This window comes from Nansenia antarctica (assembly GCF_963989245.1).
Source record: "Nansenia antarctica genome assembly, chromosome: 8".
Classification (NCBI taxonomy): Eukaryota; Metazoa; Chordata; class Actinopteri; order Argentiniformes; family Microstomatidae; genus Nansenia; species Nansenia antarctica.
In genome coordinates this window covers 13601295-13673383 of record NC_137678.1, presented here as the reverse complement: position 1 = coordinate 13673383, position 72089 = coordinate 13601295, and the positions used below count along the sequence as shown (strand labels likewise).

The 72089-nt window shown below is 45.0% G+C and overlaps 2 protein-coding genes across 2 annotated transcripts; both read left to right on the top strand.

Annotated features, from left to right (window-relative positions):
* Window positions 1–5503: 5503 nt before the first annotated feature.
* On the top strand, window positions 5504–6684 carry LOC308163886 (E3 SUMO-protein ligase NSE2-like; the record flags this gene model as incomplete). Its single annotated transcript, XM_080538064.1, has 4 exons — window positions 5504–5618; window positions 5955–6067; window positions 6314–6464; window positions 6602–6684. 4 exons carry the CDS (start codon window positions 5504–5506, stop codon window positions 6682–6684), a joined length of 462 nt encoding a protein of 153 aa, XP_080394190.1.
* A 28028-nt stretch (window positions 6685–34712) lies between these two features.
* On the top strand, window positions 34713–64888 carry cnot4b (CCR4-NOT transcription complex, subunit 4b; the record flags this gene model as incomplete). The annotated part of the gene is made up of 13 exons (XM_080538063.1): window positions 34713–34886; window positions 36474–36671; window positions 43377–43463; window positions 44103–44204; window positions 44548–44673; window positions 47993–48117; window positions 48445–48663; window positions 50024–50081; window positions 50637–50904; window positions 51431–51847; window positions 51929–52150; window positions 59564–59830; window positions 64538–64888. 13 exons carry the CDS (start codon window positions 34713–34715, stop codon window positions 64855–64857), a joined length of 2583 nt encoding a protein of 860 aa, XP_080394189.1. The 3' UTR covers window positions 64858–64888.
* Window positions 64889–72089: the final 7201 nt, after the last annotated feature.

Genomic DNA, 72089 nt, shown 5'->3' with positions numbered 1-72089 from the left:
TCCTTGTTGACGATAACGTGTGTGTGTGTGTGTGCGTGTGCGTGTGCGTGTGTGTGTGTTCGTCTGTGTGTGTGTGTGTGTGTGTCTGTGTCTGTTCAGGTCCCAGCCCTGGTGTCGTTGAAGAGGCTTCGGTCGGTGGTGTTTGCGGGGGTCGACAGCGTGGACGACGTCAAGAACCAGACTTACAACGAGCTGTTCGTCTCCGGCGGCTTCGTCGTGCCTGACGAGTTTGTGCTCAACCCCGACTTCATCACTCACGGTGATTAACCCACCTAGAGCGCCAACAGTGTTTTTATGTTTACCTAGCAACAACACTTTGATTGGCTACAAAATGAAGCATCATCATTTATGCATTTTTGGTGAATAAAAGTCAAGTGTGGTACTCTAGAATGTTGACCATTTGTAGACTTTATTTATTCACCCCTGGCAATAAATGACTTAATGTACATCAGCGGAGGCAGAAATCAGAGGACGGGGCTCATCGTAATGCGTGGAACGGAATGAGGAATGGTATGAAACACACACTCATTCCTCACTCCGTTCCATGCACTGCAGTGAGCCCCATCCTCCGATGTCTACCTCCACCTAGCTTCCCCTGATGATCAAAATGACTTGTTTCCTTCTTGGTTGAATTGCTCTCGCTCTTGACTTAAAGTGGCACTTCCTGTCGATACGATAACAATATTGTTGTTGTTGTTGTAGAGCGTCTGCGGGCGGTGCTGATGTTCCTGGAGCAGCTGAACTCAGCGGAGAGTGTGTGGAGGTGGAGGGTGCACTTTAAGACCCAGAAGAAACTGAATCAACAGGCCAGGTGGGTCGGTCGGTCCCTGCTGGACGACAAGTCAACTGGACTTGGTCCTACTGGACCCGCTTACATTTACATTCAAGTCATGTAGCATTTTATCCCAAGCGGCTTATAATAAGTACATTCGTCTCTTTAAGTTAGTCAACAACAAGTAAAAACCACAGTGCTGGAGAAAGGAAGCAACTTTTTATTTATAAAGAAATACATTTAAATAAATGATAACCTTAATGTAGGGTGTTCTTCTCAGATAGGAGGAGTGTTCAAACGGGTATGTGGAAGATAAATACTGTACTTGATAATCAGCCGAATACATACAACACCAATAAATACACCGTCACAACACAACGAGGGGACTACAGCCAGGTCACAGTATGTCAGACAGAAACCTCCATTAGCATTACCATGTCCATGGGAGGTATCTCTACGGGTGATGATGAATGTGGATTCTGTGTCGCGACTTCACGACTTATCGTAAACGAATAACGAATGTTTCGTCGTCTTGTGGATTGATTGACAGGTTCAAGAGGGAGGCCATGAGCATCCTGGACGTGTTGACCACGTTCCAGAAGAGGCAGGTGGTGGAGTTCCTGCCCTACCACGAGTGTGACATGGCCTACAGGCAGGCCCCGGACCTGGACTGCCTGGTGCGCCTGCAGGCCCAGCACATCCACCAGCACCGCCACACCATCCTCCTCACCGGTACCTCCCACCTCCCCCACGCTGGTTAACATGCTGCTGTTGTTCTCTTTGTGTACAAATGTATGAGCCAACTGGCCCCTGGTCTATCCAATATATAGGGGAGATAGAAGTTTCCTCCTACTTGCAAATTAGCACCTACCTTAGGTCCAGAAACTGGTGGTTTCACTAGAATTACTCTGAAGCCTTTGTTTTTTACAGACAGCTATCACACTATCACTACTAAACAAGACAGTTGTCCACTTCTCAGTAGTCCAAGCTTAACTAGGTAATCTTACTTACTCAGAATGTAGAGAGGTGAGTCCACTGCTAAGTTCACAAATGTTATGTTAAAACGTTATGTTAATATTGCTCCCGTCTTAACATCTGCGTTGGTTTGATTTGATTGATTGACTGACTAAATGATGGATCGACAGAACGTCGGTTCGAGATGTTCCCCAACTACTCCAGCAGTGGGATCGTAATCGCCAAAATCGATGACATCATGCACAACTTCAACACCCTGGTCGGGTATCACGACATCCGGGACAAGCAGCCAATCACAGACAACCCTGTTGCTGCGGACGGTGAGTCGTCTTGGCGCACATACAGACGGTAAACGAATCACGAAAGAATGTCAGGGTTCTCCTCAAAGAATGTAAGAGTGGAACTGCGCCAGGCTGTGAACTTGTGGTGCTGTCATGCCAGAATTAGTTTGGGCCAAATAGTGTCCGCCCTATTATCTTTCGAACGCCGTTGCTATACACTTATCTAATCTTCTTGCACTTGAATAGCATTAAGGTTGATGCAGTCTCACTAGTCAGCTATAGCTTTTATGTTGGCATGGCCATTTTATATTAAAACACCTGCTAGCATGCTAATTTCACGCGTAATTCGCTCCGCTAATGTTACAGAGTTGGCTATTAACCCACATCACATCAGCCAAAGTAGTGATAAATATAATTCCATAACTGGACAGTGTTTCCCCTACAATTGCCTTGAATGGAACCCCCCGCCTCTCCAAGAAAGAGGAATTATTACGGACGTAGACCCCAAACAACAAGCAGGCTAAAATATCTGCGTTTCTTTAAACACACCCAACCCGAATCTGGCGAGTGGCAAGCCCATGGGCTCGTTGGTAACGTTAGGAAATTTTAGCGCAATAGAATTGAGGGGTAGTGACGTAATTTGAGGGGTAGTGGTGGTCTAGTGGATAGTGAGTTGTACTTGTGATCGGAAGGTTGTGAGTTCAAATCCCGCCTGAAGCCACACCATTACTAGTGTGCCCTTGAGTAAGGCACTTAGCCCTCAGTTACTCCAGGGGGAATGTCCCTGTAATTCGTAATTGTAAGTCGCTTTGGATTAAAAGCGTCTGCTAAATGGCAAAATTAATAAAGAATTGGTTCTAGAGGTGACTGTGTTCTGTGTGGTTGTTCCACAGTGACGGCAGACGGGCAGGAGGAGGGACACTCCCCCGTCACGGAGCAGTCCATGCCTTACTCTGACCACCACCCCCCTGCCCCCCAGACGGAGGGCTTCTGCCCCCCCCTGGACCAGCTGGTCTCTGATTCCTCTCTCTCCTCCCTGTCCTCCTCCGATGGCGTGGCGTCCAGGGGCAGCAGGGGCACCCCTGGACCCCAACTTCGAGGCTCTGAGGATGGCCAGAGTGAGAGGAAGTATGCGAGGACCGCCAAGGAGTGATGACCTTTGACCTTTTGTTTTGTTTTTGTTTTTATCTTAGTTTATAATTTCTTGCACTCTCCCTCCCTCTATCTCTCTCGTTCTCACCTGTCTATGACGTAATGGAATTTAGACTGTACCAAATAAAAGTTATGAACCAAGAAATGTAAAGTCATGGTTATTTGTAAAGTGGTAACGATTCCTCTTTCTTATTGGGAGGCCACTGCAGTGCAAGATCACATGCTCTGATTTGATATACTTTTGCCAGTTGCCACTGATCAAGTCCTTTAAACAATATCAATAATGAATCGATATACAACCTATTTCAATAAGTCTCAAAATGAGATACAGTTTATTAGTGTAACACTCCTACCACCAATGCTCATGGGAGCAAAGATGTTCAACATTCATGATGGTCAATTGTTGGACTGTGTCGCCCTCTAGTGGTTGATTAAGTCCACAGCTCACGTCAACCAAACTAGATTTATATAACACATTACAATGTTTGTACATGAAAGCAGGCTACACGATTAACACATTTTTTAAAAGGCACATGTAGTATGGAAATAATAATAATACAAAGTAAAAAAAAACAAGTTTGGTCTGATAATAGTGGATTGAGAGATTAATGCAATAAAATTCGTGCGTTCGTCAACTCGCTCTGGAATCTTGAACAGCACCCGTGGAACGCCTCTTTGTCCAATCAGATTACCATATTCAGTGTTCTTGACCAGCTCACCCTCTTGACATTGTCTTGTTTTTTCCGATATCTGTTGTTCAGTTTGTAGGATTTGTTGGAAGAGACTATCCAGACTCATACCTGTGTTTTAATTAAATATACATATAATATAATATATAAGCAAAAACAAACCAACTGTCAGGTTGGTGAATGAAGTGTCGCGTGATGAGACCGTCATGACACCGATTCCCGCCGTTTTGTCCGGGCACGTCACACACAGCGCAGCGCAGCTACTCTTGTCGGGAACACCGTGCATTATCGAGCAGACGACACAAAAGGAAACACTTCTTCGTGAAGTGGTGGAGAGAACACACGACTTGTTTGTTCAGTGCAAAAATTATATCCTTTATAAATCCTTTGCCACGTTATAACAAGACGCTCAGTGACGGTGAGTGATCATCAGCTCAGCTAGCTAGCATAGATATGTGACGTAGTTGGCTAGCTTTGCTAAGGTAAACAAGCCATTTCATGGGCTAACTAACCAGAAGCAATAGTTACAGAAAGTATCAGAAACAGATGTCAGACAAGGTGATGTGTTTATTTGATAATCCAACTGATAGAACAACAACAAAACAAGAACTTTAGATGTCACTTGTGACGACGTGACGAGTGTTCATAAGCTAAACTGCTGAGGGGTAGGCCTACCATTGGAGCTCCAGTGGCGCAATCGGTTAGCGCGTGGTACTTATATGACAGTACAATGTAGATACTAAATCTAGCATTGCCTTAATATATAATATATACATATATTTATATTGTCCAGATAACAGTAAGGCTACAGACAAGTTGTAGTTAATGATTTGTGAGAAGAAGAGATTGGGGTGTTGTGATGTAACTTTCCAGACAGAGACAGCATTCAAGGGAGCTGAGCTAACAGCTAGCTAGCTTGCTAGGTCAGCTAACATAACAGCATGGATGAATTGGACGACGTCGATGATGTTATATTATGTTATATATGTTATGTTATGTTATATATACGTTATATATTCTGTGTCGATTATATTATGTTAGTACTCCTCTTTTGTGTATTCCTAATGCAACACGGTGTAATACTTCGTGCGGCCACAAGATGTGAGCTTCATTATGGGCTCGCCCAAGTGATATTAACATTCTGAATTGAGTTGAGCGCACTACTTTAATTTGACAGACAGGTTGAATGGGTTAAAACTTGATATTTCCAGTTGTCTCCATTTTTGGGGCAACATTTAGTTGACCTGACTCACAAAAATTACTCACAATTTAAAGTAGTGCACTCAATTCAGAATGTTTAATTTTCTCAACTAGTCAAAGAAGATCGAAGCCTCCTTAAATTAACTATTTATTACTTCTATTCTAAGGTAAGCAAATAACTATGTATTAGTTATATTTATAAATGCTGCCTGCTTTCTGCCCACCTCATCAACATGCATGTGCAACACTGACGATAATGCAGTTTATTTTTGAGGACTTATTTTGAAGAGCCGTCTGACAAGTACGTGTCATTAGCCGGAAGTTCATGCAACAGAAGCCTTTCCCGGTATTTTTGTACAGCTTGAGTTAACTGCTATGAAGTTGCACGATCCATCACTTGCACCTCTCTTGTTTCAGGTAAGTTTGATTCCAAAATGTCTCTAAGCGCAGTCAACTCCATGTTGTCCAGTCTGAAGACATGTCAGACTGACATCGGAACGGGTATGGACATTGTGACAAACGTGGCTATGGACCTGATAGAAACCCAGGGTAAGTTTAGAAGCTAACACAGTTAGCCAGCTAACTACAATATGGGATGGTCTGATAACTAGTTCACTTACAGTGAAACATTATTGTATGTTTTCTATTGTAAAGTGCTTTGAGTTGCATTTCATGTACGAAAGGCGCTATATAAATAACGTTTTACTTACTTACTTACCATTTCCACCACTACCTCAATGGCAAGACCCCTCCATCTATCTCATCTTATCAGCAGTAATCAGGAAGTTGAGATACGCTGCCAACTTCGTCAGTCAAAAAGCTTAGTCTTAGAGATTAGAGTCATAACTGTTGATTACAGATTTTAAATAATGTTGTTGTGTATAGGAGCCGAAGACAATGCTGGTCTCAAGAAACTGGAGGTGATGATGCTGGAATGTGCCAAACTGGACAGAGAGATCAACTGCTTTGTTGGGGTGGTCGAGCAGGTTACTGCAGAAGTGAGTATAGGCTCTTCCCTCACATTATGTCAATGTTCATTAGCTATTAAATGCTACCTGGTCCTACGTGTAGACAAATGCACACATTTTACACAAGCTGTGATTATCTCAGATCGTTATGTCTATTATGTGGTCCCTGCAATTTGTAACTGTTCCTCAGGAATAGTTATGTCCTCCGTGCAGAATGTGTGCATCTGGATTGCACCCGTGGCTATGATGCCCTCTTGATAGATAAATGACTTCTAGGTCAGGCAGCAGCCTGAGGCCATGATTGGACTGAAAGCCAGGGTGAAGGACCAGTTCACAGAGATGATGGACAGCCTATCTGACACAGACCTACAAAACCACACAAAGGTGATAGCCTTCAAGGAAAGCATCAGAGATTCACTCAAACAAGGTGAGACACTAGTTCTGAGTAGACTACCATATCACGAACAAAGCAAACCAGTATACATGTAAAGATGTTACAGTGTAAGCAATGTCCATTGACAGGCTGACACATTATGCACGCCTTGTGTTTGCCTCCTGATGTAGCTGAGAACATGGAGGAGGTGCTTCAGGACTGTCCTGAACTCGTCAAAGATGAAACTGGGCACGTGGGCTTCAGCAACCTTTGAAGATATAAAAACAACAAAACAAAACAAATTATTTGTTAAACAATGGTTCAGGACAGTCCTGTATATATATACTAATACTGTATAGAGTATAAGAATGACAGAATCTGGATATGCAGTGCTTTGTATAGGTCTCTATTTTGCCATCTACTGGACAAGGTGATGTTACAACATTTTGTTTAGCCAAAAAGACATAATGATTTAAGATCAAAATACAGACAACAGGCAAATAGATCATAAGTTAATCAATACATTCATGTTATTGGTGACAGTTTGAAATTTCACAATTTGGGGTAAAAGTTCTGAATTTGTCTTTGCAGCTTTCCTCCATGTTTACACAGTAGAGGACTTAGCCCCTTTGAACACTACACACTGTGGAAATGTCCTTTAAATGTAAGCAGCCATTGTTGTAAAGGTAATAAATAAATAATAAGAAGAAATAATGCTTTATTTGTTTTGGTATTTAACTTGTCAGTCAATTGTTGGAATGTGGTATGTTTTGCTCTAGGCACAGGGTCAGCCATAGTCATAGGGGTTAAGTGCCTTGCTCAAGGGCACATGCAGATCCCTCCTGAGGCGGGGATCGAACCAGCGATCTTCAGACTGCTAGCCGGGTATCCATCTTTGAACAATCATTCTTTCTTAGCAGCAGTGTTTCCTGCTAACCAAAACAAACACTTCTGTGAAATACTTATGCCTCCTGAATTGTATTGAGTGTCGTTTGCCCTTTAAATGGTATAGGTCCTATAAAGGTAATCGACACAAATCAAGTTTCATAAAGTACTTTTGGTTTTCGAAAATGTCAAACAGAACAGTCTAATCCACATACTCTCACGTTCAGATCCTCAACAAACCTCATCCTCAGAAATCCAAATAGTATTCAAACAAGTTTACTCACAGTCAGTGCTGGGCCCTCACCCCCTAACCCCCCTGGGGCCCTAACCAGGTCCTAACCGGGCCTTAACCCCCTAATTTTGGGGGTTTTAATCAGGTCTACCTAGTGGTCGCCCCTCTGGAATAATCTCCCAGTTACAATAAGGGAATGCCCCACGTATCCAACCTTTAAAGCAAACCTTAAGAAATGGCTAAAAACAAACCAATACTGTAACCATAACCACCCATAACTCTCTCTGGGCATCCCCTTGCTGCACTACAGACTGTCCAGCTACCTTTCCATCAGTACCATTGCACTTTGCACTACCTTATTTTCTGTCTTATTTAGCATTTTAACCTATGCACTTTATTTTCTAATGCGCCAATGTATGTCCCTATGGTTGGTCACATACTCATTGTTTTATGTCCTATTGTATTCTGTTGTGATGTTGCCCATTATTGTTTTACGATACATGTGGGAAAACTAGGGTTAGGGTTAGGTGCTACGTCGACTTAGTACATGCTGGCATGTCTAATCAAATAAAATCAAATAACATTTTATTTGTATAGCGCATTTCTTACAAGATGCAACTCAATGCGCAATGTCTAACCCTAACCCTAATCCTAACCCTAACCCTATTTCTAACCCTAACCGTAGCACCCTAGCACCTAACCCTAACCCTAGTTTTCCCACATGTACCGTGTTCCCACATGTACCGTAACATATCTATCTATCTATCTATCTATCTATCTATCTATCTATCTATGCGCAGCACCTAGTCTGCATACAGGTATAGGGAGAGACTGTCCTTCTCTCCGTGAGTCATCCACCTTTATGCTACAGCAATCTTAAATCAGTTCATTCTAATTGGAACCCTTCGTTGCTTGGAGCCCTTTATAAGTCAATAAAAACTGTTTTTTCGGTGTGTTTTTTTTTACCGTTAATAAAGGATTACAGGAGTAAGCAGAGCAAATACGAAACAAAAAGTTTCCCTTTGAGATTTAGACAGGTGATCTCCCAACTGTCACACATCATTGTGTTTGATATGATGTCACCACATCCGATTTAATACTTTTTAATTTTAAAACAGCCTCTGTTTTGGTGGGTGACCAGAAAAACACAGCATGTTGCATTGTTCAGGCTTTCACCACTTCCCCCTTGCTCAAACACACACACACCGCGTTCCGGTTTGGTATCCATAGTGACCGTGCATCTGTGTTTGCCCTACCTTTCTCATGTGGAGGGGTTTGCATTATGCTTGTCTCATAAAGTCGTCGTTCCGTCCTCCACTAATCTATCTGAGTGCTCTGCTTCATCGCAGACGTCGGGGTGGGTTCTCTGGAGGTAGTTTGAGAGCACAGCGGCTCTCCTCAGAGTTTGCCAGACATACATAAACATATACACACACACACACACACACACACACACACACACACACTCTCTCCTCAGAGTTCGCCAGAGAGATCAGACCAGAAGAAAGTCGCCACCGGCCCACACAGTTTGGTGTGAGTTGCGGTGTTATATTGTGGTGATATGCAGTTTGAGCCCCTGTACACACACACACACACACACACACACACACACACACGGGCACACACACACACACACACACACACACACACACACACACACATACACACAATCACACTCACCTGCAATCACACACACCTGCCCTATTCAGCGGAGAGATGACACACCATAGCAGATCTTCTTGGAGACCAAACACACACACACACACACACACACACACACACACACACACGCACACACACACACGGGCACACAAGGGCCCACACACACACGCAGGCACAAACACACACACACACACACACATATACACACAGACACACACACACACACACATACACACCCCACACGTGGCAACACGTGGAGTCTGAGTGTGTAATGGCTCTCTGGGTTGCTAAGCCTTCAGGATCAAAGGTCCTCTTTGAGAAGCACCAGGGTGCAGACAGACAGACGTGTAGAGAGCTTTGTAGGATTACTCAGAGTTGTACGCCTCATAGAGACATGAGCTACGATCTTCCTCAAAGGTCTTTTTAAGAGTGCCGCTCAAATTGGGGCTCATGAAGATGATCCTACTGTATGCTTCTGCTCACTCTCATCTAAATGAGCCTAATCCTACTCCGGAGGTCTGCGTATGACTCCTGACTTAAAGCACATTGTGTTACAGTTTGGTATGAAGTGTGCTCAACAAATAATATGGATTTTTGGCATTGATTGATTGGTTAGATTGGTTTGAATGAATGATCTTTATTGTCATTGTACGGGTACAACGAAATTGAAATGCAAACCATTGGTGCAATCAAAACACTGTCCTAAGATAATAAAACACAATCCTAAGATAATAAAAAACAAGAATGAGACATAAATAGACATAAATAGCTAAAAGTAATCGGTAGGAATCTGAGAATGTATCTATTATTATGTAAACGTATATACTTATATACACTATGTGGCCTATTCACAGGGGGGTATATAGATTAGATTTAGGTTATTTAGATATATAGGCTAGATTTTTTTTATTAGATTAGATTCAACTTTATTGTCATTGCAGAGTACAAATATTAGGCAAGGAAATGCAGTTTAGCATCTAACCACAAGTGCAATCGATATAAAACATGATAGTGATAGTGAAAGTGTACAGTATGGCAAGTACGATAATTAGAGATATATTCAAATGCAATTCCCAGGCTATAATTGTTTTATACACGCACATCTCATCTTTATAACCAAACGCTAAACACTACCAAAGTAAGTCACCAGCAGCTCCCTATTTTACAACAAGCGTTATTGACGGCATACAGAGGGGAATAAAACAGGGGAAACGGTGTGACGTTCACAGAAAGTGACAGGACTTGAATTGTTTTGTTGCTCTGAAGTTAGTTTCAAATTCATCACACGCTGCAGTGGTTGGGGCCATTACTGGTATCTCTCCTAGCAGGCTTCTGGGCCGCTAACAGTTATTAGAGACAAGCCCCCAGTTAGAGTGTGCAGGCCAAACATGTACAAAAAAACCTGCTTTCGTTGCCTACATCTGCCAGTGCAAAGAGTGATAAATTTGCTTTAATTGGTGGGGCGATTTGTCTTCATTATACTCAGTGAAGAACGCACATGACAGAGAGAAGAAAAAGCATCTCTTCCAGGTAGGAAGAGGGAGTGTGTGTGTGTGTGTGTGTGTGTGTGTGTGTGTGTGTGTGTGTGTGTGCGCGTGTGTGTGTGTGTGTGTGTGTGTGTGTGTGTGAATCAGCGTCAGAATCTCAATCACACACACCTGCCCTATTCAGAAGAGAGATGACACACCATAGCAGATCTTCTTGGAGACCAAACACAAACACACACACACACACACACACAAAACACACACACTGTCACCCAAGGAGACGGAATCAATTATCAATCACAGGTTCTCCAGGTGCAGGCCAGGTGAGGTCATGTGAGGTCACCTTCATACCGGATCGAACCAAAACAGGTTCCTGGCTTTTACCACATTGGGTGCAGGATGCTGCTCATTTTGACTATTAGCATGTCGCCGTGGCAGAGTTCTGCTGGGGTCCATCCAATGGCTGCAGGTCTTCATTACCCCTGAGTGACAGCTCACTCATTTGGTTGAGTTCCAGTAACGTCATCAGTACTACTAATACGCATGGCCACAGGGTCTTAAGGCATGTTTGCCAAGTTGCTGGGAGGCCAGAGGAAAACAAAATAACAGAATCATAAGCCTCACTGGATGACAGAGGAGAGAGAGAGCTAAATCATCACCACCACAATTGTCTAATAACCATGAAAAATGAAAGGCTGTCAAATTTACATACAGTGGGCGAGCCTTTTTTTCTGTCTCATAGCACCTAAACCTTATTCTACAGATGATCAGTCAGGAGATGTACGTCACAGGTGATTGGTTGGGTTGTTGTGGGGTATGTGGCAGAGGTGGAGGTCTGGGGCTGTCTATTTAAGTGGAGGACCGAGATGGTTCTTGGCATTCGAACACAAGACTCACAAGATTGTTCTTTAGGTTTCCGATGGCCAACGCTTTTTCTCTGACGATGCATATCTGCGTTTTGCTCCTAGTTTTCTTTGAGTTTCAAACGTGGAGTTTGGTTGAATCAGGCAGGCCTAGCAGGGCGAGAAGGGGAGGGCGAGGGGATGCCAGCCCCCGCCGGTCACAAAGAAGTCGACAAGGACCCTTTCTTCTATCCGTCGAAAGTCAGGAGGAACATACTTTCCACGGAGGTTTCGGGGGATTTTCGAGGCTTAGATCTGTGAAGGAAGACCATGTGGTGCATTATGGTCAATTCAACTCAGACACGGTGAGTGACAGTCATGTGTTTTCATCGTGTCTATCTATTATGAAGCTGCATGCCGACCTAGGTCAAAAAATAGTATTTAAATGTTTTCAAATACTTTGAGCTTTTTTGCTTGGGCCTTTGCTTGGAGTTGCAGTTTGGGACTATTCCATTGGCTCCTTTGTCCAAGTCAAACTCAGTGAAACATAAAAGTATTGTATGAAATTATTCTTTTATTTTTTTTTATACTGTTTTTGAACCCAGGTCTGTGAGGCTGTGTTGTTACATGTTACATGGTTTCTAACGCATGTGTTTGTCCCATTATGTCTGCAGCATGGCTGCAATGGCATCCGGACACGGGAGTGCAGTTCGCAGGAGCACTGTGCAGGCTGCCTGGGGTTGTTCAGCTGCAACGTGACCCTGGGACAATGCCATCTGAAGGGACTCTCACAGAGGACAGGTCAGCCATTTAGACCTGCCTCAACATTCTTTACATTACTTGTATTACTAGCTGTAGTAGTTGCACCTGTCTTATTTGTCACTTATGTCCTGTACTAATTCAAATCTTGAATTATGTCTAGTGCCTTAATGTCTGCAAATAATTGTCTGGATACTGTTAATTGTATCCTGTCTTATTTGTCACCTATGTCCTGTACTATTGTCACTTTTTTTAAATCTTGAATTATGCCTATTGCCTTATTGTTTTGTGCTGCAATGTGAGGAATGTCAAGAACTTTACTCTCTTACGCTGTTGTAATGTGACGTAACAATAAACTTGAAACTTGAAACTACAATGGAGGTGAAAGGAGTCTCATAGCCATAGTATAACCATATTGTCCTTGTTGTTTTGTCATTGCAGACAGGTTTTTCCAGAGCCTGAGAGAAGCCTGATGGAGATAACAAACACACAACAAACCAGTGATGATGGCCAAGTGGAATTGAATGTTTTTTTTAAATACAATATTATTGTCTGCTATATCTTAATGCATAGTCTAATCTCTATTGTACTCTAAGCAGCACTGAACTTACTTAGCCTAGAACTACATTGAACAAAGTGAAATAAATATACTGTAATGTACTGTATGTCCTGTATGTTGATAATTGATATATTACATTGTCAATCTAATGCATTGTGTAGACTGGTAATCTGTCTATTTTTCTATTTCGAAAATAAATTTCCTTTGGGGTCAGTGGGAAACAGATTCCTCTTCCACAGTTCCTTATGGGGTCAGTGAAGGGAAACTTTGCTAAACATATGCTGAATATGTAATAGATTCTGTTTCGTTTCAAGTGGAACTTCTTCATTCACTGATCTACAGAGATCTGATCTGATACTGAACTGATACTGAACTGATATTGAACTGATCAAATAAAGAACCATCTGAAACCCTTCCAAAATACGCATTTGGTGAAGTGTCTCATAAAAGAGGAATTTATTAGAAAGAGAGTAGAATAAGAGAAAAATAGGAACTGAGCACTTAACTATGTTGGATTGGTATCTCACTGTAGAGATAAAGACAAGGCCAAAGAGATGGAACTTACTCAGTTTTAGATTAAAGACTCACTCAGCAAAACACACCATGGCCAGGCCAAGGGTACAGTAAATGGCTTCAATTTATTATTATTTGCAAAACATGAGGGGGTTATATTACTTTCATTTCCATCATATTTTCTGATATTAGGAGACAGTCTTATAGAATGATAATTTGTCATAAGGTTTTATATTCAGATACATGATGGAAGTATCTATTAGTTTTTTATGTGTTGTATCACATAATCTTAACTAATCTGTGACAACGGATAATGGACCTGTCCAATAAAAGTCTTACCAGCGTGCCATTCTAAAGAGTGTTGCCGCAGACATAGTGGACACATGTTCTCTATTGACAGATCAAGTTTGAGAATAGAACCTTTTTAATACGTGGCAGCATGGAGCACTCATTTAAGTGGTTGGTGCAATAATGTAAGTGCAAACCCTAATTAAAAATATAATCTGCATCACATATTTGTTTGTAAATGTGAATGTTTGTAAATGTCACCTTTGTCATAAAATATTTGACATTGTTTACATTTGCTAATGTAATATATCTAAGGTTTTCTGTCCACCTGTCTTTGTATTCATTTAACCTTTAGAATACATTCAATGTCTCTCACTATGCTTCTTCTTCTATGATAATGAACAGTCTCTCACTATGCTTCTTCTTCTATGATAATGAACAGTCTCTCACTATGCTTCTTCTTCTATGATAATGAATAGCAATTCCAAAATGTTGAGGATGTCTCCACCTTCTGTTGCTTGTACAGATGATGTGCTGCTCCCAGTAGTAATCTAGACTAATAAATCACACACGTAAAGGGGAAAATCTGGGATTAGCACATCTATTTTTTAGATGTTGATTAATATATATATATATATATATATATGTTACGGTACATGTGGGAATACGGTACATGTGGGAAAACTAGGGTTAGGGTTAGGTGCTAGGGTGACTTGGTACATGCTGGCATGTCTAACCCTAACCCTACCCCTAACCCTAACCCTAACCCTAGTTTTCCCACATATACCGTATTCCCACATGTACCGTAATATATATATATATATATATATATATATATATATATATATATATATATATATATGTATAGCTATAGATATATAGCCCTTGATTCTTGAATAATATAACTTGTAAATGCTTCACAAGCTTAGTCCGACTGTCTTACCCCATCAGAACCCCACAATAAACTTGTTTTACTCCATTGTTTGTAACAATGTAAAGTTAAACAAACACTGTATAGCTTAATTTTTAAAAGATTAAATGTATTTATTAACCCTTGTGTGGTGTTCGGGTCAACTGGACCCGTTTTACATTTTTACTTAAAGAGAAATGGTACAAGAATACATTTTATCAATATGAAACTCCATGGCCTTGGCTTATTTCCTATGAAAAAATGTAAAAGTGAAAAAAAAATGCACAGAGACACACAGAAACATACACACACTCACACTGACACTCACTCACTCACACACCTCTGCTCTGGCTTTCCCACGCCAAGAAGCCGTCTGCTCTCACACTTTTTACCCTATGAAGTGCAACATTGTAAACATTTTAAAATTTTCTTGCACTGAGGTACACGCACTGTCACATTGTGTGCTTCATGTGTTGTGTAGATAGGCATACCCATGAACACACAATTGTAGCCAGTGATATCTCAGAATTATTTGGGATTTTTCAGACAATACTGTATTTCGACAGTGACAGTGAAAACAGTGTACATTCCGTTCGTGTTTTGTGATTCAGCATTTGCAGAAATTTTTGAGAGATGTATTTCATAGCTATTGGCAAAAACAATCTTAGTTTGGTTCTTTCATTTCTATTCTTGTTCATCACCTGTATTTTCTTTACAGCTTTGATTATAATTAGATAAATGTGAAATTCAATTGAGAATATAAATTCTAAATAATAAAGAGCAATGAAAACATTGTTTCATTAACATTTTTCCTAGATAAGTTTGATTTATGACACTTTATTATAGTGGATTTTGCATTTTCAAAGTTAGGGGCATCATGTGCGTAAAAACGCTTCTACTCATCATGCTGTCGTTCGGTCCCACCTATTCCCAGGGGTCTGACACTTTGTGGGTTGTTACTAAGCATCCTCTGCTCCAGCCTCTCCAAAGGGCAGCCCCCTAGATCCACAGAACAAAAGATATGTACTTTTGAATGTGTACACAGTACCTATTGTGCATTATTGGGTACAGTACCTGTTTGTGCCCACAGGAGGCACCCTTTAATATTATGGGCTATTTTGGGGCTTTCTTGCGCCCTGAGTATACCCCCTTGTATGGGTCACCCTTGGGACTAGGAGCACCGTGTCAGGACAAGTGCTTTTAAAACCCCAATGATGTCCCGGGTCAACTGGACCCGAACATTACGAAAGGGTCCAAAAAGTGAACACCACACAAGGGTTAAATAGATGTATTTCTTATCTCCTACTTCTTGTTTTATTGTGTATGTATTTGTATTTGTATTTATTTACTATTGTTTTATGTTCAGCACTTTTTATTATTATTATTATTATTCATGGAATACCCCCCAGGTATACCTTCAATTTACTAACCGTGGGAGTATGTATCATAAAACGTCATCACAATTTCTCAACAGTGCACATGGGACTGATACTGGGGCTTTTCCACTAGAGGGCTGACCTGCTTCTTTGGCGCTTTTCCATTTGTCGGCCTGGGTCGGGTCGGGTCGGGTCGCTTCTTTAGCTACCCATCGAGGGCAGGAACCTTTTTTGAGACCCGGAACCTTTTTGCCAGGCTGCGTGTGACGTGTGACGCTGCACACCATTGATTGGTCAATGGAAATCGTCATCCCATGTTCATAGATTTCTTCGCTAACCGCCATCTTTAAATACCACATTCGCTCTTGGAAAATGTCACTACAGTTTCTGTAATAGCTTATTAATAAAGATTCGAAAAATTATGCTGACCATCGTATTATCTTAGTTTAATGTCATTTCAATGCATCATAGAACTTTTATTTACAACAAGCATAAGACAAAAATCGCTATTATGCACCGTCTTTGCCCGTGAATAACACCGGCTGTGAAGGTGGTAGAAACACAATACTCCTTTGCTAACTTCACCATCGGTATACGGTCATTTTGAGCCCTTAACCACCGCGCTGACACCCCGAGAAGTTATGCTTTTAACCGTAAACTCAATTAACCGGGAGTTCACCCGCTGCTGCTCGCAGCACCGCGCCTGCTGGTTGAAAGTCCCGTTGACAGCGGGGGGAGAGAAAAGTTTTACCAGGGAATTCGCTCTGCGCTGTGTCAACCGTGATAGGAGTGTAGGATCGACACCATTCAAATGGTTTTGGATTCCCTGTCCTCTCTCCTATCCGGACACGTTTGAATTGTTATCCTAACCCACGGTAAACCGAAGTTATTAACCCGCAAAGGGCACCGTCTTTGCCCGTGAATAACACCGGCTATGGAGGTGGTACAATCACAATACTCCTTTGCTAACTTCACCATCGGTATACGGTCATTTTGAGCCCTGAACCACCGCGCTGACACCCCGAAAAGTTATGCTTTTAACCGTAAACTCAATGAACCGGGAGTTCACCCGCTGCTGCAAGCATATCTATAACGAACGCGGAGATTGAATGAGCCCCGCGTCAGTCAGCCTTTCCGTAGAAATACATCGCTCCGTTATATATCTAACGTTACATGTTTTAAGGCTGATCTGTGCATGATAGTGCTGCATTATGTTGATCTATTTATATCGATCTATTCTTGCCAATTCCTTATTACCAGTGGAAAGGGGGATGGCTAAAACACTTTGAATGGGATAGATAGGAATTTCCGTTCAATGAGGCATGATACTCGCGAGTTCATCTCGCTTTTCCCCCCGTTGATGTATTAAACAATCTAAGCAATCTAATCAGAGCAGTTGTTATTATGTAATATTATTGATGGATGTGCCATTTTTGATGGACAGCAGTGAGCGGATGACTGGATGTGAGCATGTATTTGACTAATGCCGATAGTCTCGCTCCGAAACCGGAGCTGTCTACAGCGGATTCAAACTACCGTAATTCATGAACTATATGCCCAATCTAAAAAATTCAAAGAGTTTCTGAAAGCAGAGAAGTTGCACTTTTTGAACAGTTGAACTTTCCCCCTGCTGATCTGTATAGCGGGGGGAATCTTATGCCACTGTTATGACGCGTAACTCCGCCTACTATCTCCTGCTCCTCCTACTCGTTCCTGGTCTCTTGTGTATAGTGGAAAAGCGCCAATACCCAGAACTGTTCAAAAGCGTGCCACAGCGAGCTGAGCCGAGCCGGGCCGGGCCGTATAGTGGAAAAGCGCCAGTAGTAATGTCATAAGAGGGTGTTTTTTATATTTTCCCATGTACATAGAAATAAACATAATGACATTTTGTGTTAAGTAAATATGACATAATATATCTATACAATTGGTGACATTGTAGTATTCAATGTTACACTGTACTGATATTGCTATTTGAGAAAGGAATGTTCTTAGTGGGACTACCATACCCATAAGCAATAGATCAGGACCATTTGCGCACACGCAGTGAGTTGTGACTGGTCGCCCCCTTTCCCTCCTCCCCCGTTTCAATGTAAGATGGTGGTTTGAAGGTACCGCTTACCATCCACAGAGGCTGAAAGAGAAAAGACAAGGCGTTTTCTTTACAAATCAAACTATAATAGAACACAAAACGCTGACAAAAATACAGGTGCCCGCTTAAGTTTTTGACAGTTCAGAAAGATCATTTATCCTCACCACCCCCATTTGATGTGAAGTATCCTTGGAGAGGAATCCCAGCAACATAGACAGACAGGGGTAAGTATCCCACAAAACTATCGCCATAAAAGCCATCAGATATCTTCAGGAATACCCCAGTCGGATGGGATAGTCTACGTGGTGTGTGTGTGTTTTACAATCCAGTCTTTCACTGTATCCCAACTTGTAGGCTCAGGATGTTTCATTTGAAGGAAAGTCAGAGTTTCGAAAATGTAGAGGCACATTTGAGGGGCAATTTTTTGACAGCGAGAGTCGCAGGCTTGGCCGGGAAAGGACAGGCTTGGCCGGGGGAGAGGGACAGGCTTGGCCGGGGGAGGGAGTCACTGGCTTGGCCCGGTGAGGGGACAGGCTTGGCCGGGGAGGGGACAGGCCACACACCGCTGACATGCTTAGCTAGTAGAGATGCTAGCCAGCCAGCTAGCTAGCGAGCTAACCTAACCTAAACTTGACACTCCTTTTTAGCTAGCTCCTAATGTTGGAACCAAGCTAGACTTAACTAGACACGTTTTTACGATCGTATACATCCCTGTACTCGCCGCAGTTTTTATATTCGAGATCATCAGTCTCTCTAGAATGTCTTTAGTGTTTTTTATCTCAAAGGTATTGTTTAGCTATGATTAGTAATGGGGTTAGCTTTGGTTTTCTTAGCCTGCCCAGGAACCGCTAGCCTACTAAGCTAGTCATCCGTTAGCAGGAGGCTACATCCGCGTCACCGGTGTGTTAGCTGAGCGCAAAGCCTCTGTCAGATGTGGGTTCTTTGGACAATCGTCAGCGTTATGTTGGCCTGATGATGTTCGCTAGTGGCACAGTCGCATTGCAATGTCATCAACTGTGCCAGCACACGTGTAAGCTAAGCAGTAGCTATTTGTTTATGTTCTGATGCGTTAGCTATCTAGCTGTCAGCTATCCACACCCCGTCACCCTTTATAAGGGCTGCTGCGTTCGTCAATTCGCTCTGAGAGCGCCGGAGCGCACACTGGGTCCGACGTCATAAATGGACCGAGTCATTTGATTTGACGAGAGGCATTCCACGAGTGCTGATCTGATTTTCCACAGCGCGTTGACGAACGCAGCCAAGGTTACACCGGTCCAAGAGAGCGGGTAAATGACGAGCTAGCTGGTTCTGTTCTTAGACAGAAGGCGGGTCACGTCACCTATAAAGTGGGATAGATCATTATATTAAAACCATTCACAACCTGTGATCGCAAGCTTCTTCCTCTAATCTGATATACTCAACATCCTTTTATTTTCTTTTAACAGCGGGCTGTTTTCTTAGTAGTGCCATACTCCTAATGAATTATTCTGCAAAAGTAGCACTAATGTCTTGCTTACAAGTAGTTAGTAAAGCCTTGTTGCCAAAATGAACAGTAATGATCATTGACCGGGAAAATTCTAAACAATTATACCTGAAAGCTCTCACATAATTATTGGTGGATTGATTTAAGAATATGAACTGGCAGTTGTAGGCTTCACATTCTGTGTTATGGGTTTGTTTATACGCTTGTTGTCCAAACTGTGCCCCAAGACAGGTAGTGAAAATAAAATAAAAAGACCTCAGCTGAAGCTAGGCTATATCCAATGAATTGTGTCATGTCACTACTGGCAAGGGGTCAGTCAGTCAGTCAGTCAGTCAGTCAGCTCGTAGTCTCATCACAGGGAGCATCACTATTGTAAGACATTCCTAGCAGGTGGGGAAGTACCGAAGTCTTCTGCCCGAGGGCTGTGACTGTATCTGGGAGAGAAGCAATAATGCACCATCTGAGGTATTGTTTTTCGCCGAAGTTGAGACATTTTACTCTCCCCTTGGCAAGGGTCCCTGTTGATATATGACACAATTCCCATGGGGCACATGTTCCTTAGTACCTGAAAGGGCCTTGTAAGCTGCAAACGGCCAAATAAGCTTATTACCTAAAAAGAGAAATGTCTATTACAAAGTGTTAGGTAGGTGGCTGCCTGCCTGCTTAACATTGTTACTTGGTCATTTGGCTTCCTTCTATGAAGTTACCAGAGTTTCAAAGTTGGAATGGAAAGTTGTAATGGAATTATTCAAGTTGTCTAAATACAAAATAGATGAAGGTATCCTGGTTTCTTCAAATGCACAGGAAACGGTATTTAATTGTCTTTTGCAAAAGGACAACAGTTTACAAACATGTTAGACAAGCCTGACAGTCAAAATGTTTTCCAGAGAGGAAACATGGATTTTTTTACACAGGTAACAGTCATGCCCTCAGGTAAGGCACAAGCCAATCGCAGGGATTTCCTGTCTACATAGGGGGGTCACCTGACGCCAGCTGTGATGAGATTATGGGGGAGTTGACCCCCACTTTCTCTAGGAGACACAAAGGTGGAAAAGGAAAGTCACGAAATGACCTGATCTGGCTTTTGAGTGTTTGGCCTGGGGAAAACACAAAGGCCAAGTTACTGAGAGCAATCAGGTCTTTGTGAGCATTTAAATGTGTCTGTTGTCTAGCCAATGTCAAGTATTGTTCATCAGCTTGATGTCGTTAAGTGTGTTAATTCTGCCCAGGCAGTCTGACTGATAGTCACAAGAGTAACAACGACAACATGTCTATCAGACAAATAATTTCCCGTACAAAACCGAGGTCTATAGTTGGAACACAACCAGTTCAGGTTGCTGCAATGCTCATTTCCATTAGGGATGGCGCGATACCGTTTCTTGCCACCGATACCGATCATCTGTGAGCAATATCTGCCGATATTGCAGATATAAAAAAATATATTTTTAATGAAGATTTGTGTTTTTAATTAACATCTGGTGTAGTCTAAAGAAGTATGAATTCAAGTAAACGAATGGTGAATTAAACAACACATATTATTTATTTATTACCAGGCTGGAAAAACAAGCAAAACTAAATAGCCATAATAACAAATAAAATGGCTATAACATTGCCTCATAATAGCCTTAATGACATTATAATGTCTTGGAACCGCTTTGCATTATTGCAAACTAAATAAATAAATAATATGAATTCAATCAAAGCGCGTTTTCTTAATAATTAATAATAATTTTGCCATTTAGCAGACGCTTTTAATCCAAAGCGACTTACAATTACGAATTACAGGGACATTCCCCCTGGAGTAACTGAGCTAAGTGCCTTACTCAAGGGCACACTAGTAGTGGTGTGGTTTCAGGCGGGATTTGAACTCACAACCTTCCGATCACAAGTCCAACTCACTATCCACTAGAGTCCACCACTACCCCACATTCTTGTGATCTCCTTAACCTTCGTGCTATCACGGTTATACGCGTGGGTCTCTAGTGGTTTGTGTTAGCGGGCATTTCTATGCTTTTTCTTCTCATTCTCCGCGGTTAGTTTGTCAAACTCGCCACGTTCCGCTACGTGAGTCTTTTGGCACTTTTTTTGGTGATTTTTAAATTTCCCAAGCAGTCAACACGAAGCAGGTGTTTTGTGTCTTCCTGTCAAATGTTTTACGACGGGCAGACAACTCTAGTTTTATGGAGGTTAGTTACAGACCTCTGTTGTGCACCTTGCTTCTGAAAGAGAGACTTGTCAAAGGAGATGGGCATGAATAGTTAGGCTATTTTCCCCTTATGTTTTTAGTTTCTTTTTAGATTAGATTCAACTTTATTGTCATCGCAGAGTACAAGTACAATACAACGAAATGCAGTTTAGCGTCCAACCAGAAGTGCAAATAGTGATGTAAGGGCATGATAGAAATATATATATATATATATATATATAAATAGAACAAGAAGTAGTGATAGTAACTATGTAATGTACAGTATGTGCAAAGGTAGTATTGTAAACATCAGTATAGTTTAGAGGTATAGAGTTATGGGCAATATATAGTTATGAGCTATGTACAGTGAGGTAGTTTATATACAATATCTAATGTGCAGAGTATAAATACAGTATCTAATGTGCGGAGTATAAAAGAAGCTATGTCAGGAGACATGTGCAATATACAGTAGTACAAAGGTAGTAATGTATGGGGGGCAATAGTTCAGTGGGGTTTGTGGAGGGGGGGATTGTTTATCAGAGTGATAGCTCTGTGGAAGAAGCTGCTCTGTAGCCTGCAGGTACAAGACCTGAGAATCCTGTACCTCCTGAGTCTCTTTGAAGGTAGGGGATCAAACAGTCTGTGGTTAGGGTGGGAGGTGTCCTTGATGATGCTTGCCGCCCTCCGTTGACACCGGTCTGCCTGGAGGGGCTCGATGGAAGGGAGTTTGGTGCTGATGATGCGCTGGGCGGTTTTCACCACCTGTTGCAGGGCCTTCCGGTCGGACACAGTGCAGTTGCCGTACCACACTGTGATGCAGTTGGTGAGGATGCTCTCAATGGTGCAGCAGTAGAAGTTGGTCAGGATCCTGGGAGACAGCTGGACTTTCTTCAGTCTCCTTAGGAAGAATAGGCGCTGCTGCGCCTTTTTGACCAAGGAAGATGTGTTAATGATCCAAGAGAGGTCCTCGGAGATGTGGACCCCCAGAAACTTAAAGCTGGGAACACGCTCCACCTCCATCCCGTTGATGTAGATGGGGGAGTGTTCACAGTGTCCAGTCTTTCTGAAGTCCACAATGATCTCTTTGGTTTTGCTGGTGTTGAGGGCCAGGTTGTTGTCAGCGCACTCTCGAAGGTCTTCATGGAGCAGGACGTGAGTGCAACAGGGCGGAAGTCCTTGTCCTTGTGCTATGGAAGAAGGCATATCTGTATGAAGCAACAGTTGATGTTTGCGCCTAATTCACCTAGGCCTTTTATCTGGGAACTAGGCCTATTATCTGACCCTTAGTACCAACCTTTGTTCACTTGTGTTTTTAACATGTGATGTCACAGCTCGCTATCACTATATGACTGTGACAGTCACTTCCCCATTGACTTTGTGGTCACAGTAAACAAACAAAACAAGTGAAGCTTAGCCTACTCAAGTAGGCCCACAGGCCTGTTTACTAGTGAGCATACTCATTTACTTAGCAAACTTCAGGACAGGAGCTAGACAGATTCTAAATTGGATGATGCTAATGAACTTCACCGGAAGAGGGTATTTCATGCCTCCTGCTAGGCTTTCCTTTGACTCTGGTTACATGGACGTGTAGTAGGCCTAGATATAGAATGAGGTCTCTGTGCATTGCCAAAAGAACATCTTTTAGACTTCTCTTGTGTTACTTACAAAGGTGCTGGTCCTCATTTTAGAGCAATAACTTCATGAAAGAAAACGGGACACACTCCAGAATACAACTTTATTTTAAATTCTAAAATAACCAACACAGAAAGGCCTACTGTTTGTCAGTCCAAATATCAGATGTCCTTATAACAAAGAGGTTAGCCTAGCCTGTTTTTTTGTTCACTTTCTGGAAGGTCTCTCCTACTGTTTAGTCTCTTACGTGCATGTTGTAGACATAGCATGGTCTAGTTAATCATTAATGGAAAAAGGTCATAATATTGACTATATTCAAATACTGTACCAGTAGGTTACCTGTTAGGTTGATTCTACGTAACTCACCTGGTTTAGGCCTATCCCGTGAACTGGTATGTCTTGTAGCCAGTGTATTCAGAATTAGAGCAGCATTACAAGTAACAATTTAAGTTATAGTCCACTTTTCGGGGATTATAAAGAGTTAATAGACAATCCATATTGTCACTATCCGATATCCATTCAAAGTGTCATAGCTACTGATTCTTGAATTGAATTGAATTGAATTGAATAGAATATAACTTTTTTGTCCACCAAGGTGGAAAATTGTCTTCGGCTCACCAAACAGAACAATCAGCACAAGAAGCCAGAAGGCAACCGGCACGACATAAAAACACAAACAGATTCTACGTGAACAGATCCTAGATTGGGAAAGTATGCTCATTTTTTTCTGAAGGGGAAACTCCCTGGAGAGAGAGAGAGAGAGAGAGAGAGGCATTTCTGCTATCAGGACAAAAGCTGTTTGATGTTCTCTCTCTCTCTCAAGGCCTGACACCTTATTAACTACATGCGTTAATGTATCACTGAAAACATCTTACCTGTGCCAAGTCTACTGTATGAGCGTACTGTAGCCAAAAGCCTGTGTTTGTTTCCCTGCTCTCTCCTCTCACTGCGTGACTGAGCTGGTGAGGCCCACACGTCAGTGCCGGTGTTGTCCTCAAATTCACCTCTCCCACCCCTCCACACAGGAACTGCCAGTTCCCGGTTCGTGGTGTGGAGGTATGGTGGGACCGTTGTTATGTCATGTGACTGATGTATGTTGAAGGGGAATGAAGTGGGGCAGGCTGTGGCGCAGGAGGTAGAGGCGCCGTCTAATGATCGCAAGGTCGGCAGATCGGCGGTTCGACCCCCCGGCTGGCCACATGTCGAAGTGTCCTTGGGGCAAGACACTGAACTCCAAATTGCTCCCGGTGAGCGGGCCGGCGCCTTGCATGGTAGCTTGCCGCCGTTGGTGTGTGAATGTGTGTGTGAATGGGTGAATGAGAAGCCGTTGTAAAGCGCTTTGGATAAAGGCGTGCAATAGTGCAGTCCATATTGCAGTCCATTGAAGGGCGGCAGCTGCGGTGGCGCGCACACACATCCTGTCCAGACCTCTGGTGGTGGTGGTGGTGGTCCTGGTAACCCCCAACCTCAGGATGGAGATGTGGTTTAGGGCTGAACTAGGCCTCTGCTCAGGAAGCAGCCATGACTATTACAACAACAACAAAGAATGATCTTTGAATGATCTTTATTGTCATTGTACGGGTACGAAATTGAAACGCAAACCCTAGGTGCTAACAATCAAAACACCGTCCTAAGATAATAAAAAACAAGAATGAGACATGAATAGACATAAATAGGGGGATATACCTAAAAGTAATCGGTAGGAATCTGAGAATGTATCTATTATATAAACTTATATACACTATATGGCCTACTCACAGGGGGGTATATAGACAGGGGGGTGTTAGCATGTAACTATGTACTTTTATAAACATATAAACATATTAACTAGTAAACCTATATACAGTGTATGTAAACCTAAACACAAGAATGTAAACATATTGCACAATGCCCTCTGTTGTGGTCGGACTATAAGCTATAAGGCTGTATCATCATCATAACAATGTTTTTTATTGCAGTCTTGGGACAGGGTGTTCCCTGGGTGAAGATTGAGGTGTGTACTGTGTATCTTGAAGAACATAACCGACTTCTAATGTCTGGTCCAGAGTTCCATGGGCTTTATTGACCCCCCCCACCCCTCCCCCTGTGTCTTTTATTTAAAGCAGCAGAGTTACCTGACTTCTTGAATGCCTGGGTTTATTTATGCAACGTGTGGTGTTCCTCTGGGAGGACGTTACGCTGGCTTCTGGCCGTGTTCTGCAATCATCTGGGTGGTATTGTGGGCGGAGTGTTTGTCCAAAGTGAGTACGTAGTGTTCCGTGTTGGACTAAACTGAAAACTAGGCATTATACTCTGCAGGGAGGCCGCCCCCCCCCCCCCCCCCCTCGCAAGCACTCATTATCTGAAGCAGATGTCGTAAGCTAATGGGATATTTCCCAGGATTCTATCTTCTACCGCAGTAGGGCATCCCTGCGCCAGCCGTGAGCTCAGAAGTGAACTCACGAGTGCGGTACACCAAGTGTGTAGGTCGCCAGAAGACCTCTGTTGCTAATTCCATCCACCACAGCCAGCCAGCCAGCCAGCCAGCCAGCCAGCCAGCCGGTGTGACTACTGTACTCACTGGAAGTGCTCCCAGGAAGGGCTCATGACCCTACATGTCGACTAGGGGGGGGATGGGATGGGGAGGGGAGGGGCAGGAGACCCCCGCGCTTCCCGTCTCCACTTCCCTTAAAAGACAACACAACCGTGTGGTGGCTCCTCCTCTTCCATTGCTGTGAACCGGGCGAGGTATTTTTAGCTAGTCTCCTCTCCCTCCCTCCCTCACCCCCACCCACCCTCCCTGGGCTTTCCCCCCTATCCTGAGACGGATACGGAGGTCATCGACACTGTTCCCTTGCATCCCACGTTCTCCTGTTCTCAAGAGAGTTTGTCAGGCCAGGGCGGCAAGCCAGAGACATTGCCTACCTATGTGAGATGGGAATAGTAGTCCTATTAGGAACTACGGAATTGCTGAATATGTCTTTGTTTGCATTGAATGCTCCACCGACAATATTCATACGGAGTCTATCCATTACTCTGTTCTGACTTATGTTCAATGTCTTTGAGACGGTGGAGTTATTTTCTTATAGACCGGCTTTGTTGCTTCAAATTAGCTACAGCGGTGCTATATTGCTCTGTGCGTGTGTCTGTCTGTGTGTCTGTCTGTATTAGGGCTGCATGATAGGGTTGGGCGGTATCCAATTTTTGACATGTTTGTCCCCAAACATAGGCTATATATTTAGTATAAAACATACAATGCAGGATTCAAAAATTACATTGTAAGGCTTTGAAGGAGTCGCCAATTTTAAGTGATGAATGTAGTCGCTGCTATTCGGTTGTTAAGTCTGACGTCAAACGTGACGTTTTGCAATTTCCGGGTCCAAACCAGAAATACTCTGCACCAGAATACCAGTGTACTACAGCGGTAGAATGACAGTTTAATCGTTTTTTAGACTCGGATCTATTCATACAACAAGGGACACAGCACTTTCCCGTTTCCCCCATATTGTCAGGGTATTTGAGCCTCGGAAAAGCGCTGTATAAATATAATTAATTATTATTATTATTGCGGCATTTCGAAGACAGCGCTTCAGCCAACTTTGGACCCGGAAACACGTCACGCCTTAACAACCACGTTTATAGCCACAAGGTGGCTGGCTACAATGCGCTCCAACTGTGATTTTCCATTTTATCTTACATTCACGTTTTTAATATCTTTTTATGTTAATTTTATGTCTATTTTTATGTTAAGCATGAGTGGTATTAAAAAATTATGCACTCCTACAAAATCACCCCTATCACTCTGGAATTATCAATTCTTTCAAAATAGAACTAGTCACCTGGTGAAAATTCCTGTATTTTTTCATATTGCAAATATATATTGCAGAAAAATAATAATATTGCAATGTCTGTTTTTTCCCAATATTGTGCAGCCCTTGTCTGTATGTGTCTGTCTCTATGTGTGTGTAGTCTGTCTGTCTGTCTGTCTGTTCCTACGTCCTGCCCATCCTGTCTAGCCTAGCTGAGGTTGTTGCAAAGCGCAGCCTTGTTGCAGAGGAAGCGGTGGTGAGCGTTTATTTGAGTACCTGGAAGTGCCTGACGTGTGAGGTCATTGTCTCTGAGTCAACAAGCCCATTGTGCCTCAGTGTGTCTGCAGACCTGTTTGACCTAGCGTGTCAAACACCAGAGGTCTGACGTGACTTGGAAGAGCTTGCTTTGACCATTCTGGCACTGATGGCCTCGCTTGAAGGAGAAGGACGTGGAGGAGGCGACGTGATGGGTCAGTTGCCAAAACGTTAGGCGACGTGATAGGTCAGTTGCCAAAACGTGAGGCGACGTGATAGGTCAGTTGCCAATTTCAACTGTCTCACGAATCCACCTCAAGACACCCGTCGTTTTGTGAAGTTTTGTGATTTTGGCATCTTCGCGTTTGTCCAACCGAAGGGCCTGGCTCACCAGCATGTGCCTTCAATATTCAATCAATACAAGAACCGATTCACCTTCCAGCACAGCACATTGATGTAGTTAAACAGATGGGACGACCGCCCATGGGAATATTGGTCCCTTTCCCGTTCCATTATCTTAATGCCTACCCGAGCATTAAAGTCAATGACATTGCATTTTCCGTTGTCTGCCCAATTAAAGGACAAGAGATGGGAGGGTATTTTTGGCCTGATGTGTACAGTAATTGCCCTGTGATTCAGTGCCATGGACGGTGAAGTCATGCTGTTTTGCTCCCCTCTCTCTCTCCCCCCCCCTCCCCTTGTCCTCCTCATCCTCCTTTCTTTCTTCAGCCTGATGAGGGCTTGATGAGTCTGAAGTGTTTGCCAAGGCTTGATTAGTCTTTTCTTCTTCTCTTCTTAGTCTCTTCTCTTCTCTCACCCTATTCTCTCTCTCTCTCTCTCTCTCTCTCTCTCTCTCTCTCTCTCTCTCTCTCTCCTCCCACCTCCCCCTCAATTAAATTACATTAAATTCAAGGCGCTTTATTGGCATGGGATTGTGTTTACAGATTGTTTACATTGCCGAAGCAAAGTGAAATGACAAATGAAGAAAAATTAAATAACCAATACAAATTTCGTTGTCTGGTACTTTGTACTCTGAAATGACAATGAAGTTGAATCTAATCTAATAATAAAAACATTTGATCAGGAAACATTACACAAGTTTCAAAATAATAATAATAATAACTGTAAAATCTCTCTCTCTCCCTCTCTCTCGCTCCCTCGCTCCCTCTCTCTCTCCCCCTCTCTCTCTCCCCCCCTCTCTCTCTCTCCCTCCCTCTCTCTCTCTCCCCCCCTCTCTCCTTGTGTGTTTGTGACTCAGCACATATCCACTGCCTCAATAGCCTCAGTGCAGAATCACACCTCCCTCCCTTGAACGTGTGGCTGCTGACACACTGACACTCACCACATGCCACACATGAGCTGTCTGCTTACGCATTCTATTCATTTGTCACATGAGGACGTCATTCGTTTGCTACGTAGAGACATTTACACTACATTTACATTTCAGACATTTAGCAGACGCCTTTTATCCAAAGCAACTTACAACAAGTACATTTGTCTAAGGCAGTGAATCCTCTATACATCAGTCATCATAAGAAACCCCCCCCCCCCCAAAAAAGAAAACCAAATCTATGCTAGGACCAGGGGCCATTGGCAGTCACAATTCTATAACTAGCCTACTACTTACGAATTAATTGAGTAGAGCATGTCATTAACGGCCAGGCAGTGAACTTTTAATGGTTAGTTTAATCCTCTTTTGTGTTTTAGGTCCTGCAGTCAGAAACTGATGACACATTAGGCCTATGTGTGAAGTTGAATGACACATTAGGCCTATGTGTGAAGTCGAAATGTAGGCTATGCTTTGTTTCTAATCTATGGCCTACATGGTTGGTATATAGAAGGACATTGTTGGCAAAATGAAGTAAAACAACTTACAATAATGTGGGTTTATGATAAGCTCAGACAGTTTATTGTACGATCGTTAGGCATTCATAGCGTCTCGTTCTTTGAGAATCAATAGGTTGGCCCCATGTCATCATGAATTGTCATGATCATTGGACAGCGGGAAAACAAATGATGCCTTTAATAAGGAAGCGTGCTAAATCAGATGAGGTTCTCTCAAACTGCTGTGTGGAAGAAAACCGACCCACACAGCAGAAACCAGCACCACAAGTCTGGCCTCCTACAGTCCTTTTCACCCAGACCTTTGGAACCAGTTGTGTGTGTGTGTGTGTGTGTGTGTGTGTGTGTGTGTGTGTGTGTATATGTATATATATAGACAGTGTGCCCTGCTGAATCTGCAGGTAGGCTGTGCGTGTGTGTGTGCGTACATGTGTGTGTGTGTGCGTGCGTGCGTGTGTGTGTGTGTGTGTGTTGATGGTTGTAGGGGGGGGTGTGCGTGCGCGCGCCTGGAGGGGTGTGCTACTAGTGGGTCGATTCCAATCTCACCTGTGATACCTCCCACTTAAACCACTCACCTGTGATACCTCCCACTTAAACCACTCACCTGGCTGTGATACCTCCCACTTAAACCACTCACCTGGCTGTGATACCTCCCACTTAAACCACTCACCTGTGATACCTCCCACTTAAACCACTCACCTGTGATACCTCCCACTTAAACCACTCACCTCCGATACCTCCCACTTAAACCACTCACCTCTGATACCTCCCACTTAAACCACTCACCTCTGATACCTCCCACTTAAACCACTCACCTCCGATACCTCCCACTTAAACCACTCACCTCCGATACCTCCCACTTAAACCACTCACCTCCGATCAAAAACTTGATGTTACATTGCATTCAACACACACTGCGCTAATCACAAATGTATTTAAACCAAACATATTTTTTCATGTGCACTGATCTGCACGAAGTTCAAGTGATCCACATTCCTTTCCAAAGGACTGGCTCTCAATAGATTTATTTTAACACAATGTCCTGTTTTTTTTTGTTTGTAACAATGGCGTAAGTATCAGTAAATTCAAAAGACCAAAACAGAACAATAGGCTATCACTTTCATATTGTACAGTACACCAGTGCCTTATCTCAAGTTATAATGCACAATCTTTGTGTTACAGTCAACATATCACCAGATACACACTCTTTATTTTTTTTGTCCTATTACCTCATGTAACATTTACTATTTTCATTTCCAGTGCATTTTTTCATATACATTACAATACAACTTCAATACATACAATTTACTCCGACCTCTCCTACTACCCTTCAGCTTCTACTGGCCCGTGGCTAGTCAACGGGAACAGTCAAGTCGCTCAGCCTGTTTTACAAGTTTATCAAAGTCAGGTGCTGTTTTTGAGGTTGAAAGACGCAGTATGGCAGACAAGTGTTCATCATTCAGTAGATATATCTGTGCTTTGATTGATTGTAGTTCCATCACAGAAGAAGTGACGCCAAACAGCGCCGACCTGCTCTGAGCCAGCCGTCACGTGTGAGTGAACTGTGTTTCAACTCAACGAGGCATAGAACTGGGCCAGAGTGACAGTTTCGAACTTCTCCAGCTGCATGTTCGGTAGCGGTGCTTTCTAGGGATGGACGGTTTTTCGGTTAAACCGAAAACCGGGGTTTATAAAAATAGAAACGGTTTTTTATCAAAACCGTCTGAAACCGTTTTTTTTTTAATTTTATTTTTTATTTTTTAGAAGAATAAAATAGAATAAGAATAAAACTGGAACATGTCACATGTTTGTCGTGTGTGAAAATAACAATGATACAGTCTGAATCTGCCGCGCAATGAGTGAGAGGTTTGGTCAGTTGTGAAGAATAACTGAGGATTAATATCTAATTGGGATTATATTTAAGGGTAACGAATCACTCTATGGGAAAGATAGTTGCCTTCAGTTATTGGTAGATAGGAAAGGTTTTTTACAATTACTCGCTTACATTTAATAAGATCATTTTCGCTGCTCTCTGTAAAGCGCATTGGGTCACTTTTGTGAGAAATGCGCTATAGAAATAAAATGTGATTTGATTTGATATCAATCAATCAATCAAACTATATTTATGTTCTATAGCACAAATCATGCATTGAATGTAACTCCAAGTGCAGTATTTACTAAACCACAATATAATAAAACAAGAGCTATACGGATCAAGAGTGTTTGTGCACAGCGCCACTGTGTGTGAAGGCGCTACTGAAAGTGATGACAGAACGCATGTCTCAGAAGATACGCGGTCACTTAGTGACGCAAAGGTAGTTCTGTATTTATCTCTATCTGTATTAGTACATTTATTTTGAAAGCTCTATTTTGACAGCTCTACCATGGGCACTTTTATTTTGATGGGGCATTCTTTGTTGATTGACTTACGACAGTTCAGGACGAGTCAGTCTCGCGGCATGTGGTTTTTATGAAAAGCTTTAAGTATGTTCACTGCATAATTCTAAGTCTAATATTTCAGTGATTATTGAGCAGTATTCAAATATTTAAATACATTGAGCAGCAGCTGAAACTTTGTCTAAGAACCAAGATATTGAGAAAGCAGTTCATTCAATGAAGACGCTGTTCCAAGAGATGATCTTCCGTGCAGGCGTGCACCCTGGATCAGCGGAGCTGGTGTGTTAAGTGTTCATGTGTTTTCATGTATGGTGTAGCTTACAAAAGTCTGCCTTTCCACTTATATTTGTGAAACTAAGTAGCCTAAATGTGTTGCGACTGTGCTTACGGTGTTTTAATGGTGTTCGACATGAGTGTATTGTAGCAGTAGGGCTCAATTATTTGAAATTGGCGCTCTTTTTTTGTTTTTTTTTTTACTTTTTTTTTTTTTTTTTTTTTTTTTACTGTATTTTTCGGTTAACCGGAAAACCGCGGTTTTACTCTCTGACGGTTTTTCGGTTTCAATAATTGGAAACCGTCCATCCCTAGTGCTTTCTGATAATCGTACGAGAGAGGGCATGACCCCAAGTTCCAGCAAATCTTCAGTCTTGGCAAAGTCAGAGAAGCGCTGTGTAAACTCTGCCTGCAAGTCTGACAGTACGCTGCTGTATCTCACTGTGCTGGGTGGCAACACCTCCACAGAAGCCAGTGTCGGAAAATTAATGAGTGGCGTGTCCCTCGACTGCCTGGTGAACAACACCAGCTTGTCTCTGAATGCCTTCACATGGTTGTACAGTTCGTTTTTCCCCTGTAGTTTTATGTTAAGGTCGTTTAAATGGCCCAGAATGTCTATGGCAAATGCCAAGTCACGCAGCCAGCCCTCATCATGCAGTTCGGGGAAATCCTCAGCTTTACGTACGCTGTCCATAAACATGCCAATCTCCTCTCTCAAATCCCACACCCGCCTAAATACTCTCCCTTGACCTAACCCAGTGGTCCCCAACTGTTTTTGCGCCATGGACTGGTTTCATGTAAGACAGTATTTATAATTTGATACAGTTGATCACTCCTTACTTTTGAATAAACTTTGTAATATTGGTCTGGATGTTAAAGCATGTTCATGATTCCATAACTATTTATCTGATAGATCTCAATGTGTTAGGGGGAAGTTATGGGGTCTCCACTCTGAGTTTTTACCAGTATCAAAAGGTGTTCCACAGGGGTCTGTTTTGGGTCCTGTTCGTTTTACTATCTATATTAATGATCTGCTGTCAAAGTCATCTTTATGCTGATGATACCATCTTGTATTGTCTCTCTTTTAATGCATTACAAGATTCACTTATCAAACTGAATTGGTACTTAATGGTAACAAAACCAAATTCGTAGTTTTCTAAAGCCAGATATATTGATCATAGTAGTCTTACTTTAACTACTGTAAATGGTATAATTATTGACAGAGTTCCAGAATATAAATATCTTGGGATTTGACTGGATGAGAAATTCACATTTAAGTTCCATATTTCAAATCTTGTGTATAAACTATGTCTTAAAATTGGGTTCCTGTATAGAAACATAGCCAGCTTTCCAATATTTAGTAGGAAGAGGATCATTTAAGCTATTTCCTTATCAGTATTAGACTACGGTGATGTAATTTATAGACATGCCACTGCCTCTACTCTGAAATCCTGAGATTCTGTCTATCATTCTGCTCTTAGATTTATTACAGGTGACAGCTACCATACTCATAATTGCTCCCTGTATGATAAGGATAGTTCGCCTTCTCTTGCAGAGAGAATTTTAAAAACTTGTTGGTAAGCAACCTCCCTACATCACAAGAATGTTAGATTTGAACTTTGGTCCTTATCCTACACGTGCAAATGACTTACTTAGGCGTACTGTCCCCCGAGTACATTCTACTCCTGGAAAGACTGCCTTTTGCTTTAGTGCTCCTAGCTCTTGGAATGATCTGCAACGCACTTTAAAGACTGATGTACTTCCAAACTTTGCACAGTTCAAGGCTTTGATCTAGAATCACTGCACTTCAGTTTGTAATAGTTTTAGCTGATCTTTTTTTTAATCTTTTATTCTTAGTTTTATCCTCTTATCCTTGTTTTTATTCTTGATTTGATCCTGTGCATGTGATTATGTTTTACTTTGTTTTATCTCGGCCTACTATGTTTCCTTATCTTGTCACTCGTCGTCTCTGTAAATGAGGGGAAAGACCTTCAAGTTGAAATAAAGGCTGATTGATTGCATCAGTGTTCTCTAACAGTTCAATGAAGTTGCGGTGATTGAGTCCTCTAGCTCTGACAAAGTTGACCAGTCTTACCACTCTAAGAACATGCTCCAGTCCAAGTACAGATATACAGAGCCTTTTGGTGGATAACACAATGCAGAAAGTTACCTCAGTGTTTGGTGACACACACCTCTCACTTTGTCCTGAATTCTCTTCAAAAGGCCCATGCTTTTGCCTGTAAGATTTGGAGAACCATCAGTAGTGCCATTTACCAATTTATCCCATGACAAATGCTGTCATTTGAGGCAAGCAGAAACACTGTTGAATAAGTCTTGTCCCGTAGTCGTCCCATTTAATGATTCCATGGAAAGGAATTCCGTCATCCGGCGCAAGTGAAAAATACTTGAAATCCGTCACTTTCCTCTCCCAACTGGGAACTAAGATCTTGATCGATTAATTCCCAAAAAAGTTTTCCGTGCTCCATTCTCTTTTGAAAACACGATATTCACTGTCAACTTTTTTGTTTTTTTGCAAAGGCTCATACTTCTAATTAGGGTATAATAGAATCAGATGTATTGTTTTGGTTAAAAGATCGCTGGCCGAAGTAAAACTTGCTGCGGTCCGTATCTGGACCCGCGGTCCGGACTTTACCCATGCCTGCTCTAGATGTTTGTCTTGTTGCTACATAACAGAACTCGATGTCACTGTACATAATCAACATTCCTTTAACTCTTTCCCTTACACCTCTTGCTCTCTCTCTCTCTCTCTCCCTCCAGCTCCCCCCCGGTGCACAGTGAGCTGCTGCCTCGCCCCCCCCCCCCCCATCCGCCTCGTTGCCGTAGGATGTCCAGGAGCCCCGAGGCGAAGGACGATTCGATGGATTGCCCTCTGTGCATGGAGCCGCTGGAGATCGACGACGTCAACTTCTTCCCCTGCACCTGCGGCTACCAGATCTGCCGCTTCTGCTGGCACCGCATCCGCACGGACGAGAACGGCCTCTGCCCCGCCTGCAGAAAGGTACCTAGCCTCCCCCCACCACCCTGCCTGACCCCCCAACCCTGCCTGACCCCCCAACCCTGCCTGACCCCCCAACCCTGCCTGACCCCCAACCCCTGCTTGACCCTGACTCTGACCCTACCCTCTTTTGGCCCCTGGAGAGCAGTCCTGGGCCATTGGTAACACCCTGGTGGTCCTGGCTACTTGGTTCTACAGAGCCACAGTAAGACAGGCTGCGTGTCCCAGCTGAACAGGTTGTGATGGCACACGGCTGGGATCAGACACCTGGGGAACCACTGTGGATCTCGGGAACCAAGGTTGAGTCACTGCTGGTAACCCATTCAGCCAATGGTTCCTCTATGGGAGTCATCCGTTGACTGTCAATGGTTCCTCTATGGGAGTCATCCGTGGATGCCCAAACAGGGGATAATGTCCATAGTTTTTTTATTTTTTATTTTTTTACAGACACACACGTTCGGTGCAGTTGAACTTTTGACACTACTGCTCGCCCGTTTGTCGTCCAATCAGAAACGAGGAAGCATTGTTGAGTAGCAAGAGCTCAGAGTGTTCTGCCATGCCTGAAATTCAACAGCTCAAATCAGGTCGTGACTACAAACTTACAGTTTTAAGTTTTCTTCTTTTTTTCTTTTTTTTTTGTTTCTGAAAGGACTAGTGTGGCCTTGGTTGTCTGAGTTGGGGCGAGAGCTTGAGGAACTGTTTTTTGTTCTCCCACAGAGACATTTTCTGTCTCCCTTTTTGTCTCTTTCTTTTTTGTTGTTGGAAAGGAGTCGGGTACTCCTGAGTTGGCATGACTCCGCAAAAGACGAAGGGCTTTCACAGCTGCGCTTCGCACAAACAACAACATACTTCTGTCACTTCAATAAAACAGGATGGAAAGGCAAAGCCTCAAAGTGTGAGAAATTATGAGATATTTGGATGTTTGTCAAAGTATGGTCATTTTATGATGCCTATCGTATGTATATCCTTAGATGACCTCCATACTGTAGAGCTAAGCACCGTGTCAGAGTGAAGGTAGCATCTTTTGTGTCCTATGATGGAGCTCAGCGCGGGGGGGGGGTCTAGATTCGATTAAAGCCGCGTTTTTAAATTCGCCGGAGCGCACACTGGGTTCGACGTCATAATGGAACCAAGTAATTTGATTGGACAAGACGCAGTCAAGTGGACGCTCCGGCTCTCTCAGAGCTAATTTACGAACGCGGCCTAAGTTAGTTTTCTGTCATTGCACAGAGTACCACAAAATGTAGTTTTTTTTTCTATAGGCACACGGTCAGCCACAGTCAGCAATTAGGCGTTAAGTGCCTTGCTCGAGGGCACAACGGCACCTTAGATACGATGCCAGCCCAGCAACCCTCCAGTCAGAAGCACCTCACATCCAGCTCCCTCCTGAGGTGGGGATCGAACTAAGTACGGTAATTTTTTCTAAGTGAGTCCCACTCATATATATATTTTTATTGCGATAGAGACAGTAGAGATTAGACAGGAAGGATGGGTGAGAGAGAGAAGGGATGACAAGCAGGATATGTCCGCGGCCAGAATCGTACTGCCTCTCTAACCCGCTGTTTTCTCTCCCACCCCCCCCCCCACCAGCCCTACCCAGAGGACCCGGCGGTCTACAAGCCCCTGTCACAGGAGGAGCTCCAGAGGATAAAGAACGAGAAGAAGCAGAAGCAGAGCGAGCGCAAGCAGAAGATCACCGAGAACCGCAAGCACCTGGCCAGCGTGCGTGTGGTCCAGAGGAACCTGGTGTTCGTTGTGGGGCTGTCGCAAAGGCTGGCCGACCCTGAGGTGAAAGAAAGAAAGAAAGAAAGACGTGTGTGTGTGTGTGTGTGTGTGTGTGTGTGTGTGTGTGTGTGGTGTGTGTGTGAGAGGACTGTGTGTGTGTGTGTCAGAGGACTGTGTGTGTGTGTGTGAGAGAGGACTGGGGGTGTGTGTGTGTGTGTGTGTGTATATGTTTGGTCTCCAAGCAGATCTGCTATGGTGTGTGTAATCTCTCCTCTAAGTAGGGCAGGTGATTGTGAGGGTTTGAGATTCTGACACATGAGTTTTACACACACACACACACACACACACACACACACACAGACACAGTTTAATCGTACGCCTGTGTATACAGTCATTGGCACACGTACAGTACAACACATACATTTCCTCATTCCCAGCTATCTGTGGCATTTCTTTATCAGTCCCACTCTCTTCTGCACCAGCCCACTTGACCCAGACGGACCTTTACAGAACTAGTTAATGATTGTTAACAAGTGGAATAATGTCATCCTCTCACACGCCCCCCCCCCCCCCCAGCCCCCCCCCCCAACATCTCCTTTCGTTACACTTATGCTTTTCTCCTCTTCTTAATATCGAGAGTATTAAGATGAAAGCCCCAGGGTACTATGTTGAAAAGCTGCAGCCCAGCCAAGAGGCTTCATTCTGGGGCTTAATCACTCCAAGGGAGCCCCTTTTTAGGGCATCGGGCCTCAGAAGAACCAGAGGCGGCGCCACCACACAGGAGAGAGAGAGAGAGAGAGAGAGAGAGAGAGAGAGAGAGAGAGAGAGAGAGAGAGAGAGAGAGAGAGAGAGAGAGAGAGAGAGAGAGAGAGAGAGAGAGAGAGAGAGAGAGAGAGAGAGAGAGAGAGAGAGAGAGAGAGAGAGAGAGAGAGAGAGAGAGAGAGAGAGAGAGAGAGAGAGAGAGAGAGAGAGAGAGAGAGAGAGAGAGAGAGAGAGAGAGAGAGAGAGAGAGAAACTAGGATTCCTCCTAAATGAAGAGGGAATTTACAGGGTTCCGACGGGTCCTTGGAATCCTTGAAAGTTTGTGAATTTGAGAAAAAGAAATCAAGGTTTTTAAACGTTTTTGAAAATAGACATAGGTCGTTGAAAGGGCTTGAATTCCCCTCTCTCTCTAAAAAAATATCTTAATTCAAAAATGTTTTACAGAACTCGTCAACTAGTTCTGTCTCAAACTATGCCGTGTTGGGTCCTTGAATTTGAGGGAATTGAGTCTTGAAAGTCCTTGAAAGGTGGTTGAATTTGATGTTTCAGAAGGTGTGGGAACCCTAAGTTTATGATCAGCCATGACTGCTTCAGATTCCCCCCCGCGCCCCCCGTCCCATCTCCTCCTCTCTGTCATTGAAATTAATTAAATTAGAGGCTCTTACGAGAGGGAGACATCCCACGGGAAGTGGAGGGAGGCCGCTGTGGACAGTGACGTGTGATATGATAGGCAGCATCAGATCAGAATCTCTTCTATTTCATCTATACAAAACCTACCTGTTCTCCCATGCATACAACCTCCCCTACCCCTAACCATCTCCCCTAACCCTGCCACCCCCCTCCCCCCCTGGACATTGCTGCATTAATTGTTCCCCGTTCGTTAACTCGTTATCTGTTGCTTCTAGTTTCTGTGTTTTCAGTTTTTTCCATATTGTCAGCGTTAGGGATGTCCCGATCCGATATTGATATCGCATATCGCCGCGATATTGGTCCTGAATGCTGGATCGCAGATCGCACCAGAAAAAAAATAGGCAGCGATCTGGGGCTAGCGATCTGGCGTGTCACTCACGTGATGACAACAGTAGTAGTCAGTGGTCACGGGCATGAGAGTTGGCTAGTAGCTACCTGTGTGTAATAAGTCTGACAATGTCATGATGCTAGCTGGTGAAATCATAAACCATTTGCTTACGTACTTTTTCGGTTGTTTACATAGTCTGAAACTACAGATGGTATGCTTTCAAATGATGCGTCATACATTAAAATCGGAAAAAGATTCAAGACGACACGAGTATTTGAATGTTTGTTTGTATCAATGTTTTGCTCAAGAATGGTGACTGCTAAAAACGCTGCTAACAGCTAGTGGCTAGGCTAACGTTTCGTTCTAAAATGAAAGTATGTTTACAAGCCAGGTATCACTTACCGGTAGCCTCTGGCAACAGTGAATCCAACCCACAGATTATAAGTATTTAGTGATCGTTAAACTGTTGTATATTATATCGAGTGGTACTTTAAAACGTCTGCCTGTTATGAAAAAAACGAAAAGCAGATATTGTTGACACCCCTTTGATTCTGTGACTGGTTTCTGGTCTCACCAGCAGCGTCACTAGGCTACACTTTTAAAAAGGGTGCTATAATTGATTTGCCATTTGTCAGAGAAGATAAATAGAATAAAAACCTGAAGGCACTAAAACTAGAAATCAGACAGTAACTCTTTTTTTTTCTACAATGCTGAATGCTGCAGTTTAAATTGTTTTAACTTTAAACCAGTTGGTCACTGAGTACTGCAGAGTATTGTTTTTGTTGCTTGAATAAAGGCTGGCAGTCTTTAATAGCCAACTGTTGTTGTGGACTATACTGGGGAAGTATTTGTTATTATTCAGGAGTAAAACAATAAATACAAATATCGGATTGATATCGGTATCGCAGATACCTGAAGCCCACTTATCGGTATCGGTAGTGAAAAAATGGGATGGGGACATCCCTAGTCAGACTCTTTGAGCCCCGGAAAAGCGCTATATATAAATACAATGAATTATTATTATTATGTTACTATACAAGTACACAAGTAAAAATTATTTGGCTTTGGTTCCTCAACATTGACATTGCAGCGTTCAGATACTGGGGGAAAAAACACAACAGTAATAATAAGCAACGTAGGTAACAAAAGCAAGTGTAAGTAAGCAAAAAACGACAAGGAAGTGGTCATTTCACAGTGGCCTCAATAGTGCAAAAAATGCTGTGCAGAGCAAACGCAATACAACACATATAAATATAAATACGTTTCTGGAGCAACTCGGCTTTGTTACACCGGGCTCCGATTCCTTCAGTGTGTCATGTCTTATGGAAGGAAGTTGGTACGCTACGTCTTTTGAAACTTTTTTCTGGCCTAATTTTGGGAAAGCTGCTGTGAAATATCATTTGAATATCCTCAACTATGTGACTATGTGCTTTTGGACACCCCAGTGATTCATGTCTGAAAGACCTTCAAAAAAAAAAAAACGTGGATGTGCTGTGTGGCCTAGCCTGTTGACAGTGTTGCCAGATGGGATTGTTTTCCAGCTGAACCACAGTCTAAAAGCCACCTAGTGTAGCTCAATTGGGCCGGAATATGCCAGAGGAGGGGGTGATCAGCCAGCCAGCAGGTCTGGTTGCCAATCCCTCCACGCAAGCCTACGAAAACACAGCCTCGTGTTCCTGTCCCCTGTCACCCTCTGCCTGATGGCGTCCGTAACAACGTCACGCTCTGCTCCATGAATAGCTCAGGACAAATTATGATTATTATTCATCTCTCTGTTGCGAAACAGTCTTGGGATAAGAATAAGTGTCAGCCACTTCAAAAGTGGTGAAAAAGAGATTACAGAAAGTCGAGAGCTGGGGGAAACATTCTAACACCAGGCACGTGAGTTTGTCTGTCTCACCCTCTCACCCTGTCTCACCCTCTCACGGCTTAACCTGGTTGCACACTCACTGCCAGGAACATTCCCTCCCTCTGTCTGGACTGGTTGGTCGGTCGGTCGGTTGTGTGCCAGCCGCCTGCTAACCCAATAAGAACTCTTGTTTGATTATCACACTGCTGTTTTTGTTATGAACAGAAGGTGAGACCTCTCTCTCTCTCTCTCTCTCTCTCTCTCTCTCTCTCTCTCTCTCTCTCTCTCTCGCTCTCTCTCCAGGGCTCGACATTAAGTCTTGTCCGCTTGTCCGGGACAAGTACATTTTATGTTCGGACAAGTGGACATCCTCCTGCACTTGTCCGACGGACAAGTCAAAACAAAGAGAATTTAAAAATAAATAAATAAATAATAATAATAATAATATTAATATCCGCAATATTCCTCCTTCAGTTGTCCGATCGGAAAAGTAATACATGTTTTAACGAGCTATGCTGCACCTCATTCTCACTACCTATGAGGCGGCGTAGCCTGTATCAGAAATTCTAATGCTATTGCATGCGCATGACCGCTATTAACTCTACTGCCCGCAAAAGTGCCAACCTTCTTGACTGCGAAGTTGGCTTGTGGAAATTTTAAGTCCGTAGTGAAAGAAACTGACACGTTACTCAAGCCAGCAAGCAAGATGCTCCTTCAAGCGCCAAAAACTGTCCAGGTGCCAGGAAAAGCGGGAAATGCAAAATGTCATCGGCCAATGTATGCTGCCTTGTCAATGTAGCTGCCTTGTCAATGTAGCTGCCTTGTCAATGTAGCTGCCTTGTCAATGTAGCTGCCTTGTCAATGTATGCTGCCATGTCAATGTATGCTGCCTTGTCAATGTATGCTGCCTTGTCAATGTAGCTGCCTTGTCAATGTAGCTGCCTTGTCAATGTAGCTGCTTTGTCAATGTAGCTGCCTTGTCAATGGTGACTGCTCCTGGTGTTTCTGGACACCTCTCGGAAATGAGAAAGACGTCAAATTCGTCTTTAAAGTTTTTATTTCTTTTTTTTCAGATTTTCTTTTTTTTAGCTAACATTCAACTCGAAGATGTGAAGTACCCACTCGTTATTTTTCCGAACAGTTTTACGTTCATTAAATAAGTGTAATCTATAACACAATGACTTCGTTTCTTGTTGTTTGATGGGGATTCATTATCTTTGATGGGGATTTTATGTGCTTAGTGATTTCCGGTGTAGCAACTTTCAAATACTCATGTCGTCTTCAATTTGTTTCCGATTTCAATGTATGATGCATCATTTGAAAGCTTACAATCTGTAGTTTAAGCACATGTAAAAAACTGGAAAATGATTTCGCCTACAGGTAGCCCTTTTCATTGGGCTGTGTCACAATGTATGCTGCCATGTCAATGTATTCTGCCTTGTCAATGTAGCTGCCTTGTCAATGTAGCTGCCTTGTCAATGTATGCTGCCTTGTCAATGTATGCTGCCTTGTCAATGTAGCTGCCTTGTCAATGTAGCTGCCTTGTCAATGTATGCTGCCTTGTCAATGTATGCTGCCTTGTCAATGTAGCTGCCTTGTCAATGTAGCTGCCTTGTCAATGTAGCTGCCTTGTCAATGTAGCTGCCTTGTCAATGTAGCTGCCTTGTCAATGTAGCTGCCTTGTCAATGTAGCTGCCTTGTCAATGTAGCTGCCTTGTCAATGTATGCTGCCTTGTCAATGTATGCTGCCTTGTCAATGTAGCTGCCTTGTCAATGTAGCTGCCATGTCAAACAATTAATGTCTGCTGAGTAGGGGAGCGCGGGGTATGTTGTCACACGCTGTCTTAACATTTACTGGGCACAATACATCACAATGTCATACCAAAATGACATAAAAATAAATGTCATACCAAATGAAAGAAGGAAGTCTTGGGCACATATTTTGTATTGATTATATCTTCATATCTTATTTCAGTACAGAGCTCTAGACCGTTAAATAGACAGTGTGCATTTGTGACAATTTGCCCCATCAGCGGGTAAATTGTTACACTGTCGGGCAAGTTGTCACATTGGATTATCAACAAATAACAACACAACTAATTAATTGTGAATATTGATTATAATTTCCAATTAAATTACTCTTAAACAATCATGCCTAGAGAATCTGGCAAATCATACCTTTGAATCAAAACGTCTCTCTGTTTGTCTCCTGTTTCTCAGAGAGAGAGAGAGAGAGAGAGAGAGAGAGAGAGAGAGAAAAAACCTGAGAGAGGACTGAGAGCATCGTCAGACAAAAAGGCCACAAAGAACAGGCCTAGCTCCGGTCACAGTGGGGAGAGTGACCAGAATGCCAACGACCAAAAACCAGCGTCGCTGCTCTGAGCAGACACGGGAACAAACAAACGCCAAACCAACAAACAAACGTTTCTCGCTTTCAGTTTCACACACACTCATGGCTCAGTGCGCCTCTAATAAGAACCAATAACATAGTCATAAAAGGCTTCGAAATGTGCGCCGTCAGAACAGGCTTCCATGGGGCTCGCATTCGATGGCCAACGATGCTTTCACGTGTGTCTCAGATCAGCAGCTGATGGTTGCGCACTCTCACAAGTCCTTGTTTTGATTCCGATTCCTCCCTGTCCTGTTTTAGACAGGGTTTGGATATCTGAATGTAGGCCCCTACTCATCTCCCGAGGAGCTCCGATCAAGATTATTTATAATAATAATAAATAATAATAATAATGCTTTTTATTTGTATTGCACTTTTCTTTCAAAAGAATCTCACAGTGCTACAGAGGAAAACAGCCTAAAAACATAATAAGTTAAAAACAAAAACAGCCTAAAAACATACATTTAATAGTTAAAAGTTAAAAACATAGTAAAAAACCCAGAAAATAAATCACAAGAATGAACAGAGGTTCAACAGTCAAAGGCCTTTTTGAATAAAAAGGTTTTTAGGCCATGTTTTAGGCCAGGCCTGGTTTTTAGGCCATATCCTTGCAAGATTATTCTTCCCCTGACGGACTTTATTCTCTTTGTTGTCCTGTGCTGTGATGTGTTCACGATGAGTTTATAGCCAAACAGCAAATAACCGTGCGCTCACTGTGCTTCCCCCTCTCTCCTCTACTCTTAACCTCAGGTTCTAAAGAGGCCAGAATACTTTGGGAAGTTCGGAAAGATTCATAAAGTGGTGATCAACAACAGCACGTCATATGCGGGCTCACAGGTGAGTAGGGGCGGGCAGGTGGGCTGTCGGGAACTTCCTCTTCTGAAGATGATTGACAAGAGGGGTTGAGACAGACGACAGTTAGGCTACAAATCCAGTTGGTTAAAATACTGTGATCATCTGACGCTACCGGATCGATGTACAGATAAAAAGACTACTTGAGAAAGAGGTGATTGTACTTTATGAGAAGGTTTGAATAAGTGCAAAAGTAAGAAACTGTAATGTTGATACTGGGAGAAATACAGAAAGACTGTGTAAGGTAGGGAGATGAAATGGATAGGGAAAGGTAGCCGCTGATGAGAAGATGGATAGCGGTTACTAGGCGTTAAGGCAGAGGTTGTACATTGTTTCCCTTTTAAAATTTATTTTTATTTTATCTTTACCTTTTTCTTTTTACTGTTTTCCCCTACTTTTATATTCAATGAATCATTCTATGCTTGTATATGTTCTTATATTGCATATTGTATATGTTTTTATATTCACTTTATTCCTGTTGTAAAGCACTTTGAGCTGCATTTCTTGTATGAAAGGTGCTATATGAATAAAGCTTTACTTACTTACTTACTAACAGTGCTGTCCTAGTGCTATTGTGACTGATATCCGTATTCTAACTCTTTGTCATCCTTCGGTCGCCCCCAGGGTCCTAGTGCCAGTGCCTACGTCACTTACATTCGGTCGGAGGATGCCCTCAGAGCAATACAGAGTGTCAACAACGTTGTGGTCGATGGCAGGACACTTAAAGTAAGGTTGACAAGATGGCTACTGTCGGTAGAGGGGATACTTGTAGTCCATACAGATACTGTCTTCTGTGTTGCAGTAAACGCTGATATTTTATTCTCATAAATTAGCCTATGCCCTCTCTCTCTCTCTAACTCTCTCTAACTCTCTCTCTCTCTAACTCTCTCTCTCTCTCTCTCTCTCTCTCTCTCTCTCTCTCTCTCTCTAACTCTCTCTCTCTCTCCACTCTGTGAGCAGACCCGGATATTATTATACACAGGGTTGAGATGTTGGGGTGGGACCTGATGGAATTGCCCTAATCTGCCAACAACCAACCAACCAACAGTTTTTTGTTTGTACCACGCAGGCTTCCTTAGGAACAACAAAGTACTGCAGCTACTTTCTAAAGAGCATGCAGTGTCCCAAACCGGACTGCATGTATCTACACGAGCTGGGCGACGAGGCGGCTAGCTTCACTAAAGAGGAGATGCAGGTACGGTGGCTCACGAGGGACCTCTCATGGGAATCGTAGTAGTGTCGATTCAGTCCTTCGTCCTGGCACCTCCTCTGGTTCTCGTTCAAAAATGCATCGTCATGCATCTTTTTTCCAGGATGTAAATATAGGCCTTCTATCAGTGTTTCCTCCAGGAATTTTTACATTAGTGGCGGATAGCCCTGTCGGATAGCCCCGCGTAGCGCACGCGCGCTCAAAACAACGACCTAATTTCAACCAAAACTAGAGGGAGGATGGCAAAAAATAAATAAAAAAAATACAGAATATAAACTTGTGACTGACAGTCACATACACACACACAAAGATCATCAGCTATAATATAATACGAAGTAGGCCTACATAAGAGCACAAAAGTGGCTAACGTTACTCATACTGTTTACTGTAGTGCCGAGAGACGGGAGTCGTAGGCGGCGTATCAAATGACAAAGCTAAACGTTTAATGAAGGACATGAACGATTGTCAACAACACACTCAAGCAGTAAATAGAACAGACTAAACAACTCGGGTACTACGCACTCAACTGCGGACGGAACAATACTCCCAACCCATAGTTCCGTGCGTGAATTATGTCAACCCACCACATTACACAAGTAAAATCACATTCAGATGGAGCATTCGGTAAACAGCTGAGTATCAGCTGAGTTAAAGAAAACAAACTCTTACCTTTGATGACACCCACATGGGCCCTGTTTTCCCGTACTTCTCCCGTGTGTCTCTTATTGTCCAAATGTTCCCTGAATTTTAGCTGCATGTTTTTCCAGCATGTAATTCCGTTGTCAATAAAAAAAATTGACTCCCCTTCTTTTCCCCTTGACAATACTGTGTCGTTGCTAAAGTGACGGCACATAAGAATCGTTTTTTGACTTTTTGCTAATGTCTGCTGATACACCAACACAGCTAGCCGACGCTGATGGCTCTCCCGCTGTAGTTGTAGCTGGTGGTGGTGGTACCCCGCCATAAACGTTGTTAGCTGATCCACCACCTAGCTCCTTTGCTCCTGCCAGCCATGCAGTTTCAGATCGCTCATAGCCACTGCTAGCTTCAGCAATGTTTGAAGTGTCTGGGACATATTTTTTCTTGAAAAATCCATCCATCTGTCGCTGTTTTCGTTTAATTTTTCGAAGTTATTTAACGTGATATCTTATTTGTGCACCTAGCTAGCTAGATCAGCTTTTTGTATCTTTTAGATGCTAGGCTGATCCGGAGGCTGGATGCTGAACGTAGCACTTGAACCTGGCGCCGCTCTCTGGACTGCAGCTGCTCCCGCGTTAGAATTAGCATCCATCTTTTCTTCCTCCCTTCTCACCGTCACGAGCTCAAATGACACTTGTCGGCCGATCTAACTCTTAACACTCACTTACAGGACTTCTGACACCATGTCGTGTTATTCTATTAAACAAATCGTGAGTCCTTCTGTATTTCAATGTAAGTGTCTTTATTTTAACTCACTCTGTAAGCTCTACAATACCGGTCTCTTGTTGTCTCGTCGTAACCTGCCCACCTGACCTGATGTCACTACGGTGGCCTGTACACAATAACAATAATACCACAGTTCACATTTAGACCAATCAGGAGTAGGGGTGGGACGATTAGAAAATGTCATGTCACGATTATCGTGGGCAAAATGATTGCGATCCACGATATTATCGGGAGAAACATTTTTTTATTTTATTTTTTAATGCCAATAAAACACACTGTAATCACTTTAACTTAGATTTTGTTGTATTTTTAGGACATTGTAAGTCAGTAATTCAAATTCAGATTCTAGTGGCACATATCTCTGGCCATAATCCGGGTCCTTAAGAAAGAGCAATTCCTTTTCGGCCAATCAGCACCTTTCATTAACGTACCCAAGGAAGTTTAAAGAATGCACTCCCAGTGTTGCCAACTTCCAGAGCCCCTTGGCGACTTAATTAGTCAAAAGCGACCAGCGACAAATCTAACTTCCTTTTCTGGTCATTTGGGGAATTACTGTAAAGCATCTAACATATCCTGTATTCCACGGTTCACGTTACAACCGAGCTCAGGAGAGACGAGTAGGGATACAGTCTATGGCGAGCGAGGGTTGCCGTCTCCTCTCTCCCTCAACACTCACTCCCGCGGCCAGTCTGATTGCAGCCGCGGGGAGCGTATCGTTGTTCCCCGGGTCCTCGCAGGGGGTTCGGGCAAAGTTCGGGAAATAACGGACAGTTGTCATGTGTTTATACAGCATGGATGTTACGTGCCTAATGCCTTTGATGCGCACACTTGCTACTTGCCGCTATAATAATTGTATTTAGCCTATAGCACAAGTCATGCATTGCATGTAACCTCAAGTGCTGAACAGTATTAAGTAAACCACAATATATTTGCTAAAGCTTAGGAGCGACCGTGCCTTTTGCAGCCATAGACTGTCACTGCCTGGTAATAACAAGGAAGGCCAATGACAGTATCCCGTCTAAAGTTTTTCACCAGCCATGGTGAGTAGGCTAGCATACGTTACCTAGTGACTGACTGACAAGGCTGAAAAATAGCGCCAGACATTTGTTAAACACAGTTTATTCATAACATACGATTATGACGATTATTCAAATAATTAAAAATTCTCCACGATTAAGTTATCGCGGGTGTTTTTATCGCGATTAACGATAAAAACGATAATCGTCCCATCCCTAATCAGGAGTAGCCCTTATGTCACGTCGTCAACTGAATGTTTAATGTCATTAATCTGATTTTGGATCAGCGGTTAGAGAGAGATGGGTGTGGATTTAGGTGCACTTTTAGTCAACATCCATTATACCGCTGATCTAGGATCAGATATATTTTAATCAGCTAAAATGTTCAGAGTTTATTTTTTTATTTTTTTGGAGAAATCGTGCACTTAGTGGACTGAATCAATTAGTGGCGGAGGAAATTCATTCGTGGCGGCCCGCCACCAATAAATGCATATAGAGGAAACACTGTCTATCTAGGATGGCTATCCTGATGCGTTTACAAAAAGCATACTTTTTTTGGTCAAGTGTTATATCTTTGCACTCAATCAAGTTTCAGGACCCTCCTTTCATGACTTTTCCTAGATATGTGTGTTCTACCACCCAGTATCCTTACATTTTTCAAAATCACATCAGAAAAAACTAATATAAAGCTATTTTGCCGTTTTTCTGTGTAGGAAGCAGGCTAATTTATAAGCGGCCAACTAGTGGCCGTCGTGTGTAAATAGCAGCTAGAGCATTGTAAAGAGCCGTGGCAGCTCTTTTAGTAGGTAAATAAAAAGCATGGCTGTTCTAGTGTTAACGGGAGCCCTTCCGTGCGCTTGCAGGCTGGGGGGCACCAGGAGTACGAGCAGAAGCTGCTACTGGACCTCTACAAGATGAACCCTACCCTCCTAGCGACCTCGGCCACGGGGGGGGACAAGTCCAAGAGCAGACCCGGATCTTTACAAAGGTACGCTTTCTCTCTGAGGAGAAACAGGCGACTCTTTTTGAACGACTCTACCTCAGCGTTTCAGACGTGACGGTCTTCCTACGCCCCTGTGGGTGTTTAATGTGTTTAATGTACTGGACACTTGTTACAGGGGAGTCACAGACACTGATTTCTGTGGCACATCGCCTCTCCCCCCCCCCCCCCTCCCCTCTCTCTCTTCTCCTCTCCCTCCCTCCCCCACCTCCCCTCCCCTCCCCTCTCTTCTTCTCCTTTCCTTCTTGGTTCTGCCTCCCCTCCCCCCCTCCCCTCCCCTCCCCCTCCCCCTCCCCCCCCTCCCTCCTTCCACAGATCCAACAGTACCAACAAAGACGCGTGGCCGTCGTTACAGCCCACAGGGAGGACAGCCAATGGGCTGTCGTCAGAGCACAGGCGGAGCCCCCCATTGGACGGCGGTGGCAGTGGCAGCTCGGACTCGGAACACATGACCCCCGACGGGCCGGACTCCGACCTGGGCCTGGGCTCTATAGCAGCCCTGTCCCCCTTCTCCTCAAACTGTGACCCCGTCAGGTAAGCAGTCCTACTCCTCCCCCCTTCTCTTTACATGATGACTCTCCAGTGGTTTTTCAGAGTGGGTATACTGTGATTTTATTTCTCTCTCAGCCTCATATCGTTCATTTCGGAACGCCATAAAAAATGAATCTGCGCTCCCTGTCTAACGTTATATATCTAACATTACATGTTTTAAGGCTGATCTGTGCATGATAGTACAGCATTTTGACATATTTAATGTCGTATTTCCCCCCCGTTGATGGTATATGACACTATAGTCAGTCCCAATGGTCCAAAAGTCAGTGCTTCGTAACACAGACGGGGTGAATTTTATGAATGAAAGTGTGAAAGTTCTGTCACAAAACGCCATTACGTATCCTCGCACATTTTTAAGTGGGTATACGGAAATCCTTGGCCTTTCCTAGTGGGTATACGGCGTAGTCCTGCGTGTCACGTAGACTACACCACTGTGACTCTCCCACCGTCAGGAGAACATCCGGTCCCACCCATGTTCAAAAAGACACAAAGCTTTTTTTTCTTCTTAAGCTTATGCTTGTAACTTTGGGTCTGACATCATACAGAGTTGTAATAATAATAATAATAATAATATTTTTTTATTGACTCCACTGCTATTGAAGTCAAATATAATCCCAGTGGTGGCCTGGGGTGGTCCAGTGGTCTAGCACCGTGTTCTACAGTGCACACATATGCCCATGTCGGCATGGGTTTGAATCCGGCCCATGCCCTGCTGACATGCTCTCTCTCCCTTCTTCTCCTTACTTTCCTGTCTGTCTTCACTTTATCCGTCTAATAAATGAAAAATATGTGTGGGACTGCCCCACTCAGAAAAAATAACTTTAAAAAAAAATAATAGTAGAAGACCAGGCCCTGGTCCTGACTCCTGACCCGCCTCTGGTCCTGACCCGCCTCACGCCACTCCCAAAGGGCCCTCAGACAGACCCAAAGTCAAACATCACATTTACATTTGAACCATTTACAGTAGATGCAGACGCTTATCCAAATTGACTTAATAAAGACAATTCAAGATTACAGGCACAGTCTCCATGGAGTAACTTAACTCAAGGGCACACTAGTGACGGTGTTCCCATGTGGGATTTGAACTCATGGCCTTCTGACTCAGCAGTCCAACTCAGTATCCCCTAGGGCCTAGGCCACCTCTACCCCACCCACTTCCCCAAACATCCCAACTCTCCTGACCGCCCCCCCCCCCTCCCACTCCCCTTTACCCTTAGCTCCTGCTCTCCCATGATGCATTCTGCTTCTCTGCTGTGTCGGCGTGTTTCGTTAAGGTCGTCATACTCTGCTGATTCTGCGGTCGTATATATCTCATATCTCTCCTTGTTTTGTTTTTTTGCAGCCCCAGTGATAAACTGCCAGACATCATCAGTATAGGCAACGGAGAAACCTCACAGCTGGTAAGCGGGAGGAGGAGGAGGAGGGGGGGGGAGGAGGAGGAGGAGGAGGAGGAGGAGGAGGTGGGGGAGGAGGAGGGGGATTTGGGATTTCAACGAACGGTTCATGTAAAACTCACGTGACGTTGACGGACCGACATTGGTCCGGCAGTCGGTCGCTGGACGACAGTGGGGAAATATTCTGCGTTGTTTAAATGACACCTAACCTAGGTTCATACTGTACAAAGGTTCGTTCTCAACATTAGCAGTCTTGACTGACGATCTCACCTCTCTCTCTCTCTCTCTCTCTCTCCTCTCCCTCTTTCTTTCTTCCGTCCTTCCTCTCGCCCGCCCTTCCTTCCTTCCTCCCTCCCCCCTCTCTCTCTCTCTCTCTCTCTCTCCTCTCCCTCTTTCTTTCTTCCTTCCTCCCTCCCTTCCTTCCTCCATTCCTTCCTTCCTTCCTCCCTCCCCCCCCCCTCTCTCTCTCTCTCTCCCCTCTTTCTTTCTCTCTCTTTCTTTCTTCCTTCCCTCCCTTCCTTCCATCTTCCCCCCTCCGTTCCTTCCTCCCCCCCCCCCAAGCTCCCGGGCAGTGACTCCCCGTCCCCTCCCCCGGGCCTGTCCAAGCCCAGCCTGGTGGTGCCCGTCAGCGTGGTGGCGGGCCTCACGGCGCGGTCTCCCTTCGAGGGGGCGGCCGCAGAGTCCCAGTCTCTGTTCTCTGACAACAGCAACTTCCGGCACCCCAACCCCATGCCCAGCGGCCTGGCCGGCTTCCCCAACGCCCCGCACAGCCACAGCCACCCGGACTGCTGGCCCACGGCCCCAGAACCACAGAGCCTCTTCACCTCAGGTAGGGTCCAATTTAAGGGGTAGGTAGTGGTGGTCTAGCGTTGTTCTGTTCCTCTGTTGTTCTGTTGGTTGTTTTTATTTTCTGTTTATTTACACTTTAGGAGTACTTTTACTGTTTACTTTTACTGATAGTGAGCTGGTGAATTGGAAGGTTGTGAGTTCAAATCCCGTCTGGGAACACCACCACTAGTGTGCCCTTGAGAAAGGCACTTATCCCTCAGTTACTCCAGGGGGGGGGAATGTCCCTGTGCTTCGGAATTGGAAGTCGCTTTGGATTAAAAGTGTAGTCTCAAATTTAATTAAAATAAAGGAGGAGGAGGGAGGGAGGAGGGAGGGAGGAGGGACGGGCGCAGAGCTGGGATGGGGAAGGGTATGGGATATGATGAATGTGTGAAATCAGGCGATTCTAATTTTCAACCCTACGTAAACTATACTTTATAATACAGTATAGTTTTCCACGAGCAGTTGTCATGTGAAGCCTTGACATCTCCCCCCCATTTCTCCCCCCCCCCCCCCCCCTCCCTCAGATACCATCCCAGTATCGTCCTCTACAGACTGGCAGGCGGCCTTTGGCTTCGGCTCGTCCACCCAACACAACCAGGACGACGACCTGGGCTTCGACCCCTTCGACATCACGCGCAAGGCCCTGGCCGACCTCATCGAGAAGGAGCTCTCCGTGCAGGACAGCCTCCCCCCCTCCTCACGCTCCCCCGGCGGACCCTTCCGCCACAGCCCCCTCTTCCACTTCCACGGCCACGGCTCCCTCCTCCCCCCCAGCAAAGCCGGCCTCGGTCCCCCGGGTGGGGGGGGCGGGGGGGGCTTCCTGCCCAACAACCACTTCGGCCCCCCCCCCTCGCACAACTGTTTCTCCCAGTCGCAGGAACAGCAGCAGCAGCAGCACCCCCCCCCCACCAACCCACACCGCGCCTTCTACAGCTCCTTCAGCTTCCCTGGGGGGCAGCCTTCGTCCTCCTCCTCCCCCTCCTCCTCCTCCTCCTCCTCTTCCTCCTCCTCCTCCTCCTCAGCGGCCGGGCGGTACCCCTGGATGGGCGTGGCCTCCACGGCCGCTGGCTCCGCCTCCACACGCAATAACAACTTCCTTTTGAACCACAACGCGGCCGTCGCCACGGGGACGGGCCCCGCCTCCCAGAGCAGCTTTATGGACTTGAGTATGCTGCCTCAGCACCCCCACCAACCCCCCCACCACCACCACCACAGTACAGGCCTAGGAGGCATACCCATATCAGGTAAGACCACGCCCCCCCTCCCCCCACCATACAATGGCAGGGATGTACAGTGCAGAGGGAACTCTGGGAGATTGAGTTTTGTTGACGTGAGGTAGATCGCTGTTAGCTTCTATCAACAGTTTCAAGTTTTATTGTTACATCACAAGTGGAAGAGTGTAAAATTGTTAAGCCCAATGCACACGGCGATTTTGTCACAATAAGTGACATAGTACAGGACATATGTGACAAATAAGACAGGATACAATTAGCAGTACCACTAGTAAATAAAATAAACAGTTCAAGTAATCAGGTGTCTGTGAGCTTAAGATTTAGGTAGTCTGTCACATGGGGTGTACATGGGGATGATAGTCATTGTCGACAATAGGCTTGTTTATGAGCCTGATCGCCTGGGGGACGTAGCTGTTTCAGCCTCTACCGACTGGAAGAAATGAGCTGGGAAGTCAATTCCACTGCTGCCATAGTGCCTTACCTTAATAATAATAATAATAATAATAATAATAATAATAATAATAATAATAATAATAATAATCATTTTTATTTGTATAGCGCTTTTCCTGCAAACGTTGCAGCTCAAAGTGCTCCAATCATTATATAATCATCATTTAATTATTTAGTCATTTAAAGGCAATATTAAAAAGATGGGTTTTTAGTCTCGACTTGAACATATTTGCTGAGGTTGCATCCCTGATGTAAACTGGCAGTGCATTCCACAATTTGGGTACATAAAATGAGAATGCAGCCTCACCAAATCTCTTTTGTACATGTGGTACACAGAGAAAACCAGCGTCAGAAGACCTGAGACCTCTATTGGGCTGATATGCTAGCAAAAGGTCTTTCAGATATTCTGGTGCTGTGCCAGTGAGAGCTGGAATAAACAAGCAGAAGGAAGCTGAAGGATCTTGAAATCTATTCTATAATACTTACCTTGTCTACAGCTCCTACAAATAACGTTTCCTTAAAAATACAAACAATCCCATGATGTCATTGAAGTACGTTGCATTGTGGGTTGAATACAGGAATGCGGTCCCAGAGATGGCCACTGGGTGGCAGCATGGGATTAATGTGACGCTTGAAAAACGGCAACAATGGAAACAGACACTTTCTTTCACCTACCCCACCAGCCTCGGAGTCTAAGGCATAATACAATTTATGATAGTGTCTATCCATCACTTTATACGGTAACTACAGGTTTTTATTCATCATCGATCAAAAAAGTATATGATATGATATGATACCCTGGAGCTCTGTTGAGCTGCACTGCACCAGGCTATGAGCCGTCCAGGACACATCTCCCATGCTTCCCATCCTAGCCAGACTACCATAGGCCCCATATTGAGTTATGAGTTGTCGGATAAGTGCTCTCTGCAGGAGGAAATGGATCCTAAAACGTCTTGATCAAGACTGTAGTCTCTCTCTGGCCCCCGAGCTGAATGACGCAGCTCTGTTTTCCATATAACATCAGACACACACACGGGTACACACACACACACACGAACGTACACACACATGCACACTCACGCAGACACACACATGCATACACACACACACACACACACACACGCACATACACACACACTCACAGTCGCACATGCATGCACACACACACACGTGTACACACTCACACACACACTCACACACACACACACTCACACACACACACACACACACACACACACACACACACACACACACACACACACTCTCTCTCTCTTTTTCTTTCTCTCTTTAGAAGTTGTTGCAGTACATTGCCATGGTGGATGGGAGCTACTGCCCTGGTATAGCCACCAGGGGCTGATCTAGGGTCAGGTCCCCGTCTGTCCATAGAACCTCCTTCATGACCCATCTTAACTCTTTCAGTGCCGACGGCGAATAAAGTCACCCAAACTGTCAACATCCTAGAGTGTCAAGGGTGACTTTATTCAGTGAAAAAGCAGAAATGATGATGCCAATCTAAAGCCAATCAGAGTGTTGTTTCTAGGTAGAATACCACATAAAACAGTTGGCACTCTCTAAGTGGTGAGTGTTCCGGAACTCTTTGGCAGTTAGTGAGTTAAAGACAAGAACAGATCCCAGATCAGATCGGCAATCCTACTCTGAGACACTATGGGTGAAGGCACATCATAATTGGACTGCACTTATATAGCGCCTTTATCCAAAACGCTTTACAACGGCCTCTCATTCACACACACACACACACATTCACACACCAATGGCGGCAAGCTAGCATGCAAGGTGCAGGCCCGCTCACTGGGAGCAATTTGGGGTTCAGTGTCTTGCCCAAGGACACTTCGACATGTGAACCGCCGATCTGCCAACCTTGCGATCATTAGACGGCAGCTCTACCTCCTGCGCCACAGCCGCCCCCCCATAAATGTTCTCAACTTTCATTTATTATTATTATTATCTTTTTTTTTTTTTGACAAATAACTTCCAGTTTTAGATTAAAGTGTTCCAGGGACCTGGATCGCCTAAGGACATTTCAAAAATGGCAAAAAATGTAAATACATTTCCATACAGAGTAGGCCTAGGTGATTTTATGCAACAGCAGGACTTCCCCCCCCCCAAAAAAGTCTAAAAAAAAAACTACTCTCTGTAGTGAAACTTCAAAGGCTGGACATTTTTTGTTGGCACAAACAGAAAAAGTGGAAAAAAAAGAGACCGATACAATCTTGTTAGATGCTGAGTAAAGCTTTCTAGTAACTACAATGTTATAGACTTACCTAAAAATCCCTCAAGTTTTTCAAGCCCAGCGGCAGTTGTGCTGATCTTAAAAGAGTACATCTTATAAATCATTCATTTGTCTGCGTGTGCCTGTGTGTGTGTGTGTGTGTGTGTGTGCGTGTGTGTGTGTGTGTGCCCGTGTGTGTGTGCCCGTGTGTGTGCGCCCGTGTGTGTGTGCCCGTGTGCCCGTTTGTGTGTGTGCCCGTGTGTGTGCCTGTGTGCCAGTTTGTGTGTGCCCGTGTGTGTGTGTGTGTGTGTGTGTGTGTGTGTGTGTGTGTGTGTGTGTGCGTGCGTGCGTGTTCTGGAAGTCTACAAGGCACCTTGTGTGAAGTCCCAGTTGTAGTAGGGTTGGAGGCTAAGTGTAAGGCACCTTGTTGTAGGGTTGTGTGTCTAGGGGGAGGGGGTGTGTAAGTCTCTAAGTGCTGTATGTTTTAAGTACATGCCCCTCGGTCATTGATTTAAATAAGTCCTGTATCAACTGAATGAATATAGAATAAAATGATATGTTAGCAACATAAGCTAGCTTCTCAGCCTGGAGCCTCCTGCTATACTGGAAGTGTGTTTCTTTGGCTGTACCGAGACAGGATCTGGCACGAATGTTTCTTTATTGAATAGTCTTTTAGCAGTTTGTGAAACTGAAATACAAGAATATTTACAGTCAACATCAACATCAATGAAATACCACATAAAAATATAAAACACAATTTTGGATAAAAACAGTGATAATAACTAATCTTGAGTATTTATCAACACAGTCTCTGGCGGCTCTCAGGGATTGTTCCTCCTTCCTCCCTCGTCCGTGATAGAAACAGGAAAGAGATGGAGTAGTAGTAGGGGGTTTGTGGCACGTCACGTTCCAGACCGCCACAGTGACTGTGACCCCCCCCCTGTGGTCTCTAGGGAGGAGGAGGGATGACCAGCTTGTCTCCCCCCCCCCCCCCCCCCCAACCCAACCCCCCCTGTATGACCTCACAATCTCTCCCCCGTGGCCTTGGGATCAACCCTTGAAAGAGAGAGCACAAACAAACAAACAAACAATCGTTTTGTCGACTAACCTCTCTGCCCCCCCCTCTCCTGTCTCGCTGTTGCTGTCTCAGCTCTGCCCCCCCTCCCCTCCAGGTTTTTGGGGCGATTAATAATCCTAGCGGGGTGGAGAGGAGGGAGCGCCTGCTCTCTCGCTTCCCTTTTTAGACTTTTTTTTTCCGTTTACCTCAGCAGCCCCGACGCTCACTGTCGGACGATAATTAGATTTTGCGCTGGTCCAGCAAACCCCTCTCTCTCCATCTTTATTCAGCCTCCCTCTCGACCTCTAGAGTGGCCGCAGGGGAGGAGAGGCCGAGCAACCCCCTTTTCTCCCTCCCTCCCTCCCTCCCTCTCTCCCTCCCTCTCTCTCTCTACCCTCCCTCTCCTGGGATGGAGAGATGGGTGGGGGCAGATAAAGGCCTTAATGGAGGCTGCCGGGGTCTGGGGGGGGGGGTCTGGGGCAGTCCAGGCTCTCTATGGTTGGCTGCGTTGGTTAACAGGCAGCCAGACAAAATCAAACACCCCCCCAGCGGGCGGCACTCCTTCTCGGACGGATGTACACACTCTCACACACATGCAGAAACACACACGCACACACATGTGCACGCACCTGTAGACGCACACACATACACACACACACACACATACGTACATGGGCACGCGCATCCAGAATCGCACAAATGTGCACGTTGCGCACATACAAACACACGCGCACATGCAGAAACACACACACACACACACACTTTTTCTCCCATTCCAGTTCCGAAGTGTCATGTAGTTACTTCAGTGTACCAATGACTCTCTGCCTAGGTGTGTGTGTGTGTGTCAGGAAGAGAGAAAAAACAGTGAATTGTTTGCGTGATACATCCCCTGCAGTCTCCTTAAGAATGTAGCTGAAGTGTCCAAACAGAAGACGGTACTTGTTAAAAATGGAGGCAGTTAAACCCAGCGGAGTCCTCTACTGTCTGGCAGGCCGCCTCTCCCTAACAGCAGCATCATAAAGGAAGTCCCGGACAGTCTCACGGCACACAATCCCGCCTGCCAGCAGGAGGGGTAGCGTTAGCGTCAGACGCTACTGTTATGAAGAGCCAGCTAGCTAGCCTAGCTAGCTCCCTGCCTCTCCCTCCCTCTCCTGTCTGATGAATAAACCATTCAACGTCGGTTTGTTTATCTGCGGATGCAAATGGCTACACACAGGTGACGATGTTAATGCCCGGCCACGCTCCCCTGCTTGACTAGCGTATTAGAATGAAAGGCAGGAGGGGGGGGGGTGCGGTTCCGGAGGGGGGGAGGGGGGGGGGGGGGGTCTGAGTGAGAAGAGAAGATCACAGGGGAATACTGAAGACTTTCAAGAAGATTTTTTTAAGATTCTGAAGATTCACACACACACACACACCACTTCTCTGCGAGCAGCTTCCCACTCATTACCCACTGTGCCTTCTACTGCCTTCCGGACTGTAGCTGACTGGATGGTGTGTGTGTGTGTGTGTCTGTGCGTGTGCGTGTGCGTGTGTGTGTGTACACACTGTACGTACATAGCCGCCTTGTGGGCTTTATGAATCAGTCACTAACAACGGAAACGTAGGGACCGACCGGCCGTCCTGTCGGTTAGTATGTATTATTCATCGAGCCGTCAGTGGAGTGGAAGTGCTTTTCCTTTGTCACGCCGGCGTCCCTGTATCTCCAGCCCGACATCATTAAGGCTCCCAGTGTTCTAAATGAGCCCTCCTCCTCCTCAACCACACAACATCCAGACTCCTGACGGTCCTTAGGGAGTGAGGGTAGAGTATACACACACACACACACACACACACACACGGCCCTGAATTAGCTCTCTCTTGCCACCAGCTGCTTTCTTATACCCCGAAAGGTACACATTTCTAACCGCATAGATCCCACACACACACACACACACACACCCCACACCCCACCCCCCCCCCAAGGGATGGTCTTGATTTGATGGTCTCGAAGCCTAGGTCAGCCCAGAGTCTTAGACCCAGTGGTCACACCATCACCTGATCAGTGGTCGCTGTGTGGGTGGCGGCTTTACCTCTGGAATGTTCCGTAGCCACCCCTCCAAAAACGGATTAGCTTTTATTAGAAGTTATTTTTCTGAGCGGGGCAGTCCCACTCATATTTCTCATTTTATTGGACAGATACAGTGAAGACAAGTATGGAGAAGAAGGGAGAGGGCATGTCAGCAGGGCATGGGCTGGATTCGAACCCATGCCAATATGGGCATATGTGTGCACTGTAGACCGCGGTGCTAGACCACTCTTCCACCCCAGACCACTCTCATTTTGTTCTCATATGTTGGTGTGAAGTGATTGTTGCATCATAATCACAGAATGGCCGTGAATAAAGCGTGAGAGTGGGGACAAACGTAGCAAGTTTGTATGGGAACTTCCCCCTTATCCCCCTTACTCTTAGCATCCGTACAGAACAGCGGTATCTCTATGAACCTTATATAACTTTTTCTTTCTTTCCTTTTAAGCGGAGTGGAATCCCTCCATATTTGTATTCGATTTTTTCAGACTGTGGGAGAACCTCACTACCAGATTGCCTGACCTCTCTCTCTCCCCACCTTCAGGGGATGATTATCTGTGTCTGGGTTTGTTGGGTGTGTTCCCACTAAGCCACGTCACTGACACAACCCCCCCCCCCCGCCCCCCTAGTGTCTTAGTTGTTGGTACAGAGGTTGAGTTCAGTTGCAGGGCCAGCTGTGTTCTGTTTGCCGCAGAGGGTACAATTACCTTTTCGAGAAACGCCTTTCTCCTGCACGCTGTCTGCTCAGCTCCTATCTCAGGTGTCCCACAAGATCGCCTGTCTGCCAGAGGCTGAAACCCTCAAGTACTTTTTGTGTGTGTGTGTGTGTGTGTGTGTGTGTATTTGTTGGGGTAGGGGGGAAGTCAGGCAACGAAAGCAGCTAGTTGCTCCGGTGGGAGAAGCTGTGTGTCCTGAAGAAGCTGTGGGGGAAAAATCTGTGTGTTGCATCGCCCGTTCATAGAAAGAAAGGATAGGCAGCTCCTACCTCCCCCTCCCGCCCCCTCCCGCCTTCCTTAGACTGACAGAACAGCTCCAGGAGCTCTCTGTGTCTAAATAATTAAATAAAAAATAAAAAACACCACAGGTTTATTTTGGAGCCGGTCCAAGTACCATAAAGTTTTGTAATTATTTAAGAGGAACCGGCGACTCCCTCTGCTCTCTCATCGGCGTAACGCGGTACGACAGGAACGTGGGCGCTGAGACGAGGAAGTAACAGCGTTGATGATGTTGACGGAGGAGGAGGGGGTTCAGCGTACTCGTACAAGCATGTTCCCAATTAATCTTCTGAGTAAACATGGGACGTACTTTAGGGAATTAAGAGGGATAGACTTTTTGGAGCCGTTTTGAATTGATAAGAGGAGTATCGAGAAGTACTCGGCCTACATTTTCGAGGACCCGGGACTTAATTATCGCTAAATAATAGGACATCTGCGGTTTGCCTTGGTGTTGTGTGCCGATTGTCGGCCGATTGATTGATTGATTGATTTAGACCAGGTTCGTCCTGTGGTCGTTCCTGGAGCCGAGTAGCCTGATGACGTGAGAGAGGGTTAGGGTCGGGCCCTCTCCTCTGTACTCTGTTTTATTCTAAAAAAAGGCTTGTGTCTCTCTTCTGTTTCTGTGCAGAAAGCGGCGGTGGGTCAGTAGAGGGTATTAACGTGAAAGAGTGGCAGGACGGCCTTAGAGCCCTCTTGCCCAACATCAACATCAACTTTGGGGGGCTGCCCACCCCCAACTCCTCCTCATCGTCCTCGTCCTCTTCCTCGTCCTCCTCCTCCTCCTCGTCCGGTGTTCACCACCACACAGGGGCGCCGGTGGGCTCCGGCGGGGGCGTCTCACATAGCCTTAGCTGGGACGGGCCGGCCAGCTGGATGGACCCGGCCATCATCACAGGTAAAACTGCAGCCTGGAGCTGGGACTAGTCAGGGACTTAGGCTAGTTAGGGACACTAATATTCTAACCGTTGTAGGAGGGAGATTGACTGACTGGTGTGTTGAGGGGGGGGGCGTTTACTGGTGTGTTGAGGGGGGGTTTGTTGAGTGATGCATGTGAACTCTGGAGTTGGGACCAGTCAGGGACTTAGGTTAGTTAGGGACACTAATATTCTAACCGTTGTAGGAGGGAGATTGACTGACTGGTGTGTTGAGGGGGGGGGGCGTTTAACTGGTGTGTTGAGGGGGGGGGGGGGGGCGTTTGACTGGTGTGTTGAGGGGGGGCGTTTGACTGGTGTGTTGAGGGGGCGTTTGTTGAGTGATGCATGTGAACTCTGGAGCTGGGACTAGTCAGGGACTGAGGGACACTAATATTGTAACCGTGTAGGAGGAGAGATTGACTGGTGTGTTGTTGAGGGGAGTTGTGTGTGTTTTGTGATGCATGTCGACTCTTGGACGTTGGAGGGCACAGCAGCTGGCTTTGCGTGGGCGATACTAATTCATAGGACTTGACTAACACACACACACACACACACACATATATTATTAATATAATAATAATAATCATTATTATTATGATATTGTTATTATTATTATTATTATATATTATAATTAATATGTATTTATGTATATATTTATTTATTTATAATTTAATTATAATATTATATATTATAATTTCCTATATATTCTATATATATATGATTTCCTATATATATGAAGTCCCTCAGTAATTAGCAGTTGGGTGATGTGAGCTGGACTAACAGTGTGGTGGGATGTGCTGCGAAAGCTTCCTTCTGTGGACTGGAAATTAGGTCATTTAGTCACGGTTGATGAAGGGTTCATAATGTGACGTAGATGATGGTAGACCAGGAGCATATCTCCTAGTGACTTACTGTTTGTCTTGGCATTGCTTGTTGTTGTTGTTGTTGTTGTTGTTGTTGTTGTTGTTGTTGTTGTAGTTGTAGTTGATGGTGGTGGTGGTGACACTGGTCCCAAACACATCTCTCATGGGGTGTGATCCGAGGTCAGACTGGTCCAGAGGGTGGGGGCGGGTGTGTGTGTGTATGGGGCAGGGGGGTGAGGAATCTAGGTTACTCGGGTCATCCCTGGGGCCTAGTTAAGAGTCGGCCTTGTTCAGCCTATATTTTGCTCCTTTTAAACACATCTTGGTGTATTATGTTGTGTTTTGTAAACTGCACAATGGTAAAGTATGGCTAGGGTTTGGCAGATGGACACAGCCAATGTAATCTGGGATTAAATGTTCTCCACCAACCAGGTAATCCAAACAATCCCCTGTTTGTCGGCTCTGTAAAAATCCTTACCTGCTCTTCCAGGTATTCAATGTTTTTATTATTTATTATGAATGTGTTGCATTGGAAATGATGTGTGCTTCTTAGGCTATAATAGGCTAGGCGATGTCAATGTTACACTCAGAGAAGAGAAACCATTCCAGAAGTTGGGCGCGGTCATTGTTAGCACAGACATGGTCAGTTGCAAAGTTGTCATATTGAAAGTTCCTCTGCAGCATAATGATAATTGAATAATTCATTGGATTTATACAGCGCTTTTCCGGGGCTCAAAGATGCTGACAAAATGGGAAAAACAGAAAACACAGAAACAACAAGCAACAGATAACATGAGCACATAGAACATAGGGGAAAAGCAGGTAGTATAGGGGAAAAGCAGGTGTCTCAGGAGACGTAGTTCTTGGGGGGTGGTAATGTCTCAGGAGGAGCAGAGACTGCAGTTTTCAAAGTTTTTCCGTACCTCCAGCAGATAACACACCGCAATTCACCTCAGTTGAAAACAATTCGTTTTTTAGTCAGTGTTCGGGTTGAGACGGCAGTTTTCAAAGTTTTTTTTTTTTACCGTCGAGTAAAAAAGTAAAGACAATTAGTACATCCAGCATGACTCCCCCTGACTTGTGCGGGGTGTAATGCCAGAAGATCTTGCACAGCCGGTTGTCTGAGAGTGTGTTCCTCACAGCATCTGCCACCGCCTTCCATCCCTCCATCGATCTCTCTCTCTCTCTCTCTCTCTCTCTCTCTCTCTCCCTGCCTGCTGGAGGTTGGGGGACGGGGGGGGGGACGTCTGGTGTTGTCCCCTGGCCCGGAGCGAGATGCATATCCCAATGGGAAGCAATGATGCTCATAACACCGCCCGCCTCCGCAGCAATTAGCCTTATGAACGCAAATCTCTTCCCACTTCCATCCGTGCGTCGGTTTGTGTGTTTATGCAAATGAAGGCCGTGTCAAAAAGACTGCTGGCTTCCCTTCCTCTGGCACCCGCTGCTCTGCGGGGAAACCAAACTATACTACCCATAAAATATATATAATAATATCATATATATGTAATATACTACTCATAAAATATATATAATAATATCATATATATATATATAATAATATCATATACTGTATATATATAATATACTACCCATAAAATATATATAATAATATCATATATATATATATATATAATATACTACCCATAAAATATATATAATAATATCATATATATGTAATATACTACCCATAATATATATATATAATAATATCATATATATATATGTAATATACTACCCATAAAATATATATAATAATATCATATACTGTATATATATAATATACTACCCATAAAATATATATAATAATATCATATATATATATAATATACTACCCATCAAATATATATAATAATATCATATATATATATATGTAATATACTACCCATAAAATATATATAATAATATCATATATGTATGTAATATACTACCCATAAAATATATATAATAATATAGGCCTAATATATATAATATAATACCCATAACATATATATAATAATATAATGTATATATAATATAATACCCATAAAATATATATATATCATAATATATATATAATATAATACCCATAAAATATATATAATATATACAGTATATATATAATGTAATTCCCATAAAAAAAACATACTATAATACCCATGTTCCTGAAGTGCTCTGATGCAAAGACAATTGGGAGGAATCCTAACTCTGCAGTCATCGCAGATTTTCCCCCTGTGACATCAATGCAAGATTTGCGTGCTGAGATCCTTGGGTGAACTATTGACTTTGACAAGTGGGAGCCTCAGTGCTGCCCCTACAGCCCCGTCTCAGCATGCAGTGTTTGCTGATGTGAACCTGCAGTGATCAGCAGAAAGACCCAAGGCATTAGCTCTGCAGTGGGGGGGCTGTCCTCATTCCTGTAAGGATCTAATTATCTGGTGGTCCAACATTGGCCAGCATGACTAGTCGTCTTAATTGATAGTATTGATAGTCTAGGGGCAATAACAACGATTAGTAGAGATTGGCCAAATAGTCCACTTCATCATCATAAGTGCCATCTTTCTACCCCAAGGGGCAGCAGCAATCAAAGAGAAAGCTTTTTTTTCTTTTTTCTTTCAGGGTTCCCACGGGTCCTTGAAATCCTTGAAAGTGTGTGAATTTGAGAGAAAAAAAATCAAGGTCTTAAAAGTTTTTGAAAATAGACATAGGTCATTGAAATGTGTTGGGTCCTTGAATTTGAGGGAATTGACTCTTGAAAGTCCTTGAATGGTGCTTGAATTTGATGTTTCAGAAGGTGTGGGAACCCTGTTCTTTCTTCCAAGAGGTCATGGTTATTTCCCACAGGTCGTGTGTGTGTGTGTGTGTGTGTGTGTGTGTGTGTGTGTGTGTGTGTGTGTCGGCAGACCTTAACACCGAGCGTTCAGTTTTACCACTAAGTCATGGGCGCCAGGCTCTGTGTAGTACACCACCCCTGCCTGCAGGGAGATGAGCCGTCTCCTCTCTAACCGCTGAGTGTAACGGCGGCCGATTGATTCCTTCTGTTTGAGCCTCTGCGCTTTAATACCGGGGCCCCTTTTATCAGCCACCCGTGCCCGTTCCAGAACCAGTTGATATGTGGTGTCAGCCTGGTCAGTGATGAATGGATGGGCTTACAGCCCTAAGTCTGATCCTGTCAGAGCTCCTGAGAGAGAGAGACCCCCAACTCCCGGGCTGTGTTGGTGTTCAACCCCTGGGTTTCTCTCTTAGGGCTTTCACAACGGCAAGGAACCGTTCCCGTTCGTGTTCTGAAACCTCCGAACCTCGGTGCTGTCTGGTGAACCAGCCCGCGTTCATACCAGTGTCACCAGAACCATCCGCGTCATCAACGATGGGTGATGAATGGTCGGGATAAACAAAAATGTCACAACCAGATGGCAGCTACTTCACTGGAAATGAGGATAATATCTTCCACTAGAGTATCTGAAATAAACACTATTTTCTATGAAACAAAACAAAAGACACTTTCTACACACATTCTCGTGCTAACCAGCTGCTCCTTTGCTGGAATAGAATTGCCGGTGTGAAAGCCCTATGTGTGTTGGTGTACTGGGCTTCTCTGTGTGTTGGTGTTCAATGGGGAAGATGGGTGGCGGGAGTCAGACCTCTTCTGTACGATTGTTCTCACTACTTCTCTCCTTCTCCCCCCCCGTCTCTCTCTCTCTCTCTCTCTCTCTCTCTCTCTCTCTCTCTCTCTCTCTCTCTCTCTCTCTCTCTCTCTCTCTCCCTCTCTCTCTCTCTCTCCTCTCTCTCTCTCTCTCTCTCCTCTCCTCTCTCTCTCTCTCTCTCCTCTCACTCTCTGTGCTACAGGTATCCCGGCGTCCGCAGGTAACAGTCTGGACTCTCTCCTGGACGACAATCCTCCGCACTGGCTCAAGTCCCTGCAGGCCCTCACAGAGATGGACGCCCCCCCCAGCTCCACGGCCCTCTCCTCTCAGCCCCCCCACAGCAGCCCCTTCGCCAGCCAGGTCCCCCTCCACAGAGGCGGCTGGGCGCCCTACCCCCCCCTGCCCACAGCCAACCCCGCCAGCCAGTTCCACTCCCCTCCCCCGGGCTTCCAGACAGCCTTCAGACCGCCGGGCCAGAACCCCACAGACCTGCTACAGAGTGCTGTTATGGACCGCCACTAACTAGGGACTGCGAACAGTTCATCCATAAACAACCGCCCCCCCCCCCCCCCACACACACACACACACACACACACACACACAGAAACACACAACCAAATCAGCAGAGATGCAGAGATACAAAATGATAACAAGAATGCTATATACATTTTTTTTTTCTTCTTCCTACTCCTCCTGATCTTCTGAGCTCTCGTGTCCTTTCTTGGTTTTTGGTTCGGTTGTTTTTGTTAGCCTAAACGAACTATCCCAGCCACACTTCCTGTCTCCCAGCCACACTTCCTGTGCCTCTTTCTGACCACATCATAATCACATAACTACATCTCCATTGGCAACAGTCGAGACAGATCCCCTCAGGATTGTTGGGTACGGAGTAATCAGGGGTTACTAAACTAAGAATGTTATTTTACCTCATTACAAGATAGTGGTGAACCCGATATATTGAACACCGGATCCTGTCAGATGCTCTGAACGTCGAGAAAATTAAACCGAGTTTGAGAGGATACTGCAAAATAGTATGAGTTGGTTGACTGATGTTTTGAATGTGTCTACCTTCAAAGCTATGCCAAAAAACCTCATCTCCTCCATCTGTCTTGACCCCAAAGCAGTGGCTTCCCGTGAGCCCCCAGAGGCGCGAGATTCAGAGAAATCGAGTTTGTGCTATACAAAAGGCCTTTTATCTTTGATCAAGTTGGGTGCTTTAGCTTTTTATTTAATTCACAGGATCAAAGGAATTCCCATCCATCCTGCCTGTGTGGTGGAAGGTGATCAGTGACTGAATGGTCACCATCAGTACGTCATCTCCTTAGACCTGCTGTGGTTGTAGCATGGCTTTACATGGTAATGGGGGGGGGGGGGTCAAGATTCTTGTCAGTCTCCTTGGTAATGGAGACCAGGGTAGGGCCTATTGGGTGATTGGGTAGCCCTGCCTCAGCCTTCCCTGTGTGAACGCGGTAAGGGATAGGAGGACTCCTCCTTCTCCACACCCTCGAGGTCTCGCTGCTGTACCTCTGTATCAGAGGAAAGGTGCAGCACCAGACCAGACCAGACCAGACCAGACCAGACCAGGTTGCAGGTGGCCTCTGAATCTCAATCGGAGAAGGGAGAAGCTGGGTACGACTGCCCCAAGGGAGGGGGCCTACTATCTCAAAGGGAGATGGAGGTGTGGCCTTCTAAGCAGAGGGGTAGGGGGGTTTAGGGTGTTAGGGAGTCAGGACACAGGACGCCACCGTGTGGCGCTCCTCATAGCTGCCGTCTCTCACAGACTCTCGTCCCTGGTTGGATAACCTGCACGGAAGGAGGCCGCTTACAGCCAATAGGGCAGAACTCCACGTTTTTGGTAGTGGAGAGAAGAGGAACGTGGTTCGCAGGGTTCGTAAGGAGTGAGAAGCAGGATGGGAGAGGAATGTTGGAGCCTGTACTGTAACACCAATGTTTAATTTAGGGGTGGGCATCGACGATCGATAATTGATCGTCGATGCCCACCCCTAGTTTAATTAGTTGTTAATTCGTGGGATTATTATTTGGCATGTTGATTTTAAAACTGGTTATAATCATCGGGAAAGGGGGCATGTATGAATGATTCAAATAAATGATTTGTTTATTTTTAACTGAATTTGGCTGCTCCATACTTGGATAGATTGGTAGATTGGTACAACATTTTTATTTTGACAGCGCGACGACGGTTAGATCCCATTCCACCTCTCTGTCATTTCTCTTTCTCCGCAGCTGTGCTATCTTTTGAGGTGTGTGCTGGGATACTAGTATTAAAGGGCAACTCAAGCAATCAGCAACATATGGGTGGAACAACATGAACCCTTAACATCATTTCCCAACCCTCAGTCTTGTTTGAATGGTCTTAATTTTTGTTCACTGCATAGGTTCTTGCCAACCTTTCGGCATTCAGCAGTATTCATCACTATTAAGGATATAACAACTCAAAAGAAACCAATGCAGTCTAACTATGGGTTTTGCACAATGCTAAAAAAAACAACAACAACAAATGAAGAGTCTAAAATGAAGAGCTGAAGGAATTGTACCTCGATCTACAGGTCTGGAAGAAAAACTAAATCTTAAATAAAAGAGAAAACATGACACTTGAGTTTGACTTCTCTGCTTTTTTTTTAACCATAACCTCATTCATCCTCATCTGATCTAGCAAGCGATAACATAGGCTGCAAACTGCACATCGAACCAGGCTGTGAACATTTACATTTACATTTTCGGCATTTAGCAGACGCCTTATTCCAAAGCGACTTACAATCAATACATTTGAATACCAAGCATGGAATGGAATGGACTTTATTTGTCATTGCTACAGTACAGGTACCAAACAACGAAATTTAGGAGGGGTGGCTCCCCTGGTGTTAGGAAAGGAAAAAAAAAAAAAAAACATTTTAGAAGAAGCATAAAATCACAAGAAGGTAAGGAGCTGGTTTACATAAATAAAGGCTATGTACACAATCCACTGTACTATACTGCACAGATAGTCAACTAGGGTTGTCATATTGCACAAAAGTATTTTTTCACGTTATTTTAAAGTGTCACAGTTTGCAGGCTTGAAATGTACATGTTTGTGCCTCAGCACTAGCTGCCATACAATCCGTCCGGACTGTCCTGGGCCCAGAACTTAGGCCTTTGCTGTGTTCAGGGACTTGACGGCCCAGTGGTAGAAGCAGTTCTTCAGTCTGTTTGTCTTAGCGGCCGGGGTCCTGTACCTCCTATTCGAGGGCAGCCTGATAAAGTGTTCGTGCCCAGGGTGGGTCGGGTCCCTGGAGATCTTGGAGGCCTTCCTGAGACAGCGTGTGTTGTACAGCTCTTCCAGAGAGGGGAGGGGGGCGCCGGTGATCTTCTGTGCTGTTCTCACGACTCTCTGTAGCGCGTTTCTCTCCGCTGTTGTGCAGCTGTGGAACCAGTTGCAGATGCCGTAGGTGAGGATGCTCTCCACTGCGCCGTGGTAGAAGGCCACCAGTATCTCCTGCTTGTTGTGTTCTTTCCTGAGGCATCTCAGGGTGTATAGCCGCTGTTGTGCCCTCTTGATGGTGCCTTTTGTGTTGTCCTTCCAGGCCAGGTCATCCCGCATGTGATGTCCCAGGAATCGGAGGGTTGAGACTCTCTCCACGCTCTCTCCGTCGATGAGCAGTGGCTGGATCTCGGACTTTTTCCTCCTGAAGTCTACGATGAATTCCTGGGTCTTTGACTTGTTTAGCAGCAGGTTGTTAACCTTGCACAGCTTGCTCAGTTGCTCTACCTCATCCCTGTACGCCGCCTCGTCCCCCCCCGAGATACATCCCACCACGGTGGTGTCGTCTGCAAACTTTACGATGTAGTTGCTGGGGTGGACGGGGGTGAAGTCGTGGGTGTAGAGGTTGTAGAGGATGGGGCTTAGCACGCAGCCCTGGGGGGACCCAGTGCTGAGGCTGAAGGCTGTGGAGGTGTGGGGGCCCACCCGCACCCTCTGGGGGCGGTCGGTCAGGAAGTCCTTGATCCACGCACATATAGAGTGTGATAGACCCAGGTCTAGTAGTTTGGTCACTAGCCTGTCTGGAAGGATGGTGTTGAAGGCGGAGCTGAAGTCCACGAAGAGCAGTCTCGCGTAGCTGTTTCCCCTCTCCAGGTGGGATAGAGTGGCGTGGAGAGTCGTTGCTATGGCGTCCTCTGTGGACCTGTGGGCTCTGTAGGCGAACTGGTATGGATCCAGGTTGGGCGGGAGGCGTGTGAGTATGTGGCCCCGGACTAGTTTCTCGAAGCACTTCCTGATGATTGGTGTGAGTGCCACCGGGCGGTAGTCGTTTAGGCAGCTCACCGTGCTTTTCTTCGGGACTGGGATGATAGTTGAGGTTTTCAGGCAGGGTGGGACGGTGGCCTGGGACAGGGACTGGTTAAAGATGTTGGTGAAAACCCCGGCCAGCTGGTCGGCGCAGTCTCTCAGCACCCGTCCCAGGACGCCATCCGGCCCCGAGGCTTTCCTGGGGTCCACCGCCTTCAGTACGCGTCTCACCTCATGCTCTGTGAGGGTGAGGCTGCTGAGAGCTGGAGAGAGTGGTGTTTGTGTTGCGGTTACCTCCGTTCGCCCCTCGTCGAACCGGGCGTAGAAGGTGTTCAGCTTTCCCGCCAGCAGGGGGTCGTCCTCTGCGGCTGTGAGCCTGTTGGCTCTGAAGTTTGTCATCTGCTGAACCCCCTGCCACATCCGCCTGGAGTCGTTGCTCAGGAGGCATTCCTCAATCTTCTCTCTGTGCTCTGCCTTGGCCGCTTTGATGCCGCGCTTTAGGTTGGCCCTGGTGGAGCTGTACAGCGGTGTGCGCTTCCCTGCGAAGAAGGCGTTGTCCCTCTCGTTGATCAGTTTTTGGACCTTCCCAGTCATCCATGGCTTCGTGTTGGGGTAGACCCGGACCCGTTTGTCCACGGTGACTGAGTTGGTGCAGTTCACTATGTGGTTCAGAACCGACGACGTGTACTGTTCCAGGTCCTCATGCTCATATTCCTGCCATAGGGTGTCATTTAGGCAGATCTGCAGTGGAGCGGACCCTTCTGGCCAGGTTCTGACAGTCTTAGTGGTGATGGGAGCACTTTTCCCCATTGTAGTGTATGCAGGAATCAGGAGGATTGACACATGGTCAGACATGCCTAGATGAGCTAGCGGACTAGCCTTGTAAGCACGTTTGATGTTGGTGTATACCTTATCCAGTGTTTTTTCTCCTCTCGTTGCACATTTTACATGCTGATAGAACTTGGGTAGTACTGCCTTCAGGTCGACATGATTAAAGTCCCCCGCTATGATGTGAATAGCCTGTGGATCAGTGCTTTGTTGGCTACTGAATCAGTGCTTTGTTGGCTACTGAATCAGCAATCCACCATTCGTTGCAGGAAGAGTAATCTAGCTCGGGCCCGGGGCCACTGATAGAAGGAAAAACCTTCTCCCTATTATCGCCTTCTACTAAAACCTTTTTTTTTTCTTCTTTTTTTTTACTGGAGAAACTGAGAAACAGTACAAGGGGGGCAATAGAAGTTCTTAGGGACACAGTAGAGGGGAAAGCGGGTGTCTTTAGGAGACGTAGTGGTGAGGGTCCGAAGATGTCTCAGGAGGAGCAGTTAACCTGAAGAGATGGGTCTTCAGTCTACGACGGAAGATGGGTAGTGACTCTGCCGTTCTGACAGCCGTGGGGAGCTCATTCCACCAGTGGGGAGCCAGTCTTGTGAAGAGACGTGATCTGGCAGCCCGACTGCTGTGTAGAGGAGGTGGGGCCAGTCGGCCAGCCGAGGTGGAGGAGCGGAGTGAGCGGGCAGGGGTTTGGGGGGTTACCATTTCCTTCAGGTAGGCAGGGGCTGTCCCTTTAGCTGCCTGGTATGCAAGCACTAGGGTCTTGAATCTGATGCGAGCTGCTATCGGGAGCCAGTGCAGGGTGCGAAGGAGAGGGGTGACATGCGAGTATTTGGGGAGGTTGAATACCAGCCGGGCAGCAGCATTCTGGATGAGCTGCAGAGGTCTAATGGCTGAAGCGGGGAGCCCAGCCAGGAGTACATTGCAGTAATCCAGGCGGGAGATGACCAGTGCCTGGGTCAAGAGTTGCGCTGCCTCTCTGGTAAGGAATGGTCGTATCCTTCTGATGTTGTAGAGGAAGAATCTGCAGGAGCGAGCCGTTGCTGCAATGTTCTCCGCACAGGATAGTCGGTTATCCAGGATCACTCCAAGGTTCTTGGCTGTCAGGGAGGGGGTTACAGTAGAGTTCTCCACTGTGATGGAAAAGTCTTGGAGAGGGCAGGCTTTCCCGGGAATGAAGAGGAGCTCGGTCTTGTTAAGATTGAGCTTGAGATGGTGGCCAGCCATCCAAGTTGAAATGTCAGCGAGACATGCTGAGATACGGGTTGCCACGTGTACATCAGACGGGGGGAAGGACAGGAAGAGTTGAGTGTCGTCTGCGTAGCTGTGGTAGGAGAGCCCATGTGAAGAGATTACCGAGCCAAGAGACTTGGTGTAGAGGGAGAAGAGTAGGGGCCCTAGGACAGATCCCTGGGGTACTCCAGTGGAGAGGGTTCGTGGAGAAGATAGCGATTCTCTCCAGGTCACCTGGTAGGAGCGGCCCGCCAGGTAGGAAGAAAACCAGGAGTGTGCGGTGCCAGAGATGCCCAGGTCTGAGAGGATGGAGAGAAGGATCTGGTGATTGACTGTGTCGAAGGCAGCAGACAGGTCAAGGAGAATGAGAACAGAGGAGAGGGAGGAAGCTTGGGCAGAGTGGAGGGCTTCCGTGACAGCAAGGAGCGCAGTCTCAGTGGAATGGCCAGCCTTGAAGCCGGATTGGTGGGGGTCTAAGTGATCCATCTTCCGGAGATAGTCAGTCAGTTGTTTAGATGCCGCGCGTTCAAGGGTTTTGGAAGGGAAGGAGAGAAGGGATACAGGTCTGTAATTGTGGACAGATGATTGGTCAAGGGTAGGTTTCTTGAGGAGAGGCTTGACTCTGGCTATTTTGAAGGCCGCTGGGACAGATCCTGTGGATAGGGAGGAGTTGATTAGGGTGGTAAGGTAAGGAAGGATGTCGGCGGAAATGGATTGGAGAAGGGGGGAGGGGATGGGGTCAAGAGGGCATGTGGTTGCCCGCTTTGATGTGATAAGTGTGAGAATCTCATCGGGGGTGAGGGGGGAAAAAGATGACAATCCAGAGATCGAGTGTCGAGGAGAGAGTTTGGAAGGGGTGTTAGCATTGTTAGTGGGAGGAGGGAGCGGTGGGGGGGGAAAGGTGCTGCTGATGTCGTCCACCTTTTTTTCAAAGTAGGTGACAAAGTCATCGGCGGACAGGGAGGAAGGAGGAGGGGGATTAAGGAGTGAAGAGAAAGTGGAGAACAGTTTTCTAGGATTAGAGGCAGAAGAATGTATTTTGGAATGATAGTAGGATGTTTTAGCAGCTGATGCCGAGGAGGCGTAGTTGGCAAGGAGAGAGTGATAGAGGTTTAGGTCATCAGAAAGGCCAGTTTTTCTCCATTTCCTCTCAGCTGCTCTGAGCTCTAGTCTACAAGCATGTAGCGTTTCAGAGAGCCAGGGAGCTCGAGGAGAGGATCGAGCTGGCTTCAAGGTTAGTGGACAGAGGGTGTCGAAGGATGAGGTGAGAGCGGACAGGAGGGTTGAGGATGCCGCATCAGTGGATAGAAGGGAGAAGGATTCGACAGAGGGTAGGGAGGATAGGACAGAAGAAGAGAGGGTGATGGGGGACAGGGTACGTAGGTTATGACGAGAGGGTCTTAAG